The sequence below is a fragment of the Lytechinus variegatus genome, chromosome 18, assembly GCF_018143015.1.
Source record: "Lytechinus variegatus isolate NC3 chromosome 18, Lvar_3.0, whole genome shotgun sequence".
NCBI classification, from domain to species: domain Eukaryota; kingdom Metazoa; phylum Echinodermata; class Echinoidea; order Temnopleuroida; family Toxopneustidae; genus Lytechinus; species Lytechinus variegatus.
The window spans coordinates 14639580-14711668 of record NC_054757.1 but is presented as its reverse complement, the minus strand read 5'-3'; the positions used below and the strand labels follow the sequence as shown (position 1 = coordinate 14711668).

General features: G+C 37.1%; 3 protein-coding genes and 1 pseudogene across 3 annotated transcripts; 1 reads left to right on the top strand and 3 right to left on the bottom strand.

The window, feature by feature from the left end:
- Positions 1 to 8824: 8824 nt before the first annotated feature.
- On the bottom strand, positions 8825 to 12891 carry LOC121432021. The gene is made up of 3 exons (XM_041629834.1): positions 12758 to 12891; positions 12002 to 12281; positions 8825 to 10390 (listed from the first exon to the last, which is right to left on the bottom strand). Exons 1-3 carry the CDS (start codon positions 12776 to 12778, stop codon positions 10098 to 10100), a joined length of 594 nt encoding a protein of 197 aa, XP_041485768.1. The 5' UTR covers positions 12779 to 12891; the 3' UTR covers positions 8825 to 10097.
- Positions 12892 to 29326: 16435 nt separating this feature from the next.
- On the top strand, positions 29327 to 49675 carry LOC121432199 (annotated as a pseudogene).
- A 1742-nt stretch (positions 49676 to 51417) lies between these two features.
- Positions 51418 to 57714, bottom strand: LOC121405610. Its single transcript, XM_041596541.1, has 3 exons — positions 56777 to 57714; positions 54738 to 55050; positions 51418 to 52223 (listed from the first exon to the last, which is right to left on the bottom strand). The coding sequence occupies exons 1-3, from the start codon at positions 56795 to 56797 to the stop codon at positions 51871 to 51873; spliced, it is 687 nt and encodes a 228-aa protein (XP_041452475.1). The 5' UTR covers positions 56798 to 57714; the 3' UTR covers positions 51418 to 51870.
- Positions 57715 to 60831: 3117 nt separating this feature from the next.
- On the bottom strand, positions 60832 to 65209 carry LOC121432198. Its single transcript, XM_041630053.1, has 3 exons — positions 64437 to 65209; positions 63388 to 63709; positions 60832 to 61130 (listed from the first exon to the last, which is right to left on the bottom strand). The coding sequence occupies exons 1-3, from the start codon at positions 64455 to 64457 to the stop codon at positions 60832 to 60834; spliced, it is 642 nt and encodes a 213-aa protein (XP_041485987.1). The 5' UTR covers positions 64458 to 65209.
- Between the last annotated feature and the right edge of the window lie 6880 nt (positions 65210 to 72089).

Below are 72089 nucleotides of genomic sequence, written 5' to 3'. Positions count from 1 at the left end.
CAATGGCGTTTAATCTGTCGATTTGGAGTAAATTTCGCAAGTGTGACATTGATGATTGAAGATGGTGGGGAGTGGTGTCATTGCTTTGGCACCCCTATGTTCTCCGTATCACCCTCGATATTCCTTTTGAGATGGGAACTGCTATGAATAAGCAGAAACCTAATGAGTTGCACAGATCTATTTGTTTCTGAAATGGGAAAACAGTTGGAAAAACAATTTCTTGTAGTAATCACTGTAATAGTCATAGTGATAATAGTCTTTGCATGAAGCAGGGAAGGAAGACACCACATTATAAACACAGATGTGTGTAAAAAAAGGAAAGAAATGTTTTTGACGATCAAGTGCGATTGATTCTAGCAAGCAACGTTATTGAGCATGCTGTGTTTCAATGAGCTATTCAAAATAACACGCAGGGACATGTTTATGTTCTAATATTAATTTTGTGTGTATTTTCACCGATACATTTCTTTTTTTCATTCGAAAAAACCCCAGACAAATACTATAAGACTGATAATATTTCAATTTTCTTGGAAAAAATCTTTGAAACCATATTGAATTATACTGATGTAAGAGGATTCTTTAATAATATTGGTTTACATACAAGGTGAAATACGGCCTGTTCTTATGCCAACTTAGTTTTACAATATGATAAATTATGAGCGTAATGACAATAATGCGTCGATTTTGTATACATTTTGGATTTTTTCGCGTCATCGAATAATGAAACAGCATATAACAATTTAGGAATGCCGAAACTTTCTATAATCAGGTTTTGATGATGTAATAAAGCAAAATAAAAGTATTTATTTCCTACTAAACATGCTAAAGATGAAGTACTTCCATGCTTTGCTTTAAGATCACGTTTATTATTTCATGGTTTCTTTTAAGCATTTATGTTTAAGGTCTACGGGTAAATGAATGTCACGTGTTTTGGAAAAAATTAATGCGGTGTATGTGTCATTCTTGTCATTTATATATCTGTTTTTGCAGATGCATAAAGGGGAAAGGAATGACGTATACAGCTTGATAAACAAATCTATCAATATTCATTGTTACCTTTCACTCATTTCTTGTAAAACCAATGAAATGAAATGATACTTTAAATTTGGATGAGAAAATGTGATCAGTGATCGGCGAATTCGCAACTAGGTGACGAGTGACGTGTCTTGCGAAATCCTTTCCAATTCGCTCTGATCATAAAATGTTAATCAACTTTTCATCTTCTCCGATTTTGATGAGGGGATTAATACAATTCGGTGTTGATTTACCCCCTCTAGTGGTGAGGGATGTGCTTGATTAAGAATATGTGGATCACAAGAGCAAATGGAGAACACAATATTAAACTTCCGCGTTTGGCCGCGTCTACCATCACTGTCAATATAATCATCGTTTTGGTGAGTGACTCAGTATTTCTAGCAGTTGTTGATATTAAAATATTATCAGCCGTTATTGAAGAACCCGATGTCATTATTTTGCATTTCTCATCCGAATACTGTATCGAACATAACGTGCGTCCAAGGCGTTGACCCGGGGACCTTCCCCACTGGCCGATCGTCTAGGCCTATAGTCCGCTAGCTTTCTTCCTGTTATCAAAGTTGGCGCCACCCACTGACCACGTGATCATCAATCGTAAGCCAATGGGTTCCCACGGCATAATGTATCTCTGCTTTTGGCTACTCATTGTTCACTTTGCCCATTCAGAAGCTTTAACCCGCTTCATCATTCCGCAGTGCGTGAGAAATTAATGGCAGGAAAAGAACAATGAATTGAAAGAACGGATAACGCCCTTCATGAGGACTTAAACCATCGTATAATAATCCCAAATGAGGCCGCCGGTACCGTCTTAGGTTTCTTCGCTTCGCAATCTGTCTTCGTTTAAGAAAACAACTCCCAAGAATATGTCGAACATGAACCAAAAACCATCGCCGATGCGCGGAAAAGAAAAAAAAAACTTTCTTCGCAGCATTCAGCAAAGAAGGCACGGAAGACGACAGGAAAAACTTCCGTTAAAGCAGTATCTTTTCTGAAAAGCGATCTAACAAGAGGAAAGCCGAAAAGACCACAGCTTACCAAGAAAAAACATACAGAAATTACTTTTGAGAACTTTTCGAACGAAACAAGTATGTCAGGGGCCGCGAAAGCGGGGGGGGGGGGGGCTTCAGCCCCCACTTTTTTCCCCAAACCGTGTACAAAATCGTAAAAATGACCATATGATTGTGATTTTTTAGATGGTCAGCCCCCCCCCCCCTTTGAAAACCGTTCCGCGGCCCCTGTATGCAACGGTGACTTTAACAAAGCCACGCCCACCAGTCCCTTCTCGAAAGAAATTGCGAATAAGTACTACCCAAGAAAAAATTCTCAAACAGAGCATATTGACAGATGTATTTGTTTTCCCTACATAGATGTTAATGAATCAAACTATGATTTCGAATTGACCCGGGTTACTCCAAGCCTTGAGGACTCCATGATTATGTTTTTTTTATATTTTGACATATACTTCTTCATCATGGCGCCTTGAACCGCCTGCCATATAATAAGAGACTCGCCAAAACAGATGGATTTCCCCAAAAAAAATTATCTTTTAAGATAAAAATCACGTAAATTGTGGTGATTTTATTAATTTTCGCACCTTCATACGCCTAATGCATATGAAGGTTTCCAAAACTGGTTAATGAAAAGGCGAAAAATCGAAGGTTTCTTACCAGACCGATCCGTCGTGTAAATCACTCGATCCGTTTGTCAACAAAGCAAATACAATAGGTCTGACCCTCGAACCGCTTCGTTATGACGTAGCTACGATTTGCGATGTTACAAAATGGCGTTTTGAAACATAATTTATAGATAAAAATTACTTATTTAACAAAAACTTAAATTTTATAAGTGATTATGAATAATTATTGTTATCATAATAATTATTTACGAATCATTTCTTAAACGAACTTGCATACCTGGGGTAAACGCCTAAATGATTCTGCCCTGGTACCACATGCACCCTTCATCATATACTCTCAAACTGCCCAGTCTTCCTCGGGAGATATGAGTGGCGTCATAATAACATTTTGAGGTTCATGCACAAAACATTTCTTGAAAATTTTGACTAACGGGAATATTTATACTGGCTTAGATGGGCATTCAATCGCCAAGGGCACCAAACCTCCCCGCATTCTCACCCACATTCTCACAACGTCTAAAGTTGCGCCCAGATTTAGTAACTTTACGGGAAGAATAGAAAGAGATAACCATCACCGAATTAACAATTCCATTTGAAACCAATATTGATGATGCATAAGCGCGCTCAATTACCAGGTATAGGCCTATTGACCTTAAATAGAGACATTTTAAGGACTGTGCCATTAAACGGATATGTAATGTATCTCACTGATCAAATGATGCGAGCGCGAAGCGCGAGTTGAAAATTTTTGAATTTCATACCTAAAAAAGGGTCAAAATAAGCTATTAAATGAAAATGAAAGAAACGTATCTGTCAGTCTCGCTAAACAAACAATGCAAACGGGAAGCGCGAGCTGAAATTTTTGTATTCATTGACCCCAAACAGAGACAGTTTAAGGACTATTTTTAGAAATCAAATAAGAGAATACATATCTCACCTTACTCATCTAATTTGAGTGCCAAGCGCTTGCTGATTATGTTAGAAAACATGAAACATCTTTTGTAGTCATTGTAATCATGATTAAAATACGCATCTCACTAATCAAATATTGTGAGCGCGAAGCGCGCGCTAAAAATTTAGGAGATTCAGAGCTGAAGAGAAGCATTTTAAGGCTTGTTTGTAGGAATTTACGTACACCATACGCATTTCACGTACAAAATGATGCGAGCGCGAAGCGCGAGCTGAAAATTTTGTATATAATTGACCCCAAACAGGGACATTTTAAGGACTATTTCTTTTTTTAATCTATTAAGAGTATATATATATATCTCACCATAGTCATCCAATGCGAGTGCCAAGCGATTGCTGATTTTGTTAGAATGACATTCAAACACATGAAGAGTTATTTGTAGTCATAGTAATCATGATTATCATACGCATCTCAGTAGCGCAAAGTGCGTGCTGAAAATATAGGAAATTCAGATTTGAAGAGGAGCATTCTCAGGCTTGTTTGGAGGAATCTACTATGACCATACGTATTTCACTAAACAAATGATGCGAGCGCGAAGCGCGAGCTGAAATTTTTTGATATTTACATTAGAAAAGAGACATTTTAAGGACCGATTTCAGGAATTCATGAAGAGCAGACATATGTCATCAATCCACTAATTCGAACGTAAGCACGAACAAGATTTTTTTTATATGCAGACCTTAAATGGGGCTATCACTTTAAGTAGTCATGAAAAGAAGCATATGTTACTACATAATACAATAACTCGAAGTGCGATGATATATATTTGGTGCATATTGACTTGAAAACAGGACGTTTTGGTACAACTACAACATGATTGTACATGTATATCTCGTTAAAAAGACAATGCTAGTACCAGGAATAATGAACAAATAGGCCCTGAGCACATCATGTTTCATAAAGTTATGAAAAAAATAATTATCATGTAATATAACACAACGTATAATATAATATAACATTACAATGTACAATAAATTCTTCTTTCCCACTACTTTTCTTTCTTCTGCCTTTTCTCCCGGCTTTTTTTTTGGCCCGCCGATGGGGGGGGGGGCACGTGCCCCCCATGCCCCCCGTAGTTACGCCACTGAATACAACCTCAGAAAAAACTCCTCAGAACAACAAGCTCAAAAATCTGACCCACTGAATTTGTCCATACCCTTTATAAACTCGCCATACTCTCCTCTTTTTCGATATTTTACGCAAGAAAAGAGCGAACATGAGGGGAGGTACGACACTTGGACCCGAAACCATCCCCAAGGGACCAAGATAATTTGCTTAGTTATGTTTTTTAGCGTATGTTAAATGTACTTTACTAATAATACTTTCATAACTTTGTGGTGTCAATAGCTAATTCAGTTGAACTGAATGCACAAAAACATATAACGATCACGTCCGTATATAATAAGGATAATAATAATTTAGACGATACCGTAGTGGAAATTGGATACGTAACACTTAATTCGTATAATATTAGCTGTACATTTCAAATTATGTGCAGTAATTAATTCAATTTACATATCCAACTCTGATTTAGAAAATTGATTAAGTGGGGTTTTTTCAACGTGATATCAACGACAGCTTTAACTGATTATTTTCCTGCATTTATGTTACTCTAAATAATTTTCTATATTTGTATACGTGTTACTTGTTTTGTAATCCATGCAATGACCTGCCATTTGATTGGAATTGAAATGGTGGACCTGGAGGCCGTTTAATAAAGCTGTTCGTACGTTAAGAAAAACTTTAAGAACGACTGATTACCCTTTCTTACACTCTTAACCATCGCCAATGAATATACCATTTACAAACTTACGAATAGCTTTATGAAACACCCACCTTTATGTATATATATATATATATATATATATATATATATACCAGTGTCTTTGTACTTGAATGAAGTCATGATGAAACAATACAAACAAGAAAAACACCTTTTTGTATGCTTTATTTGAATTCCGGTCGCTCTCTCACATTCTGCAAAAACCTATTGGGCAAAGTTGGTGCATGACATAACTGAAATGTGTTTAATATTCGTCTCTTTGACTCACACGATTCCAATACGAGTGTGCATTGAATGATATGAATTGAGAGCGAGCGAAGTGAGCCGGATATACTATATTATTAGTACAATGGGTAATAAAATGTGTTTTTCACATAACGGTTTTTTTCTACCTTTGACAGGAAGTAAGATACATTCCAATAATAGTTGACGATTCCATTACGTTGAACGGTGACTTGCATGCGTTCGACACTACATCAAATGCAGCATAAAGTGAAAGTTGATTGATGAAACATGAAGCTCTCTTGGAATGTGATGTAACACAATGCCAACGAGAATGAAACACACGAATCCGACCCCAAACAGACTGACTGATGATCGGCCAGTCGATCGGGGTCCCGTGGCACAGAGGTTAGCAATCAATCTTACACTTGATTTTCGCGATTAATTGTTAACTGTACTCTATCGTAAATAATTGTACAATGACTTTCCTTGTGTTACGGGCCCCACTGGAGTCAATTTTGACCGGTGTGACTTTATCATAAACTCTATTGATACATGACGTAAAATACATCAGGTATCAAATTAATTATGCCGACCTACAAGGGTATGACAATCGAATTAACTTTATAGGGCGTGGACGTTAACGGATGGGGGCTATATAGGGTCAAGGGGCACATGCACATAACTCCAGAAAGTTTCAGAAGGCGGGTAAAGTTGTTTTTTCGAAGGAGAAAATGCCCTGAAAATGTTGGTGGATGCATGAAAGATCCATTGGAGTCAGAATATGGTAGGCATTGAATTTTCAGTCGGAATTCCGGGCGTACTATGATCTGAGCTGCTGGACGAAAGAAGGAATTTCAGCCACTTTCCCCCATTAAAGGCATAAATCATTTTTAGCGTCATGATCTAGAAATATTCTACTCCGAGGCACATTTTCATTATTATTACCCGAAGTGTTGTTTTCAGTGCTATGCATAATGCTACATCCTTTCACCTCACCTGGGTTGAGGACAGCACATTGTGATTGTGGAAAGGGAATAACGCCATGGCAGGGCTTTGAACCCACAATCCTCTAATTCGAAGTCCGGATACTAATCCAATTGGCCACAACACGACACCCCTGATCTTATATACATCTAGGCTGCAAAATCGACTCAAGAGCAACAAAAGCTACTGCATTATTTTTATTGACATAAGAAACGGTTGGTAATGTTGGTTTGGAGTGGTTTTGTTGGTGTGAATGCGGAAGCTTTACAGTGCCCGACTTGAAAAGATGATGATATATATTTTGTCTTGCAAATTCATGAAAAATATATAATTTCGCACGATCATTGTTCTCGTTGGATGCTTATGAAATATTATATTACACAAGAATAAATTCCCGCGTGAGCGGAATTTCCTGTCATGAGGTCATATAAACTACGATGTTTTTTGAAAAAGTTCTGGCAGTGATACCTGATCATTGCTCAATTAAGATACCATAAACATGACTTATATTGTTAATAATTAGTGCCATAACGAGGAGAGTTTTGAGGGGCCACAACATGGTGTAATGGGCAAAAGAAATAACAAATTTTCATGCGTTAAAAAAATGCAATTTTGTGATAGATGTCTGAGAATATTCAGAAAATAATATCATATATTACCATCCCCTTTTCTCCTTCTATTTTTAATTTTTTTTTGTAGTAAAACTTTTGGGGTCCAGTGCCCCAAGGCCCCCCATCTATTCGCCAGTGAATATGACAAAGGTCCATGTCATGTGCTTGTTCTGTCTGTAGGCCAACCTATTTTCAATTCACTACAGGCCAATAAAAAACTATCATTTATCCCAATGTTTTTCCTATTACCCCCATGTTAAAGAATTCTCTTGTCAAACTTCCAGGTTTTTATACACACATTTGTTTCTAAAACCTTTTCCCGTGTTTGCTTACGTTTTCACTGTGCACCACGACTATTATCTTGTTATACATCAACTAATTAATTTGTCTAGAGAAGAAACTAGATTCTTGTTCTGTTGGTTCTAATAACAATATTGATACTAATACTACCACTACTACTACTACTACTACTACTACTACTACTACTACTACTACTACTACTACTACTACTACTACTACTACTACTACTACTACTACTACTACTACTACTGCTACTGCTACTGCTACTGCTACTACTACTACTACTACTACTACTACTACTACTACTAATGATAATAATAATAATAACAATAATTATAATAGTGTAACACTCTTAAGATGTAGCGTGGTAATATGGATGAGTGTTAGCTAGTGAAGACTTCAATAAGGGAATCCAACTCAAAGTATATAGAGTTCAGATGATATTTATTCACACAGACATATATATATATATAAATGAACAGTCGCTTGTGGAGAACTCGGGCACTCCCCTATCAAGGCCTCAAAGGGCAGGAGCGCAAGCTGGTGGAGTGTAGTCCGAAGACTAGGGAAAGAACCCTGAGAATATCAAGCCCCCCTATTTTATACTCTGAGGGGATGTGTTTACCCCTTAATGAAATATAACAAAGGACAGGTCTGGAAGATGCAGGTAACAAAGAGTAATAAATAAAGGATTGAGACGAACTAATGAAGGAAGGAAGATTAATCTAAGGGAATCTATTGTTTGTCACTGAAGATGGTGTTTACATTTGGGTAAGGTATTGTTAACAAAGGGTAATGTGATTGTATCACTGCCTGAATATATTGCATGGTCTAGTGATGTATACTGTGGTCAACTTCTACAAATTTGGGATGAATATTTTACTCTTACACTAGTAATAATAACAATGATTATAATGAAATAATGATAATAATAATAAAATAGTAATAATGATGATACTATTCAATATGATAACAAAGATATTAATCGTAATAATAATGATAAAAACAATAATAACAATAATACTAATGACAATAATAATAAACATGGGCACATATAGCTTATAACACGGAGATAATATTATATATCATCGCTGTATTTGTTTTGTGTTATAGGTTGATCTCGTTGTGAACATGGCTTTTGCACACTCTAAAAAATGAAGTGCTAATTCAGCTCTTAAAGAGCGTGAATAATGACTGCACTTCGGAGTGCTGATTTTTCTCGTTCAAATTTGAACTAGACAAATCAGCACTCCGAAGTGCAGTCACTATACACGCTCTTTAAGAGCTGAATTAGCACTCCATTTTTTAGAGTGCATGTAATTATATACATGATTGCAGTGCCTTTCGTACATTGTAATGTTTGAAGGGGAAATCATCTAGGTATAGCGAGCGCTTCATAACGCGCCGTTGTCGGTGACTTTCATAGACAGAGTTGCCCTCAGCCAATCAGATACGAGAGTTTCAGTAACTTATAACAATTGTCAATGGCAAATCGCTTCATGAAACGTACGCTCATAATAGGAAACCGCGAAGTCAAAATGGCGCCCAGCATCCGGATACCAGACATATCAGTTATTTGTTATTACCAACTAGCATTAACCTTTATACGAGAATTTTTTTTTTGGGGGGGGGCTGAGTTGCCACTTAAAAATAGATCGATCAATTTTTAAAAATCCTCATTATTATTTTTGGGGGCGTTGCTTTAAAGTATAGACCAAGAAAAAATCAACAGCAACAAGAATGATCATTATGTAACAATTTTGCCGGATTTTCTTAAAGGGGCGATTGAGTCTCCTCCCATGCCTCTGACGATTCAATATTGTCAATGCAGGCAAGACCTGCCATTACAATAGTGAAGGGGGTATTAGTTACAGGGTTAAGTTCAACTACTTCGGTTGCTTGAGAGAATTTCAAAAGAAGGCCTATTAATCGTATTTCACTAAGTATTTCGCAGAACAGTTTTTGAACCATTGTCTTGTTTTAAATTTCATCCAGATGATTCCCCGACGTTCTCCTAATTCTTTTTTTTTTCATTATTTGGGCTCTGATGCTTTTTTTTTCGTGTCATCCCTGACTGGTGACTTCCAAACCAGTCGTAAAGATTTATTAGGAGGCCTAAAAAGAGTACCAGGCAAAAAAAACCCTCTCAGGAAGACGGATCGCAAATTTACAAGACTACTAATCTTAGAGGAAGGTACAGATGAGAGATGGCTTTTCCTTCTGTCTCTATATTTCTTTCTCCCTTGTAGGTTGTAGCGTTTTCACATTTTCTTGGCTTCTAGAATTCCAAAATAAGGCAGTCCCCGTTACGCGAGAGAATAGATTTATTTTACAGCAAAAAATGTGTAGGCCTACATACAGGACAACGCTATGCATTTTACTCCGTTGTTAAATTTATAGTGTTTGTTCAACACCCATGAGTGTTACTTTAGCACTCTTGGTGTTGCGTTCAATCTCTAGGGTGTAAAGTTAACAACTTTGCCAGAATGGTCCTCGAGAAACACCAAATGGTGTCCGTTTAAGCACCGAAGTTTTTTTTTTTTTTACAGTATATCAGGTTAATAATTCACATGTAATGGCAGCGACCAATTTCCACAGGGCGACTAGAATAATCTCTCCCAAACCCGGGGTCGATGCTGCCTTCAAGAACTGCCGAAGCGTATCAAGCTGTGCCTTGCTCAGTTGTACCGGCTCCTTTGCCATCTGACCTCCTATCAGAACAAGCGATGCACACTGAAATGTTGAAGGCTGGGTGTACAGGAAGGACGCCATCTTGGTAGAAAGTTTGTCCGAAGTGAGGTCATCTTCTGAAAAGTCGTGGGCGATGACGCCGACTTTGCTCTTACCTGTATATGAAAACAAAATAGAGAGATATTCTTTTCAATCACTAGTAAATCGTCAATTTTCCCTTTTGTTTTCTTCCTCTACACCCCTACCTCAAGGCTAAACACCCTGGGCCAAATAAACAGAATGAAAGGCCAAGTCCAATTTCTACCAAGAAATCATTCAAACTGGCCCTTGATGACAAGGTTCAGCAGGCAGGCAGGTAGGGACCATTGTGACTTGATGTCATGACCCGACACCAAGTTGTATTTTCAATCGAACATGATGCATGGTGAGTTTGAAAGAAATATTTACAGGTATGTAGAGATCTTCTTTTCAGAATATTATGGAAAAATAGCTGAACACCTAAGGGCGACCTAGAACAATTTGAGATCAATTTAGACCCAAAATCGACTTAAAGGTGACATAATTGATTCTGAATTAAATTAAATAAATATATAGACTCACGTCTCTCTTTCCGATATTTCATTAAAAAGGGGGGTCGCCCACTGCCCCCTGTAACGCCGCTAATGACGTAATTTGGTAATCACATGCAGTGGTTATACCTCATAAACCGGATATTGGAATATGCAGATTAAACAAGAATTTTAGTTTCATCGGCTATAAATAACATTCTGGCAAAGGAAACGTACACTCTACCAAATAAATGACTGAACTCAAATTTGTTACTCATAATAATTGCCCTTTCTCTTTCTTTTTTTTAATACACAATTATTTTGGGAGATTTCTCATATTAAGTCCGACTAACATAATAAGAATATACTTAATGACTGACTTGACAACTAGTGTAGCCTTATACTCCGTAATACTCTTTTGATTGCTAAAATATCTGCTGCTCACTTTAGTTTCTGTTTAATTTATCTTCAATATTTGTTATGAAATATTATTGAATTGTCTTTGTTATTTTTAATGTGTAATGTTTTGTTGAACGGAAATGAATAAAATCTAAATCTAAATTTATGAATATGCAAGTACGTCGAGGTATACACATTTACATCCGATCATGTCCACTATAAGAAGCAGGTCGGGGTCGAGCTCAGAGGGGCATGCATGGGGTGACCCAATATTGTTGTTTTAGTCAATTTAAAGTAATGGGAAGTGAGGAGGGAAGAGGATTATATATTACTTTATCTTTTTTTTATGGCTGAATGTCGTTCAATAGAAGTAAAAGTAAAAAAGCAAAAGTAAAAAAAAAGTAAAAAAAAACCCCGATGAATTCATATGGTTGATGAATGGCGTAGTGCCAATGTGGGTTACCATAAAGGCAGTGATATCGGACAAGGGGTAACCGCCCTCTATCATTTCCTTTTAATTGGGAAAAACAAGAAAAAAGGGAGTAAAAGAGAATATAATCAAGAAGATTACAAGCATGGTGGACCGAGTTGTGACAATCTGTATTACCACGGTTATTAGATTTATAAATCGATTTTTTTTTATTCGAGTGAGCGAAGCGAGCGTGAAAAAAATCCTTTAAAAGAATTTGTCGAAGATTTTGAAGTAATATTCAGAAAATATAACATTTTACTCTTCTGTCTTTCCTTTTGTTTGTTTTCTTTTTCTTGGTTGTGATTTTTTTTGGGGGAGGGGTGGGGCAAGCGGATGAAAATACTAACCCAAGTAATTCTTAGCCCTTTTCAAGAAGCCGTCGTAGAGGGAATCCGTGACATTGGTGATCGAAAATCGCCTGTTGTCGATGGAATGACACAGGATCATAACATCAATCTCATCGAAATCAAAGTTGTCCAGGTCACTGACGTTGTAGGGAAGAGACTCGTATCTCACATTCTCAACCAGGTCGCTCATTTCTCTTTTTATCTGTTGCTTCAGACCTTCAACGTTTTGAGGCAGGCTACCACTGCATAGGGCAACGCCAACTTTCTTTGTTGCTGGCGCCTTGTAAATCGAAGTCATATCGTGAAATGAAAAACAGATTTTTAAAAATAATATGAAAATTATTAATTTTGATATTATTTTATGAATTCAAATAGAGAGGAGGTAGCAATAACAAAAAAATAAATATGTATATATGAGCACCACCTCAGGATGTGAAGGTCTATGGTTTTGCAAGTTAATTATAAGATGTAGACAGGGAGAAAAGCGAAGAAAAAAGACTTCTGAATAATGCAATTCTAAAAACCCGATGACTCACATGAGAGGGGGGAAAAGTCGCAATGATAAGGTTGTCTTATTCCCCCCGTCCCGCCCCATCCATGTATAATAGAAAAATGCTTATATCAAACGCATAATAACTGGTATATTGACATTAAATGAGGGGAAAATGATGGTAATAGACATGATACAACAATAAGGGAACAGAAAAAAAATCATGAATATAATAGAGAAATGAGGGTATAAGAATATAGGTCTACCTTTACACGAGAAGAATCCATTTAACTTTTAATATTTCCCCGGATAACTAATCTGCTCTAAATGAAAAGGCTGTTATTGTAAGTTTTCAGTGTAGATCCGGAATCGCAGCTACACGTACTGCACTCAAATGAAAAGCCAAAATGATTGTTGAGGTTTTAGGTATGTTGGAGATCAAAGGCCTTTTGGCATGATCGGATGTCAGCGGGGACCCGGGAAGCGGGAGTGCAGGGGTGCTAAAACACCCTATACAAGATTTTTCAGGGGGAATGCGTATGTTATCAACGATGGGCAGCACCTCTGGAAACTAGGTTGAGTAAAAAAAAAAAGTCATTGCTCCTAAATGAGAAAGATTTAGGAGCACAAGCTTTCTCTTTTTTTGCTTGTCAATTTGTTTCCTTACCGAAATCCTCGATCACCTTGGAGTGACATTTTTTTTGAGGGGGGGCGAGGGAGGGGAGGGGACCTGTAATTTTTTTGTTTAAGTCAAACCCTTATCACCCCCCTATTAAAAAAAAGGTTCTCAGTCAAGTCCGTAGCTGAGGGAGGGGGTCGATCGAACCCCCTCGCCAAATTTCTAAAAGAATAAACAAGGGGATCGAGGTAAAAAGTTTATTGGGAACGAAAATCATACAATGTTTGACCGATGACTTTTTTTTCCTTCGCATTTTTTTCAACAAAAAAAAAACGACCCCCCCCTAAAAAAACCATGGCTACGGGGTTGCCAGGACTCTGACGGATATCAACATGTGGACGCGTTCACGTTCATATATAGTCTGATAGCAGATGGTCTATTCTCAGATCGCTCTAAGACCATCATAGCTTAACATACCCACTGGACATGTTGGATAGTTTGGTGTAGTTACCGTTTGGCACAACCACGATCACTTGTGTGTCTGTGTGTGTGTTTGAGTTTTGTCAGACGTGTGTCAATCAGAACTGATTGACACACGTCTGGGACCGACCTTTAACGTCACCATCCGAAAGACGTGACCAGGGCCCAAACCTCGACCCTCTGCATCAATTTGGAACTTGCCCACAGCTTGGATTACAGGCGCAAGCCACAACGCCCAGTTGGTCTAACTTTCGTTTAGTCTAATGCCCAGAATGATGGCATAATTTCAACTTTTTTTTACTTATCATTCTTTCGTTTTATAACATTTTGTTCACAAACAGCTCATCTTAATATTCAGACCGCGCACGGCAATTTTGTAATACTTTTGGTGTCTTTACTAGCGGTCGTTTCAGACTCATAAAGGCTGCTATGAAGGAGAAAAAATTGAGGGGACACTCCCTCCATCCCACGGGATCGCTATCGATGATATAACTTTTGTTTTGAGTCAAACAAAGTTGACATTAGACGCAATTAATAGGCCGACAGAGCCTCACTGGAGTTTAAACAAAGTGGTAAAATGGCCAATGGCAATTAAGCCAAATTAAACACAAACTGCTGTAAACAATAAGAGGGATGAGACCGAGTGGTCTCATCCCTCTCTCACACACACAAACCTGCACTCTCGCACACTTGCACTTTTATCAACATGATCATAACTTTCTCATTTGAATTTTCCTTTCCCTATGGTTATATATTCCTATTATAAAAGACAAGTCTCTTTTATTGCACTGTTTGTCTAATTTTCATTCGCCTTTTATATATTTCTATGAGATGATGTTTGAAAATACAATAACAATAGAATACATTTGGCGCAAATATGTTTTTTTTCTTCTATAAGGAAATTTCACCTGAAACGTACTTTTTTCCCAAAGGCATCCCAATCGTGTGAAAGAGCTTAATTAATACGCTCTTTCATTTGATACCAAATTAGTCATGGTAGTATTTATATTTTTAAAGATGTACATGTAGTAAATTTTACAATGCTGAGCAAGTGAACTGATTTCACTGAATTCCATGGGTGTATGTGAACTTTTGGCCTCAACTGTATTACTGCGACATTCTTAAGGTTAAGGTCGGGAAGAATTTGTTTCCATTTAATATAATATGAAAAATATGTACCTACGAATTGGGAAACTAACATCCTGAGATAACTCCTACAGGCACAGTATGGTTCTCTTGATTATTATAATAGTTCATGGGATTTACTAAAAAAAACCTTATCGGCTCGAAAGGTAGTAATTAATAAATTCTCTTTGTCGTAAATGCAAATTGAATGAAATTTATTCTAAACATACATGTATTCTCCTCAAAGTGATTTAGTAATGATTTACATAAGCAATTGAAAACAGATCAAATTTGCCATTCAGTTAACCTAGGTAAATATTATAGGCGATCACATTTAAGTAAAGTTCTCTGGGGGAAAACAATGTGAAATTGTTTCTCTCTTTGCCGGTTTTTTTTTTGAACTGGAGTATCATACAGGGGACTGCCAACTGTGACTAAGGACACATTTCTATTTCTTCATTTTTTTTTATTTTCCCTCTGATAGGGCATAATTATATTTGCATAAACATTTTAACAATGATATAATTGACGTAATACAATTATCATATACATATAGATAATTTTGAACAAGGAAGGCTTATACAGGTGTGTCAAACAATGGCAACTAAGGACACATTTCATTAACAATACACACAATTATAGTGATGTGTTTATCACATTGTGAACACAGAGCTTTTATGTACAATATTGGGCCCAATTGTTACATAAATCACTAACGGTAGAGATATACTTCAGCTCATTTGGCTCTCAAATTATTCATAATTGTCTAGGAAGTATAAATAGATGATTGTCTTCACCATCGATGAATCAGGAAAGAGCACAGTATACATAAGAAACATACAACTTACAATAACAATTTTGATACTTTTAGCTTCCAATACTTAAACCACAAACAACTTCAAACCTGGGTTTAAGTTAAACCCGACTTCGGAATACGGGCCATGGAGTTTGGGATAGAATAAACCAACTAAATCAAAATATGTAATAGGTTGATAGTCCTTGCAAAGCCCCTCACAAAGTTGCACCCTAAAATTAATGTGGCACAGGAGAGTTTATGTTCGTGGCAAATCGCCCTTTCACACGAGGAAAAAAAAGTTATTCAAATGATTCCAGTGAAAAATAAGGCTATATGATCAATTCTTAACTAGAATCATAACGCTAATCACAATCACGAATTCTACTCCGGAGGTGAATTCCAGTACTCAAACTACGGTACGAATTTTCCGTGTGAGAGGTCCTAAATTCTTTTTTGGTGATTAAGTTTTGGAGAGGTTGGACGTATTTTATGGTCGGGGGTCCTAAAGCTACGCGGGTCCTAAAGCTACGCCAACGAACGTAGAGGGCAGCAACACACACAAGCGTGTTGCTCTAAGGAAGGTCAACTCGATACGCGCATGCAACTGAGCTGCGCATATTTTATTGTTCATGACAACGAAATCAAATGCCGATCAAATACAACAACAAATTAGTAGTGATCAAGAAACGAATATGAAAGAATATGACTACAACGATATCAAAAATAACATTAAAAAATATGTTGAGGGATATACATAAATATGAAAACATACTTTGATATTTAAAACTTTACAAATGCAAGTTTCAGGAAACTAAAATAATTACCAAATCGGTGATTGTTGTTATCAGCGATTTCACCAGACGGCTGAATTAGGTGATTTGCGCCGAGACGATTTTGTGACCACTCGCAAAGCATTTCGGAATTGAATATGTCCCCCTTATTTTCTCTGGGCTCTTCGCTGAACCCATCATCATTCTATGCTTAAGCTACATTATGCTCCGTCGTCTGCTTAGATTTCAACCCCCTAGTCTAGCACTGGTACTTGTTCTGCTAGGCGTCGATCAGCATTTATCTGCAGTCCATATAGGCCGTGACTCATTTATTTATTTATTAGAGCAGGCAGCAATGCCAATGGGTATTAAAAAAAATAATTCACGTATCTATCAGTAGTATGTTATCATTTCTTTTCACCATTTTCCCCAAAACTTATAAATTTAGAAATACATTCCAATCAGTAATAAGTGAAGTCTACATCTAACCTAGATCTTGATCATGTTGATCGATAGACCAAAAGCTTCAGTCTCTGTATTTTGGTTGCTCTGCTGAACTGCGCTGGCTCACTCACCGATGGAGATTATAGTAAAATGTCAGAAATTGTTGAATAAATCCCCAGAAACGACGGTTATTCCTGTCTAGTTGATCGATAGACCCAAGTCTAAAGATCTAGAAAACTTTATTTGTCTAACTAGACTGTAGACAAATGCTTTGACCAGTCTCGATCTGTTTGTTGAAGATGTTGTTCCACACTGGATATCTAAGTAGATCTAGAATATATATAGATCTAGCACGTCTTGTTGGTATGAGTCTATGCAACAATAAAAAAATACTAACTCAAAACAGACGAATTCCACATTGTCTTTATAGTATAGGACGCCTAAATCTAGTCCATTTGAGGGTTGGTCCATGCAAGCTAAGTTTGGTTCAATTAAGGCCAGCCTGCATGGGCTAGCCGCAGCGCGCAGCCAATGCAATGCATCCGATGCATGGGGTTTTTTTCGCCGTCCATAGTCTCGGACTCGAAGTTGAAATTAGACCCGGATTTCGGGGATGCAGCTTCTTCTATTAAGATTTATAGACTTAAAAGTCAAATGCAATTTAAAATTTGAAATCTGACCTTGAACAATCATCGTTGATAAACATCAGCCCTGAAGCAATTGCACTTCAAATCAGACCAGGCAAATTAGATGTCATTGTCTATGTTGCTAGAAGATCTATGACGAGTCGACTGAAGCCCCAGCGCATCATCAACGTCACTAGTTAGCTACGCGACCGGCCCAGACTCGGCGCATATGCACCCAGGCGCTAGGCCAGAAAAATGACCTCGATTATTACGGTGGTTGTCTATGCATTTATTAGTGGTGCAGCGAAATTCAGCAGAGAAAAATAAGAGATAAGAGGGATCCTCGTCATAGACTTAATATTCCAAAATGAGAAAAAATGTCAAAATCATGATTATTTAAGCTAAATAATTTCTTTAAAATTAGAATTAATATTTTTAATATTTCTACCCAGAATAACCGATCTAATAATTGTTCATTAAAAAATATTTGAAATTAACAAATGAAAAAAATCAACTCGACAAATTTCCGAAAAGTCCCCCTTATTTTTTAGAGTGGTCACAAAATTCGAGCGGAGTTGACCTTCCTTAGAGCAACACGCTTGTGTGTTGCTGCCCTCTACGTTCGTGGGCTACGCCTACGCACCACTCATCGCGCATGCAGTTTTTAATGGCAAATGCGCACTCTGTGTGTGGAACTGTGACTGCAGTGTGACGAACGATTCCTTTTCAATTTTTTTCTACATGGGCTGCAGTAAATCTCTAAATGCAGAGAAAACCCACAATTGTTTATAATTTTTGAGTTACATTCGATTTAATTTCATATTATACTATCATAATTTGAGCAAATTTTAAAAATTGAGGCACAGAAAATATTATTTTTTTGCATGATAAATCGAGTGCGTAGCTTTAGGACCCCTTCTACATCGGGCGGCGAGTTCAAGAGGTGTTCGGAAAACATGACGGGATTTTCGTATTAGTGAGTTTTGTGATATTTTCTTTTTGGTTAAGGATCTTTAGAATATTTGCCACAAATTAGTAAAAGATGATTTGTTCAAATATAAAAGTTGGCATATTTTACATCGCTTGTAAACAAAGTGCGTAGCTTTAGGTCCCCCCATCATAAAAGTGCTCTGACATTTTGTGCAATTTTACCGTGTTTCCTGACATTTTGTGTATGATGGGGTGTCCAAACTTCGCGCACTTTTCAAAAATACTCATCAGGCTTAATTTTTTTCACAACATATTCATAATTTATACAAAAACAATTCAAGAAATAGTTACCACATTGACGGCAAGATCGTAAACTATAAAATCATGGAAGAAAATGTAAAGTAGGTCAAGGGGTTTCGCCGGTATCGCGATCTCAAAATTCTATTCCGATCGGCGAATGCGAGCTATGCTGGAAAACCGTTCAGAAAAAGTGTGACCTAATTTTGCGCACCAAAGCTTTTGTGGAGATTTAAATAAAACTCAAGCTCAAAAAGTGAAATATTTATATCAGATTGATGGCAAAATGCTATAGAATCGGTTAGTATACCACATTTAACTCACATTTTTGATGATTTCTGCTTGCAAAATGGTGATATCGTGATGCTTGTTTATTTCTTCAAAACGGGCGCTAAAGGTGACAAAATATAATTTGCCGATCTTTTGCCAATATTTTCATGAATACTGAACTCCGATCCTGAAGAAACTTTCACGAAAGGGTAATTCTAGGTCCCTTTTTACGTTGATGTTGTCAGATTTTAAGGATATTGGCTAGATGACCGTCCGCGAAGTATATTGGCACGCGGACAGTCACACTGCCATAAACGTTTTATATGGTTGCATCAGAAACTGGATAGTGAATATCAAGGATATACTCATTTTTCAATTGGACAACTTATTTGGATATCATCGAACGTTTTTAACTTGAAATTTTGATCATTTTGGAGAGGAAAGTGTCAATAGACTTCTAACACTAGCATCATTTACGCGTCATTGCCTAGCAACGCATCATTAAACGCATACTGGCCTGGATGACAATGACATTAATTCCCATGTCACCCATAGAGTGGGTATTGGAGAAAAAATCATATGTACAAAATGTTAAATAGTATTTCATCAAGAAATTTACATCTCATCTAGAAAAAAAGAATTAAAAATAATACAAATTTTAGCATTAAAAATAATTTTATGATTACATTTAAAATAATACCTTGAATCTTGAAAAATATAATCAAAGGCCCGAATTCACAAAGGTGGTTTTGAAAACCCACGGTTGAGTCTATGGTTTATGCAGATTTCGTGTATAAATTACGCTTAATTTAGCGCGTATCGGTTGCGTGTAAAACATGTCCAATGCTGATGCGCGCTTTTGTCACAGTGCGCCAAATTGATGCCTGTTACCATGGTTATATACGCTATTTTATTCATGAGTCCACTGTTTGAAGAGTAGACTCATATCAAATCCAAATCCAAATATATCAAATCCAAATGCAAATATATCAAATCCAAATGATATTTCAAGGAACAGATACACGTCTTATAAAAAATACCTTAACAACTACTCTCCGAATAGCAAAAAAGAGGTTTTATTCAGAAAAATTACAATCATATAAAAAACGACCATAAAAATACATGGAAAACAATAAATGGGGCTCTAAACAAAATTAACAAATCTAGTGCTGTTAATAAATTATGTGTAGATGGAAATATGGTTAAAGATACTCATTCTATAGCAAATGAATTTAATTCATATTTCTCTCAAATTGGACCAAAGTTAGCTGGAAATATTATGCCTGTAGAAAATTCGTTTAAGGACTTTTTGGATAAACAAAATGATAGTTCAATATTTCTTACTCCAGTTCATAGAGAATAATTACCTGAGATTGTATTTAATTTGAAAGCAGAAAAGACACCCGGTTATGAAAGCATTACAAATGGAGTTGTGAAAACATTATACATTCTCTTGCTGATATTTATCATTGCAGCTTGGCCAGGTCCCAAAGAAGATGAAAATAGCTAAAGTTATACCCATTTTCTAGAAGGGAGACCAATTAATTACTAGTAATTATCGCCCAATATCTTTGTTAACTTCGTCCTCAAAAATTCTTGAAAGGATAATTTATAAAAGGACAGTTGCTTTCCTAGAGAAATATAGTATTATATGTGATAATCAATTCGGTTTTAGAGAAAAACATAATACAACTCATGCTATATTGACATTAATGAATAAAATATCTACTTCTTTTGACAATTCTGATCATACCATAGGATTATTCCTCGACTTCTCAAAAGCGTTTGACACAATAGATCATGAAATACTGTTATGTAAGCTTTCAAATTACGGTATCAGAGGGACAGCTTTACAATGGTTTAGGAGTTATCTTACTGATAGAATTCAGTTTGTTACAGTAAATGAATCAGAATCTCCAACAAGGCCAGTTTCCTGTGGAATTCCACAAGGTAGTATTCTTTGCCCTTTGTTATTTATACTTTATGTTAATGATATGACAAATTCATCTCATGTTCTCTCATTTATTCTCTTTGCTGATGATTCCAACATTTTCTATACACATCATGAACCACATGTACTTGTGAGAACTATGAATACAGAATTAAAAAAAGTAAACTGGATTAAAGCCAACAAATTGTCATTGAATCTGCAAAAAACTAATTATATGCTTTTTCGTCATTCATTGAAACATCTACCGCATCAAATACTTTCAGATAATACTGAAATCAAAGAAGTGCAAACAACAAAATTGTTAGGTCTTACTATTGATAACAAGCTTACGTGGAATGCTCATATCAACAATACTTGCAAAACTGTGACAAGAAATATTGGAGTCATCAATAAGCTTAAAAACGTTCTTCCAGCACAGGCTCTATCCATGTTGTATTGTGCATTAATTCTACCATATCTTAAATATGGAATTCTGCCATGGGGTAATGCCTCTCAAACGAGACTAAATAAAGTCTTGCTACTTCAGAAAAAGTACTGAGAATAATATGCAATATGTCCTTTAGAGCTCATACGGATGAATTGTTTCGTCAGAAACGTATCCTTAAAGTCAGTGACCTGTCATTGCCTGTACCGCTTGCAACTATTCCAATTCATGTATCAGCTAGATAGAAATAGTGTACCTAATGTCCTACAAAAGAAATTTATGAGAAACAATACTTTACATTCATATAATACGAGACAATCAAATGACTATCACTTACCTAAAAGAAGAACACTATTTTCTTGCAAAACTTTATTTTTCACAGGACCAAAACTCTGGAATTCTCTGGACAGAGAAATGAAAAAGACAGCTAATCTTAACCGATTTAAATTACTCATCAAAAAATATCTTCTGAATTCTTATTGATTCAATCAAATATTTGTGATCTTCATACTTATCCGCGGTAGTATTGATTATTTTAAAGTCAATATTTAATTTTGTATATAGTGTATATACATTTGTGTTATCGTGTTTATATCTATATAATTTTATAAAATTTTGCTAATTATTTTACTCTATTTGTATCATATTACCCTTGTATAAAGTTTTGATAGGGGGTCTATATTTTACAAGCTCTGCTTTTTAGTAGGCCCCTCCATTTTTTTCATTTCATTGCTACGTTTCAATCCTGCATAAGTTATGCATTTTTTTCATTGTAAACATGATATATTACGAAATGTACTTTGATGATCGTGAAATATGAATATATCAATAAATAAATCAATCAATCAATAAATAAATAAATAGACGAAGCATCATTAAAATGATGGTTTAAGATTCACTTGTGAAAAGGCACTATGAGGAGTGTTCTTCTATTTTTCAGAGCAGATTCTTAACTCTTAATGATATTCACTCAGCCCTGTTTTTATGTGCGTTTGCTGTGGTTTGTTTGGGGGTGGGTGTGTGTGGAGGGGTGTATATGAACACTGCTGAATTTCTTTCCCTGCCTGTTACAGTCCACTTCTTCCCTTCTATGTTCTGTTTTTGTCTCGCCTGCAAAGCAGAGTGAGACTATAGGCGCCGTTTTTCCAACGGCGGCGGCGTCAACATGAAATCTTAACCGAACATATAAAGGTTTTTGAAATGATAGCATAACTTAGAACGTATCTGGACCTAGTTCATGAAACTTAGACATAAGGGTAATCAAGTATTATCTAATATCCTGCCTGAGTTTCAGGTCACATTATCAAGGTCAAATGTCATTTAGGGTCAGTGATCTTAGACCATGTTTGGGGAATCAATATCAAAATCTTAACCTAGTTTAAGTTTTTGAAATGTTGTCATAACTTCGAAATTGTATGGACCTAGCTCATAAAACTTACACATAAGGGTAATAGTGTCTCACTAAAGATCCTGCCTGAGTTTCAGGTTACATGACCAAGGTCAAAGGTCACTTATGGTAAACGAACTTTGGCCATGTTGGGGTGAAATTTTATGGATCTAGTTCATCAAACCTGGACAGAAGAGCAATCAAGTACCCCTGAACATCCTGTGCGAGTTTCAGGTCACATGACTAAGGTCAAATGTCATTTAGGGTTAACAAACTTTGGTAATGTTGGGGGTATTTGTGGAACTGTCATAACTTTAGAAGTTTATGGATCTAGTTCATGAAACTTGGACATAAGAGCAGCACTGTATCTTTGAATACCCTGTGCACATTTCAGGAAAATGGCCAAGATCAAAGGTCATTTTAAGGTCAATGAACTCTGGCCGTGTTGGGAGTATGTTTTGGATTGGCATCATAACTTAGAAAGTAAATGGATTTAGCCCATGAAACATCGACATAAGGGTAATCAAGTATGAATGATTGTTTTGCCCATGTCTTAGGTCACATGGTCAAAGGTCATTTGGGGTCAATGTACATAATATTTTATTATCATATTACTGTTTTCTTCTGTGAATAATTATTCATTAGCTTTTTTCAGGCAGCACTGCTGCTATATTGAATTGTGTAATGCAGGCAAGACTGCCAGAGGCGTTCCACTTGTTTATTGCCATTTCGTCCACTGCCATTTTGTCCACTACCCACATGGTCTAATATCATTTCGTCTACCATCAGTTGGTCCACTATCCACATGGTCCAATTACCATTTCGTCCAATCACCATTTCGTCTAATAGCCATTTCGTCTATTATCATTTGCTCTAATAGCCATTCGGTCTAATGGTATTTTTTTGCCAATTGGTCCAATAGCCACTTTGTCCACTATCATTACGTCTATTCCCATTTGGTCTAATAGCCAAATGGTCTAAAGGCAAATGGTCTAATAACCACTTGGTCTACTTTCATTTCGTCCATGTTCCATTTGGTCTAACTGCATTTGGTCTACTATCACTTGGTCTAAACTCATTTCGGCTAACAATCATTTGGTCTAATTGCCATTTGGTCTAATAACCAATATGTCCAATTGCCATTTTGGCTAATCACCATTTCGTCTAATATTCATTTCGTCTAATACGCATACTGGTCTACTATGCTGCACTAGCGCCCTCTACGACCCGAGTCGACTCTATTCGCGATTGTGGGCCTAATTAATTACCAATTCTCTTCAACTTCTTGATTTATTTTATCACTGTTGACTAGTGTTGTTCGTCATTGATTACTTTGCATTATGGAATATATAAATGAATGAACATTTTTCGAGCAACACCCCCCCCCCCATTAGCAAAAGCTAGATCCGCAAAAGGGATGTGTTATAATTATACCCGGCAGGCCTATATACTCGCGACCAAAAATCTACTCTAGTGATTTCAATACCCCCGCCCCTTCCTGTAAACTCCTGGATCCGCGCCTACGTAGTAGTAATTATTTTAATTATGTATATTATTTCTATTATGATTATCCTTATTATCATTTTTGTTAATATTAGTAATATGATCATAATAATTATTATTATTAGTATTGTGAATTTTATTATTATTATTATTTATTAGTATCATTATAATGATTATCATTCTTATTATTATATCCATTAATTGCTACAGCATGAGTATATCACAAACATTATACTCATCGTTATTGTCAATACTACTAGGCCTACATTTATTATAGGCGCAGGCGGGCTTCTAGCGACGGGAAACGAACAAAAAGGGAGAGGATAGTACAGGGAAAGAAGATAGGACAGATCGGGAAGAGCTCTTTTTTGGGGGGTGGGGGTATATTGATCAATAATATTTCTTTAAAAGGCTATATTGTCTTTCATCTGTTTATCGTATTTTGATATCGGAATAAAATATTCTTTCTTTAAAAAAAAAAAAAATGAGCGACAAATTAAAATAAAAGGACCCTTTTCCATTTTCCCCATCTTAGTTCCCCCTTTTATATGTGTGCGTGTGTGTGTGCGTTTTAGGGGGGGGGGGGGTGGGGGTGCCTGAATTGCTGTACCCACTGAATCGACCCTTGCGATAGTAGTTATCATCATAGTTTTTAGGGTTTTTTTAAAAACTAATATCATCAATAATTTCAAGGTATTAAAGTCATTTCGCTCCCCTCCTCGGATAACGCAAATTATTTGTATTAGACGAAATGGCTATTGGACCGAATGGCTATTAGACTAAATGGCTATTGGACGAAATGGTTAGTAGACGATTTGGTTGGTAGACGAACTGATTATTGGACCTAATGGTTGATGGACGAAATGACTATTAGACGAAATGGCAATTGGACGAGTTGATAAGTAGACGATGTGGATATTGGACCAACTGAAATTAGCCGACATGGCTATTGGACCAAATGAACGGTGGACGAACTGGTTAATGGACGATTTGGCATTAGACCAAATGGATTTAGACGAAATGGTTGGTAGACGAAATGGTTGTAGACGAATTGGCTATAGACTAACTGGCTATTAGACTAAATGGCTATTAGACGAAATGGTGATTGGACGAAATGGATGGTAGACGAAATGAATGTAGACCATGTGGTGAGTGGACGGGATGGCAGTAGACGAATTGGCAATTTACCGTTCCACTTGTTTAATCAAGAGAGAGAGAAAAGATTTTTTTGTATTAAATTGTATATTTGCCTATGCACAAGGTAAATTCCGTCTCCTTTCTAGTAGGTCCTAGCTTAATATGATATAAAAGTTAAACGACTTACTTAGTATCAATCCATGTAGATGTTGGGCATATGGCCTTTGTTATCATATTTCATATCTGATATACCAGAAACCCAACCACAAGTATATATATATGGGAATAGAACCTAATTTACAATGCAAAACTCTGCCTTTGTTTTCAATCGGTGTAACATCAGGCACCTCCAACATGTCTCTCGTGGCAGGTTCAGTGTTCACACTGTTAATAATCTCATTATATGAACATATTAAAGACATATTCATCTCATTCCCTAACTCGTCCTCATCCCATGTAACCCGCACATGAAGGTTGATGTCTATCATATTTCCGACGGATTCAGTTGCAGAGCACTTTACGACAAAGGTTTCCATTGCATCCAATGTAGGGGAAAATTCAAGGTGTCTTCCGATTAATTTCAACGAATTTATTGACCTGGGTGATCTGTACTCGTAGAAATCTTTCTCCTGAGAGTCAGTGACCCAATGGATGAGTGGATCAGGGTACGATGTTACAGGACATGTGATCACTATTTTAGAACCGTTACTCACACTGCAGAATCCACTACGGAGAAGGGTCAATGGACATGGGTAACCATGTGCTATCAAGGATTCCAAACTATTCCCCTTCCCCACGGTAGCCGAACTAGCACAAGTACTCTCTATTGTGAATGAGTCCTCAATGTCTATCAACCATCGGTGCGAGCAATCACATGAAATTGGATTTTTTTCGAGGCGCAGTGAAAGTTCATAAGGTGGTCTGTCGGAAGTGCTAGCTGGCAGAAGGCTCTGAGGGATCTCATTCAAAGAATTGTCCTCTAAATATAATATCTGCAATGAATAGAATACAGGGTATCCTGGCCCTCCGTCCCAATTGGAAAACCGAGAGAGGTCATTACCGGAGAGATCCAAGTGCTGAAGCGGATGAAATATGACTTCTGTTGCTCCACATCCAGACAACGCTTTGATGTGATTATGAGACAGTGTCAGCTTCTCGACTTGAGGAAACAAGGATGCAAATTCCTTGACTTCAAGTATCTGGATGAAGTTACTGCTTAAGTTTAGTTGAATGGCACTTGGAGCGTAGATTCTTGGGATGGCTTGGAGGCCACTCTTACACCATGTCAAATATCGGAGTTTAGAAGCATATATAACAGAAGTTTCATTGAAAGTATTTAGCTTAACATCAATTAGAACTAAACGTAGCACATTTGTCCACTCCTTTAACACAATCCCAGAAGTTTGGTTCATTGGTGGAAACCTGAATTCCGTTTCCGGCGTTGAACAGCCGTCATCAAAAGTATTCATGATCTGGAGACTTATCAGTTCAATTAAAGTGCTGTGTGCATTGCAGAGAATGCTATTTGGAACTTCTAGATTATTAGAACCTTGAAGGGTAAGTGCAAGAAAGATCCTCGGGAAGGCGTCTACGAAACAATTCAATATGGGCTGAGATACCTCCGATCCCAATATACCTAAGCTAAGTGATGACAACTGAATTGGACACGCTGTATGGAAGTGGACGAATGGATTTCCTCTTAAAATCAAAGTGTGAAGTATTTCCAGAGTTGAAAATATGTCAAAATCAAGTTGTTCAATACGATTGTAACTTAAGTCAATACTAACTAGAAGCGGGAAATCACGTCTTAGAGTTTCAGGAATTTTTGATATTCTGTTTCCCTTGAGCCTTAAAACGTTTACTTTCATAAGTGTTTCTTGCAGTACAGGGAATTTGACAATATTGCAATATGCCATCGATAGTATTTGCAAGTTTGGCGTGTTAGCTAAAGCTGTGTAGTCGATAAATGTTATCGGGTTATTGTCGAGATATAGATATGCAAGTTTTGGTAAAAACGGTAGGTCTACGATTTGCGATATTAAATTGTTTGAAAGGTCCAAGTGACTTAAGCTGTAAGACCCTATCAGCGATGATCCATCAAGTTTCGGTATCATGTTGTAAGCACAGTTAAGGTAAAGGATGCGCCTATTGTGTTCCATGACCAGAGCAGTTGTTATTCTATTGTCATCAAGGTATATTGTTGCCGTATTTGTGGAAGAAAATGCTCCTTGGTTAATTCGCTCAATTTGATTATTTGAGACATCAATAAATAGAAGTTTATCGTTACGAAACTGACCATCTATTTGTATTATTTGGTTAGATCGCAATGCAAGAACAGAAAGCTCATTTAAGTTACTGAAGTCTTTTGCAGACACATATGCTATCAGATTGTACGACAGGTCGAGATTCTCAAGAAAATACAATCGTGAAATATCTGGAACGGCCTGTAGTAAATTATTAGTCATGGTTAATACAACGAGCTTGGATAGGCATGAAATATTTCCAACTGTCTTTATCGAGTTTGAACTGAGATCGAGTTTTATCATTTTTGATGAATTGGTTAGTTGTAGATGTGAGATCTTGCCGTCAGTGGCTGTGAATGAAATGAGGTTCGGAACCTTCTCTAGGAGTGATGATAGGCTTTTGTTTCCTTTGATGTGAGAGACGTATAATCTCTCTAGACTTGGTATAAATGGAATACCTTGCGTTGGGTTTTCCTCGGTTTGATAACGTAGAACTGCACTCGTCAAATTCACGTTTCCAAGAGCAGAAAAGTTTGAGAGTTTGTTTTGTGAAATGTCGATGTTAGTGAGAGTATTTGAAAATGAATTCTGCTCAATTATCAAGATGGCATTTAGATAAAGCCGGATCGTGTTTAATTGAGGCAGAGAGAACGTGCCCATCGGAATAAGAGATATTCGATTTTTACTCAAATCTACTTCACGGAGTTGGTTCAAACCGACGAAGGATTCACAAGTCAGAGAACGAATTAGATTGCCCTGAAAGGAAATGTAAGTAAGGTTTCGTGGAAGGCTGTTCCTCTGAATGGTACGTAGCTTGTTGTGTCCTAAAGTGAGGAATTCAAGATTTGGGACATCGACGTGAAAATCAGGAGGGATGGATTGAATAGCGTTGAAATCTAAATGCAAAGCATGCAAAGAATTAGATTTATAGAAAGTAGGGATTCGTTGAAGAACGTTTACACTCAGCAAAATGCTCTGGATATGTCTCAACCCTTGAAAAAGGAAACTGTCAAGCTTGATGAAAGCATTTCTAGACAAATCTAGCAGAGTGACGTTGCTGTACTTGCGTAAGTGGTTGGATCGTATTTCCAGTGGTATATCTGTTGAATGATTACCAGACCGCTGCTCCTTTAGATAGTCTGCTCTGAAGCGATGCCATTGCTTCTCCCGGAGAAACACACCACGGCAAATAAGTGCCGGACCATTACCTTGGCAAGAGCAGACCTGACATACGTCTACTTCTTGTTCTTCTGTAATTGTCGCGACATTGGTGGAAAGGAAAATGTAAAGGAACAGCACAATTTCCTTGTCAAAGAGCGCCATCTGTCAACATACAAACAAACAAGAGAACATAGATTTGAATTACAAGAGTCAAGCAAGGCGTTTTCAGATTTAACATGCATCCAGACCAACTTAATATTTCTTAATTGACTACAGAGTTTGGTCAATAGTTTTACAAGTAATACCTCAGTCACATTTGCTGCGGCCGCCGTATATTAAGATCGAATAGCAATTCTCTGGTCGCGGCAGAATTTCCACGGCCACTTCATGTAGCAGTCGCCGTACGACGTACTTTTAAATTTATGGAGACAGAAAATCTGCGGTTGACATATGTCATGGAAATTATGACGTATGGTCGCCTTAGGGCGACCCTGCGGCGGCCATAGTTTTTTGACAAGTACTAGGGTAGAAGCAAAGTTGCCACAAGGCACCCTTACGGCTGCCGCAGGGGGACTATACAGGGAGCATGATTATAATGCGTGGCCTGTCACACTCATGATATTTTACAATAGACATTTCATTTCAAAAAGTTTCGAATGCATGTGTCGCACCATGCCTACCAAGCGACCATGCGACCCCCTAGGTCAGTCGTAATAACTCCTTACGCTCGACCTAAGACCGCCATATCCGTCCTGCGCCATGGCTACGGCTAGTTTAATTTCTACGGCGAGCGTAGAAATGAATAAAGAAATCTTTTAACTCCGCGATAAAATTCTACGGCCATCCTTGCGGTCTGTAAAAAAAAAACCACGCCGTACGTCGACCCAGCGGCCGCCGTAGAAATCTCTCGAATTCAGGTAAGCCGCCTCACGCCTGCCGTAGAGCAAATGTGACTAATACCTTGGTCACATTTGCTCTACGGCAGCCGTACGGCGAGTCGAAAACAGCCGTTTTGATATTTTTTGTCCAACTGCAAATAGAAGGCTGTTTTCGACTCGCCGTATGGGCGCCGTAGAGCAAAATGTGACCAAGGTATAAATGGGTTTCTCAGAGTAAAGGGTGAACTCCAATAACCGTTACAACTACACTCGAAAAAAGGGTGCTGTTTAGAATCTTTTTCCCGTATTTGGAACCCTTTAATGTTCCTCAAAGAAGCAAAAATTGGTTCTAAGCAGTCCCTCTGATCTAATTTTGATTGTATAAGAGCTCTTGTACAACCAAAAATGGGCCAGAAGGATAGAACCATTTAATAATAACTATGGTGATGATAACAATATTGTAAACTAATGGTAATAATTGGTCCATACTTTTCTGCGCTTGTTATTTGGTATCGTAATACCCCAATTCTACGTAAGCCACTGTATAAGCGTTAAAACGTTCAAGGAATAAATCCTACCGGGTACACCTTCGCCAATATGGACGAATTCATACCTGAAAATAATGTTAAAGGGGACTCCACGCTGAAAATAAATAAAGTAAAAATTCTTCAAGCAAATGCTGAAAATTTCATCGACATTCGAAGATATCCAGTGCGTATCAAAAAAAGAGTTTACACTTAGAAAAACTCCTGAAAAATTATACATTTGTAATATCCTGAAGATTTTTCCACATTTTAACATTGGTACAGATCCATTTAAGCATATTACGATATAACTGTCGAAAAATATTTCCGCTTGAGTGAGCACCACTTACTTGTGTAAAGTTAGTGAAAAGTGATTTGCGCATAACTTTGAAATAGTTATGCGAATAAAAGTAGACCTTCATCATGAAGAACACGTGGAATTTAGCAAGTAAAATTGATTTGAAGATATCTTTTACCCTTTTTAACTTGTTTCCTTGCCCAAAACACTTCGAAGAGTGCGCATTGCGCCCCACCCCACTCCCCCAGACACCGAGGCCGTCGTGACGATATTTGCTTTACACTGAGCTGTACTTTACATGAAATGGCTATAAAGCTTTGTTTTCATTTTGTTAATCATTCTCAAGCTTGGGAAAAGTGTGGAGAAACAAGTATTAAATGAAAAATGAAATGTGAAACCACTTTAAATTATAAGAACTTATTAAAAGAAAAAAGATGGAGATGTCTGATATAAACTTTTCAGTTATGTCCTCAGATCCAGCTGCATGGCACAAAAAGGGTAAGGTTGTGCTTACTAAGTGTTGAAATTTCAATTTGGGTGGCAAAATTGTTACAAAATGCTTGAATTCATTCGTTTTATTTCAATTGACTTAAAGTGCAAGGGAAATGTATGAGAGATGTTTCGAAGGCTAAGTTTGATTTCGCCCTTTCCCCTTGCCACAGCGTGAAAACGAGCATTTCTGCGCAAACAGATTTCTGTGAGCTTTACAAAAATGGACAATACTCACTTAATTGTAACATTCTGTCAAAACTTTTACTTTCATTGGATAAATGAGACCCAAACCCAAGATTATATGTGAAAAAATTACCCACATGTCATATATTTTTGTCTCGCCCACCAGAGGTGAAGGCGAGACTTACGGATCCAAATGTCGTCCGTCCGTCACAAACCTGTAATGACACATAACTCCACAACCATAAGTCGCTTTTCAACCAAACTTGGATGGTAGATGGACTTGGGGGACCTGCATGTTATGCTGCAGTCTGAGGTCATACGGTAAGGTCAAAGGCCATTTTCAGGTCAACGTTAAAGTTTACATGCAAGACTCTCTTGTGACACCTAGCTCCGCAACCGTATGTCGCTTTCCAATCAAACTTGGATAGTAGATGGATTTAAGGGACCCGCATGTTATGCTACAGTCGGAGGTCACATGATAAGGTCAAAGGTCATTTTCATGTCAACATTAAAGGTTACATGCAAGACTCTCTTAGGACACCTAACTCCGCAACTGTAAGTCACTTTTTAACCAAACTTGGATGGTAGATTTACTTGGGGGACGTGCATGTTATGCTGCAGACGGAGGTCACATGGTAAGGTCAAAGGTCATTTTGAGGTCAACGTTAAAGTTTACATGCAAGACTCTCTTATGACACCTAACTCCGCAACCGTAAGTTACTTTTCAACAAAATTTAGATGGTAAATGTACTTAGGCGACCTGCATGTTATGCTGCAGTCGGAGGTCACATGGTAAGGTCAAAGGTCATTTTCAGGTCAACATTACAGTTTAACGTGCAAGGCTCTTATGGCAAGTGTTATTCCATCCCAGTCATTTCACAATGAAGTTTCAATATAATTCTCTTGCGTGTCCTCGCATATCACGATATTTCTGGTTATTTTTCACAAGTGGGCGAGACACAAAATTGCTTTTGCCTTGTTTAATTCTCAGGTCTTTTTCAAAGTGTAAAGTTTTTTTGATACGCACTGTAGAGCGAAGTTATAATTCGAAGTTAAGCATTTGTGAAAACAGTTATATGCATCCGTCATGAATGAATAATAATTAAGTGGGCTGATGCCATGTCCCCACTTTCCCCTTTCTTAAGTTATTATATGAAATCATAACGTTCATACAGGTGTGTATATGTCTCCCTTGTATCAACGTAAGTTGCAGCAATAAATATTTCATGCATTATTTCATTCATGAACCATGATGGACAAAATTAGAATAAATATGATTTTATATGATAAAATAGAAAGGAATAATTGGGAATATGATATCAGCTTGCTCTTTGCATGATATTCGTGAAGGCATGCTGTCACCTGTAGGAACTTTTTTTGGACCCACATGTGATTACAGACTCGAATAAACATCAAAAACTTAATAACATATTTGGAAATTTAAATACTTTAAACTTTTCAAGTCATTACTATTTCTTCACAATCTTTTTAACAAATAGATTTTGAATATTCAAGTGAAAGCGACCACAGACACCCAATACGTGTATCTTTGAAATGATATGGTGACTGGAGAGTATAAACTTTGGGTTGCTGATGACATCGCCATGCACTCCCAGGTGGTTGTTTTGTAAAGCTGTTCGTATTTTAAGAGCGACTTTAAGAACGACTGGTGGTCCTTTCTTGTGGAAAATGTTATATTCATTGGCGATGGTTAAGCGCGGAAGAAAGGTTTACTAGTCATTCTTAAAGTCGCTCTTAACTTACGAGCAGCTTTATGAAACGCCCCCTGGTTGATTGGAAACAGTTCCTTTATACCAACTTCTGATCTGAGGTCGTCGGTGGAACTGAAGCCGGCAGCTCTCTGGGTATTTGAATCATCTAGCTCCTCGAATTCTGCCTGGATATGTAAGTGCAGCCCTAACGGATGTCTGCTGATATCTAAAAATGCTCTCCTCTATTGCCTATATTTACCTTATATTTATCCCATATCCCAATGAAGTGTTTCTACTGAGGAGAGACGAAACTAAACTTGTAAAAAGCAGATAAATAGTAATAACATAATGTAAATACTTGATATTGCCAACCATTTCTCCTCCCATACGTTTGTGAAGAAGAGATGGCTGCTTCTAATGATGCAAAAAAAGTGATTCTTATATTTCCTATAGTAAATGAGAATACGATTTAGATTTGTTTTGAGAAAAAAATAAATATGCCAAATGGGCTTTCTTTTAAATGAATGGAATATATTCCATGTGCTGAAATGGACAGCCCTCAATTAATTCGTTAAATTTGAAAATCTCCTAAGGTTTAAAGCAGCAGTGAGTTGGCTTATTTTTATGTTATTCGGAATATAAAATAATAATAAGAATAGAAAATGCAAACATTTCTGACAGGCATTTAATCATCTCCTTTATGCATTTTTGCACTTGATTACAATATTTTTGTATTAAATAATATGTCTAGAATATAAATTTACTTGGATCCCCTCTCGGGGTTGGATGTCTCTGCGCTCCTACTTAACTAGGAATTTATTCAAGAGAATCAAGGTTTACTTACGATTCGCGGTGAAAAAATATCAATGGATGTCTTCCCAGCTTGGATTTAAGAATGCGATTTTTTCAGAAGAATAGAAGAACTTTTTGTTTAGTTCATTGAATACATGCAGTGAAACTTTCCGATTAAAAACCTGGCGAGAAGTGAAACGAAATGAACAAGAGATTGAAGAGATAGAAAATGCAGCCTTTCTTGCTGAATGTGATATTGAAAAAAGAGGGCGCAACTTCCTTATGATTTTGACGGTGCGAATAGTGTGTTTGATATGTCTATACGTTCTGCGTTGTAGTTTTTACGAGCTAAAAATATTTCTGATGTCACTGGAATATATCACAGGACAGGGGTGTAAAGGCAGCAATGATCAAGACTGTTTTAATCACATCGTGGCAAGTTTTTAGATAATTGACCTGAAAATGGGACTTTTCCAGCACATTTTTAATGGTGAATATGAAACATATCCTAAACATATCTCATTAAACAAACAATGCGAACGCGACCTTAAATTGTATAGATATATTGACCTGAAAAGTTTTAAGTACTTGAAAAAAAAATTTTTTTGCAAACAATTATGGACTAGTGTCGTATTCCAAAAAAAAAGAAAGTAAAACAAAACTTTCTGATCAAAATTACATCCCCCCAAATTTTAACCTTTCAATGTTTTTTTTTTTTGGGGGGGGGGTCTAGAGGTTGTTGTTTTCACGGAGCAATTTTTATACAAGGGAAACACGATGATAAATTATTCTAGCAAAAAATGGAAGAGGTATGATCTGCTCTGTGTAGCACCCCCCCCCCCCTTGAACGAGACCAACTTCAGTTTGAATAGAGAGGTTAAGATTTTGGCGCTTTCTGACAGTGAGGTGCCACTATGATCAGAGAGTAAAGGCAAGGGGGTAAAACCCTGAACTAAACAAGTTTACATGATGTTTGACAACCCTTTTCTGTCCGTAGTCTTAATTTGCTTCCCGAATGAGCATTGTGCCCAAGGCCGGCTTGTCCGAGGCCAAGACCGAATATTATGATACTATATTGGTGGCAAAGGCCGTTGACTTTCGAGGGACCCTAAATACCTGTTATTTCTTTGCCCAGTGATGCTTTTGCTCTGATTGGTTATGTTAGTAGGCCTATTATTTTTCCACACCTCCATAAAAAATACATGCTGATATATATGTACACTCATAGATATAATCCATACATACCAACACCCACCCAAACCACTAACCATATTCATGTTAATACTTTGAGGACGATTATATTTTGTTTAGTTGACCTCAGGTTTTCCGATTGTTTTGAATTCAAGGTGTCTGGGAGTCTATGTTAGGCAACATACTGTCCACACAACAATTATTGTTTTTTTTAAAAAAATGTCAAATTTTCGGTAGTTTTCATCCAAAGCGCACGCATTATTGGTTCCCAGAATTGGATAGAGTTTTAACCATATGTTGTGTGGACAGTACTATGTTGCCCAACTATTTTAAGAGTGTGCAGACTATTTTTTATTTCAAACCAATCCGAATGGCTGGGCAAAATTCAAAGTTTTCATTATAGTTTGATGAAAAATGAAAGTGTTATCATGCAGCTATAAATATGACATATCCTTTTTCGATTACTGGAACCTACTTTTGAATCATACAGCCAGAGTAATTTTACATTAAATATTTCTTTTGCGCTCTTTTGTCTTGAGATGACGAGTATATTGATTAATGAGTCTAGAATCTTGTGGACGGTACATCCATAGTACATCCACACTGTAAAAACTGTGGTGTTAAAACTGACACCAATTGGTGTTAATAGAGGACCACACCCTGAGGTGTTAAAATAACACCCTAGAGATTGGACTTAACACCAAAGAGTGTAAATGTAACAGCCATAGGTGTTGTAATAACACCTATAGGTGTAAAATTAACACCACCAATTTCATGTTCTTGTCACAACGACGTTTTTAGGGTTTCGTTCACCCGAACCTGGGGCCTGTTGCAGAAAGAGTTTGCGTTTAAACGCAAGCCAAAAAATCAATCGCAAGTCCCAAATGCGCGCTGTTGATTGGTTGAAAATCAAGTTGCGCATGATTATTAGAGTTGCGATTGATTGCAACTGTTTCTGCAACGGGCCCAGACCAAAATAACATAATACTCTCCTTTTGAAGGAAAGCAACACCTACTAAAGATCATTCTCAGACCAACGTTAAGATATTCAGGTGAATAAACAAAAATTATATTTGTTGTATAAGAGCCGATTATTCATTGATAAAGCAAATGACAGGATAATTAATTTATTTTCATCGATTTTACCAATTATTTTCGTTTCTCTTTGTTAATTATATATATATTTCATTGTTAACACCCACAGTTACAGCAATGGGCCGTTCTTCTAACGCCCAAGGGGATGAGGACAACGAGTATGTGAAAGCAGTAGCCAGGTAATAAAACAAGCAGTGTTCCCATCTTCTTCTCTTTGTTTGATTATCATCATAGCTTTCATTGGATATTCAACGAGGACTTCCACAATATTTACAGACTGCACGCGCCCTGATTCAAATCGCTGTTACGTTCTTCAGTTTGATTGGTCAAAAGTGCAAATCATCGTGATGACGCATGCGCATATGTAGCTGCATGGTCATTGTTTTTTTATAATTTTGTTTTCTTTGATGTGAAGCCAACCAGTATACATTGCAGATATCATTTTGTACGAGGATTTCTATCATAGATCCACATCATCCTCACCAAAACAGCTAGAGGTTACAACAGGGGACGCGGATGAGGGGGCTGGGGTGCTTCAGCCCCCACACCTTTTATCCAAAACCGTGCACAAAAACGTAAAAAAAATGACCATCTTATTGTGATTTTTCCATGGTCAGCCCCCCCCCCCAACTTTCGGCTCAGCACCATGCACTTTCAAAACCGGCTAGCGGCCTTCGTAAAATCACTGCAAAGGAATTCGAGAAGACACTCCGATCGGGCGCGGATATTTCTTGATACTTTTTTTATGCGATCGGGGATGGAGGAATCTGACGCCCCCCCCCCCCTGACTATGAGCGTGATGAGGTTACAAGACTTCGCCATTTTCTGTGTTATTCCGTGAAATATCAACGATGTTGAGAAAGAAATAAGAAAAAAAAAGAAACTTTAGTTTGAAGAAAAAACAAGAAGACATTATAGGCAAATTGAAAAGAAATAGGAACAATAGCGCAAAATGGAATGTAAGAAATAAAACTGGAGGAAAATTTAAATAAAATTCTGAAGAATTAAGAAAGGAAGGAAAGAAAGAAGGAAGGAAAGAAGAAGGAAAGAAAGACAGAAAAAAAGAAAGAACGAAACAGTCAGTGAATAAAATAGATGTACAAATGAAACATCAAATAAACAAACAAAATGAATTAATTCAGAATATCAAATTAACTTAAATCATTTAGATTGGGTGTCCCTAATAAAGAAAGGTTTTCTGTTAACGAATGCTCCGTCGACACCGATCTACATGGGTTTTAAAAGGTAATTTATTGATATGATGATAATGCACAAAAAGGATTTATATACCGTGACAGTTCAGGACTCATTTTCTATGAAAATAGAGGAAATTGACGAGACAAGGGAAACAGAAGGGGAGAAATGCGAAATACATTTTGTAGGGTGGACAGAGTGTTTTTTTAATCTGATAATGCTCTTCGTAAAGTTATGCATGGGTTTTGCCCAAGGCGTGAATTTACACTTCAAACTGGAATTTCATCGCAGCAACAAAAAAGTATGATGTAAAATGTTGAAATAAGGAGGTTTACGCAGTAAGCAATGCCTCTATTTACAGTTGGCACTATTCAATGGATACTGATTCTGACACAAAACTGCCATTATATCATGAAGGTAGCATGTATTGGAATGTACATAAGACCAAAGTGTGATGGAAGACTCACCGTCATGGGCGGAAATCTGTCCCCTACGGTACCCAATGGTAAGGGGACCAGGGGCTGGAAACTTTGACAAGCAAAAAAATATAAGGTCATTTTAACCCCCCCCCCCCAAAAAAAAAAAATGACAAGCAAAAAAAAAAAGGTTTTCATTGAGTCCAAAATACATGTATTATTGTATTTTTCTCCATCATAAAAGACCAAAAATAGTAGGGGGCACTTGGTATTGTGTCCCCCTACTATTTTTGGTAAGGGGACGCCCCCTTGGTTTTCCGCCCATCCCCATCGTCGCAATTGTTTGTCGTTGTTGTTTTAATTGACAAGCATGGAAATCGGACCGGTCGTAGTTTCTTGGACTGATAATTCTCTGTGTTACGTCACCCTTACAGACTTAAAATGTTGGGCAGCATACTGTCCTCTGTGTTGGGTAATGTATGTTGGTAAATGAATATACTATTCTAGGCAATTATTGTCCAATTGAGCAATTTTATTACCCAATCTGGACAGATTTTAACCAATAGTTGTGTGGATAGTATGTTGCCAAGTGATGGTTAGACGTTGGGCCTTTTTCGCCCAGACTTTTTGAGGGTAGAAACATTTGAAGGTACGAATTGCAACCCTTTTGTTCTTTATTTGGAACCTTAAAAAACGGTTCTCGAAGTTTCTTAAAGTGCTCAGGAACCTTAACTGCTATTAGAGTTAACAGTATTGCGATAAATGAAACGGGGAGTAGTATAATGAAGATAATATTTTTTTGCCTTTGAAAATCTACGAGAGAGCTAAGCAAGCGAGTCGAAAAAGTGATGAATTTCTTTTAATCGATAATCAAGTTAGAAAACATTACATGGAAATTATTATTATTATTATTTTATTTGGCATTCAAAAGACAAAGAATACAACAGATCAAAGACAAGATCAATCAAACTTGTACATGAAATTAATCTTCCTTGGATGTTTCACTGATATTTATGACCATGTTGTTTTCGAAGTTTTTGCCATTTAATAATGATTATAATTTTCTCGATATAATTTCACAGAATGGGTGAACTGCTGACAGTAAGAGGAAAGAATTCATTTCTTTGGCCAGACTTCATCTTCAAGAAATTGGAGATAGGTAAAGAGCATGATCGCACGTAGAAAATTCTCCATGACGCCACAAACAAGGTAAGCTGGAAATGAAATATTCATTTGCTAAATGAGGGAATTACCTGTTCTGAACCAAGTTAATTCTCCTGATGAAGGACGATGTTGAAGATTTTGGATCCATCTTGCCATTGACAAAATAAGCCTCTACAGTGCGTATCAAAAAACAAACGGGACAGATTTGAAAAGTCTATGAAATTTGTGTTTCAAATTATGATCTCTATTATTTTGGTGTCAATAGGTGCTCTAAGATCTTATCTTTTAAATGTCATTAAAATAATATAATTTCGTTCATGCTTGAGCGAACACGGAATGTTTTTGGCTGGGGTTAAAAAAGAGACTTGTGCCAAAATGGCACAAAATGATAAATATGATGGTCGGACTTCTTATATTTTAAAATAGCGTTTCAAAGATAAGATCTCAAAGCATCTATTAACATCAAAATATAGATATAATAATTTGAAACAATTTTTGATATACTTTCAAAATTGTCCCGTTTTTTATACGCACTGTATAATGTAGTAAATAAGTGTAAGAACCTATATCCATGAAGCAATAGTAGGCTTATACAATCCTTTTAAGGCGTCGAAGTAGACATGATGTAAGTCCGCAAGCCTGGGAGGTAATATTTGCATTGCTTTGATTCATCATCGGTTCTTTTAATGTATAATGGGTAAAATGCATATTTCGGACTCAAAAAAGATTTCTAAATGGCTTCACTCCATTAGTAGAGCTTTGCGTGCTTTCTAACTTGCTAATCTAATGCAATAGATTATATTAAATATGGCTAGGACCATAAAAAAATAAATTGCTTGTATAAAATAGCCCAAACAGACAATAGTAACAAAAATTTGCAATAAAAACATAAAACTATAGTTTTCAAATAAAGGCAAACCTCACCTGCAGATATATGCGCAAACACAATCACACAAAGCGGCACACACACCCTGACAATGTTATAAATTTTTCATTAAGTAGGCTCTGCATATTTTTTAACGGGATACAATTGAGCAGTCTGCTAGAGAAGTTGGGAGTTGATTCCATTTTTTATACCGGTAAAAGTTACTGGAAGTTTCTTTAGGGAAGATGGAAATGATAATTTTTGTCGAGTAGCATGAATGAAAATTTGAGTGAAAACATCATTTGCAATATTTCAGTGGAATATTTTAGGAAATTACAAGAATTATGTGATAAGTCATGGGGCACTCTCTTGTTCCTACATGTAAGTCTATGATTTGTTTTGGCTACATCCGGGGGCTTCATTCAAGGATAATGTTATCGGCTTTAAACCAGGTAGAGAATTTTGCTCTTTCCGTGTACCGACAAGACAAGTGTTTTTTATGTTACTGTTACTCATAAGTGCACAAGTATCATTGGTTTATTTGGGTTCCCACATCACCCCTTACTTTCCAGAAATAAGTAGGCCTATCAAGTCCACCCGAGGACATCACCGTACGCAGCATAGAGGACAGAGCTTCTAAATTTTTTTGAAATATTACATTTTTTACTGAAAATTTTCACAAAATCCACCAAATTTGTGTACGAAATCCCTCGAATTCACTTCCGACAATGCACAATTGCCCCCAAGACAATTTCAGTTGTTTCGCTCACTCGCGTCTGAGTTTCTTGATTGTTGTATGCGTCTTGCCCCTCGATCCCCGCCCCTTGGGGGAAAAAATCTGCGAACGGCCATGCCCAAGGCTGATCTCTATGATTGCAAGATGAATTCGGCAACCCTCGTAGTCGGGCATTAAAGCGGATTTAAAACATGGATAACTGATTGCAGATTACCATAAATTAAACATTTTATCTGAAGGTGGGAAAATCAAGGTCTCGTCAATATTCATTGCATTTCGGGGACAGCGCCACTTATAGATGAGAGAAAGGTCGGCCGCCCTCACATTTCGAGTTATAATACATGGATCGGGGATAAAGAGGGGTGGAGAGAGAAAAAAATTAAGACGAAAGAATAAAGTAAGAACGAAGTATAAGTCGTATTAAAGCGTTGCAACATGACACAAATGTATTGCCCCCCCCCCCCCGCCTTCCCCCGTCAAAATTATTTGCCAAAGTCCCTGTTGCGTTCTGTTATGCGTTCTATTAAAAAAAAAGCTGTATAGAGCTGGAATTATCACTATTTATTTATCATAATATTCATCACATTCGCATCACATATAGATGATACAGGAAAGACTTCAGGATTCGACGAAAGACTCTCGGTCTTATGGTAGTGGTGGTGACGAATTGGTTACAAGGAGACGCAAGAGAATCGCATTTCTTGATCTACTCCTTCAGATGCACCGAGAAGACGCGAGCTTCACGCTGGACGATATTCGTGAAGAAGTCGATACTTTCATGTTCGAGGTAATTCATCGTTCCACTGTCACGATTCGCTCCTGACCACGAGTAGTGATCGTATCAGATCATAAGATGGGATCGTATCACGGCACTTGAGCAAGACATTTTATCTAAGCACATTGCTGTTTCATCGTTATTCAAATGAATGAAAATGTTATATGAATTATGAATACCAATGTGAAACTTCTTTTATTAGGAAAAAAAAGCAGTCGTGGCAATCGTATTGATCTTATAAAAAATATTGAATGGTCTGCGATGACGAGTTACGAACGAGGCGTAAGGATCAGTGATATCGATATTCACTTTTTTGTGTATACCATGCACTTATCTGTATATTGACGCAGGATGGGAGAGAGAAAGGAGAGTCAGGCGAGTCAGGATGGACTTTTTACCACCCTCATAAACAAAAGAAATAAAGTGGTCTTTCAAAAATTTCAGTGCACAATTATTATTTCGGTCGGTTTCGTGGTGGCCCTTTATTTGGATAGAGACAAATGAAACGAGCATAACGCTGAAAATTTCATCAAAATCGGATGTAAAATAAGAAAGTTATGACATTTTAAAGTTTTGCTTATATTTCACAAAACAGTGATAGGCACTGCTCAGTGACATGCAAATGAGACAGTCGATGATGTCCCTCACTCATTATTTCTTTTGTTTTTATTGTTTGAACTATACAATATTTCATATTTTTACAGATTTGACAATAAGGACGAACTTGACTGAACCACATAGCAGTATAGTATTAAAAATGCTAATTCCACATGTTTAGGGAGAAATTAATCGTTGTTTCACTTGACAATGAGGATAAAACTAGAATACTTCATATTTCATATAATAAAATACAAAAGAAATAGTGAGTGGATGACGCCATCAGTCTCCTCATTTGCACACCGACCAGGATGTGCATATAACTGTTTTGTGAAATTAAGCAAAACTTTAAAATGTCATAACTTTCGTATTTTACATCCGATTTTGATGAAATTTTTAGTGTAATGGATTTTTTCTCTTTTTATTCAAATCAACTTCTGGTTGGTGTGGACTTGTCCTTTAAATATAAATTTAACTATTACCAAGAGAGGGAGCTAGAATACCCACAACATAGAGATGATACATCTCTATGACAAACAATCTCAACGCATCGTCGGTTATTGTATATAACCTGTGTATGTTTCGAATGTTAGATTACGCCCAAACTTTATTCAAATTAGCCATTATTCCAAATATTTAGACTAGATCTAACATCCTTTCTTTGATCTTACTCTTCATATCCCAGGGCCATGACACCACTGCTGCTGCAGCAGGATGGGCTATCTTTCTGATTGGACATCACCCGGATGTACAGCCGAGACTACACATGGAAATGGACCAGGTCTTTGGTAGGTCATGATAAACATTATCATAGGTCAATTCCACCACCGAAAGATGTTGATTTGAATCAAGAGAGGAAAAATCAGACAAGCATAATGCTGAAAATCTCATCAAAATCGGATGTAAAATAAGAAAGTTATGACATTCGAAAATTTCGCTTATTTTTCACAAAATAGTTATATGCACAATTTAGTCACATGCAAATGAGAGAATCGACAGGTCAATGAGGAGAAAATTAGACTATTTCATATTTCAAATAATAAAATACAAAAGAAATAGTGAGTGAGTGATGTCATCAGTTCCTCCATTTGCATACTGACCAGGATGTGAATAGTTATTTTGTGAAATTAAGGGAAACTTTGAAATGTCATATCTTTCTTATTCGATTTTGATGAAATTTTCTGTGTTGTGCTGGTTTTATTTTTCTCTTTTTATTCAAATCCGATTTTTTTTGGGGGGGTGGACTTCTCTTTTAAACAGTTAAGAGCTTATTTTGGGTGGCTCTTTACATAGGATTTCAGAATTGGGGGGGGGGTTGACTGACCGTGAAGCAAGCGGGTGCCTATAATCAGTTAGCATCCATTAAACGGTTATCTTTTACATTGGCAAAAGGTGTGCTTGTGGCAGCTCCAGGAACGGGCACATACGGCCCAATGCCCGCCCCCCCCCTCCTTTAGAGCAATAACAAATACTAATTTATCTTAGGGATATTTGTCGTGCATTCGCAAGTGAGGATTTTTCTTTGGGGCGTGGGCGGGGTTTGTCATTTTTTTCCTGACATAAATCACCATTAACTGTGAGGGAGTGAAGACTTGCAATTATTCCGTATAATGTCCAAATTTTATGAGTCATTGACATTTGGAACATGAATTTTCATAGTTGTTTCCGAGTTTGTTCTGTATCATTGGTTGTAATTTGGTATGTCAGGGAGGTATACCCTCTTTCTCAATCGTCATCCATAAAAACAATAAAAACGACTGTACTTGTCATAAATTATGTAAATAGGACATGGCAAGTCAGGGTAGCTATGGCTATACCTCTCAAAAAATGACTCAACGTGGCTCCTTTGTGTGTTATGATAATGCCACTCATTCCACAGAATGTGGTATCCTCGGAACAAAAATGGCACAGTCGTTGTAACCCAAGTTAAAGGGGAATCCAACCCAAATAAAAACTTGTTTTTATAAGGAAAAGAAAAATCAGACAAGTTGATAGGTGAAAGTTTGAACAAAATTGGACAAACAACAAGAAAGTTATGAATTTTTAGAAGTTGTAAATATTGGTAATCACTATACCCATGGAGACTTCAAATTGGCCGCATATGGGATGTCATAGTGATGTAAGGCAAGGACTACTCTTCCATGTACTCCAATACATATTATGGCTAAAATGTCATTTTCCCCCAAAGTTTTATTTCAAATTATATTTTTCTTTCATGAGGACATACTACAATATACTACCTGGGTTATATTTAGATTACTGCCCCAGGGGAAAGGGTACTTAGGAGAAAACCACAAATCCCTGATAATAAAGTACATGGCCTATGGGAAAGTTGTCCTTGCCCCTTGTCATAATTTACTTACACAGTTGCCAATTTGAAATCTACATAGTATTAGTGATCTCAATTTTAAAGCAGCTATAACTTTCTCATTGCTTGTCTGATTTCTTTCAAACTTTCACCATTCTGTTTAATTTATTTTTCTCCTTCCCAACATAACATTTTATGGCCAAGGCTGGATTCCCCTTTAAGGCTCTCGAGTGATACATTTCACAGTGTCCGTATTTATACTATTAAATTATGGTAATTGGTTGCCTTGAATAAATATGATAAACGGCCGGGAGGCGAATATTCTTTCCGTACATGGAAACGCTATGGTACATGAATTATTCATAAGTTGAGCTAAAAAACTGAAGTGCGCAGGCGCATGCGATATGTAATTCTATAGCTTCATCAATTTGTATACACATGAACGAATGGACGAGCACACTCTTGTACATAAATGAATGTATACAGTCCATGCGCCTGCGCACTTCAGTTTTTAGCTCAACTTATGAATAATTCATATACGGAAAAAATATTTGCGGCCGGGAGCATAGTAATTGATTACTCTGAAGATTCATGTACTTGACAGGAGATTCTCTGCGACCCGCGACGTCAGAATGACCTATCTAGGCTTCTATATCTCACATGCGTCATCAAGGAAACCCTTCGTATCCTCCCTTCTGTACCAAGTATCTTAGGGAAGCTTGATGGAGACATCATCTTATACCCCCTTTACACCAGACGAAGTTTCCGCTACGTTCTTGAAGTTCAGAAGAAACCCTGGGACGTGGTGCCAACTTTGTTTGAATTTCTCGAAAGATGTGAAATTGTCACGTGCGTGCTACGTCCTCATCACGTTAATGTGACGTTTATGCTGCGTGTGTAGTGTGCCCACAAAGTTCATTCTGCGCCCACATCCGGCCATGCTGCGTCGAAACGGTTCCCGCTACGTTCCGACTACATCCAGCAGATTGCGCGACTTTCTGTACCTTCGTCTATTTGGACGTAGAGCCAACCGAGTTTACGTGGTGGCCGCGTAGTGGCAGTACAGTAGACATGGACAGAGTTGTTGCCACGTTCTCTTTCGGTGTCCGCTACGTCTATGAAGCTGTTGGTAGGTCTTTACTGCGTGATTACTACGCTCGGTTTAGATGGCGCTTCCGCTACGCTGACTTTGGACATGTTCAAAGTCCACGTAGCGGAAAATTTCTTTTCGGAGATCATGCAGACTTTGCCACGTCAATAACAGTTCTCTCTACGCTCTCAGTACGCTGCAACAGTTCCCACTGCGTCATGGCCATTTTTCTTTGACGTAGCGAGAACTGCATGGACGGCGTTGATGTAATGGGGGTATAAGGTAACGTCCGTAAATCAGTGGCGGACCATGACCCAGAAAAGACAAAGCATTGGAGGGGCACTGTATTGTTTGTGAACAATGCTGTGCCCCTTTATTGCTTTGTCTCCTCCGGGTCACGGTCCGCCACTCGCCCGTTCCACGATTTATTGAGCACTTACTTTCATGAAGCTACAGCCCAAACGAACGGTCTCTAGTTAGACCGATTGTATAATAATGTATTTACCATTCAAATTACGTTAGCTATTATCAGTCGTTTTCACTAACTGCGACAATAGAGGGTGTTTCAAGCTCTATATACCCTACATTAACTTTTACCATGTTTACAGCAGCAGTGGGTGTGTCAGGAATTAACAAGCAGGAGCAAGTGGAGGATGGGAAAATGTAGGGGCAGGGGTGGACAAGTAGAAAAAAAAATGGATGTACTTCAAAATCGAGAGCGAAAAGCGAGCTTGAGTTTATGGAGTGCAGGGAAGATGATGTCGCGTAAATAACAGCGGCCGAGTGATAGAATGTTCAAGCTGTTGGATTTGAGTATACCGGCCAATATATATCCCATTTGCAGATTTACCTGAGCAATGGAACGATTTGGGATGACAATAATATAGAAAGAGGTCATATTACAAAGGTTCACCTTTTTCTAGTCCAAAAGCGTTGAGAATTGTCACCAGTTAAAAGTTTGGAAGAATTTCAGCTCGGGTTCATAATATATGAACCTTTTCAATATCTAAACTAAAATACTTGTGAAACCCGTCGCTTGTTGAAGAAAATTTTCCCCCTTATTTGTGCGAATGTTGGCTTTTCTGCCACTCTTTCTTTTCTTGCATACTAGTAAAATAGTATATGCCCGTCTAGATTTACATGAAACCATATTTGAATATTTACCTGACTACAATTCACTTTTTCACTACCTTGTGTCACTAATGATTATAGATGGGAAGGTTGTCCCGAAGGAGACTCTGGTGGCCTTGAGTATCTATGGTCTTCATCAGGACCCGGAAGAATTCCCCAACCCTGACAGGTTTGACCCGGATAGGTTTCTTCCTGAGAATGCAGAAAAGAGACATCCGTACGCTTATGTTCCCTTTTCAGCTGGACCAAGAAACTGCATTGGTAAGAGTCATCGGGAAATCGGGTTTGTGTGTGTGTGTATCATTGTTGTAGTCAAGGCTCAAACCTCCAAGGCCAAGGCTTTAATACCCAAGGCCAAGGCTTCAATAACCAAGGCTGAGGCCAAGGCATGGGAACCGAAGGCCAAGGCCTGAAAACCTCAAGGCCAAGGCCAAAGCATTTTCAGACTTTCAATATATGGAACAATGAAACAACATTTCCTAGGCAGCAGACATGACGCACAAGACAAAGTGCATAAAAGGTGTGAGCGAGCGAAAATTTTGACCCTTGTACATGAATTAAAATAATTTCATGATAGATTTAGACATATATTATTAAAATAATGATAGTTACCTTTGTTCATTTAGTACATTTTTTTTCTAGGCAGTTTACATTGCAATGATTATTATTACCAAGGTGATCTGATCCTGGCATGACCAATCTCAACATATGTCTTTCTCTACTCCCTGAGACGGGGGAGACAGAACATATTTTTATTTGGGGGGATCAAAGCAAACAGATATTTTCAAATGAGATTAACAACTGCCTGAAGAAGTTTTGTGTTTTGTAGAATTTCAGTTCAGCAAAGCCTTTTAGGTGATTTCTAATTGATAGGACAGATATTTTCACTTAGGCTTTACTTTTCTGCAAGAGAGCATAGCGAGCAAGCGGTTTTGAAAAAAACAAATCAATTCTGAAGTTGTAAGACTCGATTTTTGGTCAATTATTGGCGCTAATCACTGTTATAAGGGCAGCCTTGCGAGATGTTGCCAGCACAAATCACAAGCTCAAACTTCTGGACATTTCGTGTAATAAGAAATGAAAATGAAATATTCCGAGCTGTTATTGTAATCATGAAAAAGATGTGCATCTTACTAAAGAATTAAGCGCAAGCTGAAATTTTTACTGACCAGAAAGGAGGCTGTTCTTGACTGAACAATCTTTTCGAAAATAATGATTGCCATGCCCTTCAGTATAGATTTTTTTTCCCCATTATGATAGCCTTTTTCATATCGCGTTGCATAAATCTAAAAAAAAAGTTTTGTTATCCTCCTGATTTTTATAGATCAACGCATTAAAGTAAATACAAGTTGCATACTAATACAGATAAATATATCTTTGTTAATATGCCAATGTATGAGACGATTTCTGATGTACCTCGAGAAATAAAATTCATGTATTTTTTAACATTTATAATCCTCTTATGCGCTCAAAATGGGCCTTTTTTTAAGTGACACTGCTATGCAAATAATTTAGCATTAGACCATCGAGGGAGTGACTGTATGAAATAATTTGAGTCTAATTTAGTGTTCCACACTTCAAGGTTTTTTCGCCTACAGGCTGTTATGACTGAACATTTAGGTCACTAAACAATTTAAATGGGCGATAAAATAAACAATGATCATTGGGACTGTATATGGTAATTAATTGTGAGAATCCTTATTCCGGAGACCACTTACAGAATTTTATGTTTACAGTTCACCTCTTGCCTAATTGTTTTAATTCTTATCTTTTGGGGATCTTTCAAATCATTTCCGCTGACTTTAGACCTTAATTACAATGTGTTCATACATTACTAACAAAGTTGATGTGTTCGTAAAGCCCAATAATGTTTTTATACTTTTCAATTATGTACATAGTTACTTTTTTTCTTTAGAAATTAATAAATGTTTGTTGAAGCAAATCGTCAGTGTTTCTTCTCACATGTCTTTTTCTTTTGTGTGTGAGGGTGTGTATGTGTGTGTATGTTTTTGTTTAGCCTGGTAGATATGAGACAGCGGTGGTGTGGAAAATGATTAACAACTGATAAAAAAGGCATATTCTCCTTTAGGTTAGGTATTGTTGAAATTAGGAGAACACAAGTCTGTAACCCGGCTCCGGCCCAACACACACACACACAATCCAACCCCCACAATGTAATACAATTGTACATATGTTTAATAGTGTGTTATTGATTACTTGAGTAATATGCGTACCCCTAGCCCACTCTTATTCTTCCATTCCTGTACCAAGAACAAAAAAAAAAACGATTAGGGAAAATATTTTCAATCTACTGTCACGAAACTTTAGAACACTCTTACAAAAGTATTACCCAATAATTTGACATTTAGAGTTTAAAACGAGCAGATAAAATGAATATTTTTTTAAAAAATACATCACTCCCTATATTCTTAGTATGAGGGCACTCTCGTTCTCCCTTTTGTTAATATGGGGTAGAAGTGTACAGATGCATTTCGTGGATTATATATCAGTGAAATTGAGGGGGTGATCGTCTTTACTTAACCAAAAATAGACCGATTTTTACTTTAAGAGTAATATTTGAAAAAAAACCCATAAAATCCATAGAGGCAAGTTGAGTTACGGGCATTCTTTTTCATTTAATTTATTTTGATTCATTTGTATTCTGCATAACAATATAATATGGTTACAAAAATACAACAAAGACATTTTGACAATAAGTCAGATATATTTTGATATGTCATTGAACACAAAACCAATTGTGGAATTTGGATCGTCATTGCAAGCAAAAATTATTGAAATTATGGCAATTTTTATTTTGTTATTTTGTTTTAGTTATTTTGTACTGCTTTGTTGGCCTGTTCACTTTTGAAAAAAAAACCGCTTTACAAAAGCGCCCTGCAGTTTAAACAAACATCATTCAACATGAAAATATAAAGTAAAAGTTTTTCTTTTACATTCTGTCCTTACATGCACACTTATAATGTCGAGAAACATACTTTCCACTATGTTGGTAACAAAAATATATATATATATATATTCTGGGCATTTGTTATCCAACCGAGCAAAGTTATTTCCCATTTATTATTTTTTATTACCCAATTTGGGTAGATTTTAACCAGTGGTTGTGTGGACAGTATGTTGCCCATGGTTAGTTAAAAATTTGGCATTATTGCCAATCTATTATAAGAGTGCGGTTAAGTTGAAGGGAACGTTTTAACACTGTAAAAAATGAACCGAATAGCGTGTCCTATAATTTTGGGTTCCTTTACATTTCAATGACTCTAGATAAGTCAGAAGTAAATTATTTAGTATTTTAACAACAAGAACACATAATTAATATTTCGTCCGCTGCTTAACCGACTGTCAATTCAGTGTGTTAATAAGAAGCGTTCATCCCATTCCAATCTTAACTTGGCATGTAGTCATAAGTGACTAATTTTACCACACACTGTAAGTAATTAAAAGACAAGTCCTCCCCAATGATTAATTTCCCTTTTTAAGTAGAATGACTGATTGTGGTTGTTATTGAATTAGTGAAATTATTGTTCCTACATTGTTTATTTAATATGTAGCGCCTTGAGTAATAATCCATTTCATTGCTGATCCACTAACACACATATTTAACCAGTCTTTACAATCCGGTATTTTCCCAGACTTGTTGAAAATAGCCAATGTAACCCCAATTTTAAAAAAAGATGACCAACATGAAATCACTAATTACCGTCCTATTTCCATTCTCCCTAGTATATCCAAAATTTTAGAAAAAATTGTTTATAATAGATTATATAATTTTCTAAACTTCCATAAGATATTAAATCCAAACCAGTATGGTTTTAGAAAAAATCATTCTACGAATCTAGCCCTGGTTCAGATATAAGATAAAATAACAGAAGCCATGGCCAAAAAAGAACACATTATTGGTATTTTCTTAGACCTTATAGTAAAGCGTTCGACACTTTTAATCATGATATATTGTTTTCGAAATTGATATTCCTTTGGTGTTCGGGGCTCAGCGCTCGTATGGTTTAAAAGTTATTTAAGCAACCGAAAACAGTATGTGACTTTTAATGGTATTAATACACGGTCTTTTCTAATCAAATGTGTTGTCCCCCAGGAATCTATCCTGGTTCCACTTCTGTTTTTATTATACGTCAATGACATAATCAATACATCATCACTGTTATCTTTTGTCCTATTTGCAGATGACACTAACATATTTTATTGTCATAAGAGCCTTAATTCTCTAGAAAATATCTTGAATGCCAAATTAATAAAAAATTCGAAATGGTTCAAATGCAATAAACTTTCTCTCAATATTCAGAAAACCCATTTTATACATTTCAAGCATAACCATGTGAATAATAATCCAATTAATATTAACATTGACAACAATACAATTGAAGAAAAGAAGAGTTCGAAATTCCTGGGTGTCATTATTGACGAGAATTTCACTTCGAATAATCACATAAATAATGTTACACTATGTATTTCTCGAGGCGTGGGAATTATTAATAAGTTAAAGTTTATGTTATCACGAGTAACTCTGTTTTTACTATACAATACACTAATACTTCCTTACATAACATATTGTATTGTTTGGGCCAATTGTGGAACTACCAAACTCAACCCTATTCTCACCTTACAAAAGCGGGCTCTTCGTATCTGTACAGGATCGTCTTATTTTTTCTCATTCTGATCCACTATTCTGTAAGCTCAAAACATTGAAGGTTTCTGATTTGAATGTCATGCAAGTTGCAGTTTTTATGTTCAAATACAAACACAACCAACTTCCCTCCTCATTTCAATCTAAACAGTACAATTCACACATACCCTACCCGTATTTCCGGAAATTTTCACCTAACAAACCCAAAGTTATTAATAACTCATAAATCAATTAGACACCATGGCCCTGACTTATGGAACAATTTACCCGCAACTACAAAAATGTGTTCCTCACTTTTTTCCTTTAAAGCCACTATGAAGCGCAACCTATTATCATTGTATTCAAATCCGCCACATTGACTATATTTGTGCTTTTTTTAATGATGAATTTTGACCCCTCCTTCTCTAATGTACTTGCACTGCACTTGCACTACACTTGCACTTACACTACACCCTCATGACCTCTTGTTAAAAATGTGTAAGTTTTTACATGTCGCTTTTTTTTACCTTGAGGCCGTCGTCAACATTAAGCAGGTCGCTCATGACGACGGTCTCTTGCGTTCTGAAATTCAGTTAAATAATATTTTTCATATACTTTTTTATATTCAGAAAGAGATTGTAAAGGATACGTGTGTCTTAAATGTATATAAATTTAAAATCTATGTAATAATTGATTATGTTGTATTATGTTGAACATGTGGGACGCAAAAATAAATTTCAAGCAAACAAAGCAAACAAACATGCATCATTCAAATCGACATTCTTTATATTATGAAAAACCATGTAGTTACATTTCTTGACATTTAAAGATAATTTGTTCGCTTTAAAACCATTCACATACATATTTATTCAATATTTGCATTTACAATATCACAAAGGGAGTTCAAGTTTGAATTGCTATGAAATATATTTGTATCATCGGCATATAGTATAAAGGATAGCTTTATAGTTTATTCCATAGGAATAGCCGAGCATACACAAAATACCGACCCCATGAGTTATGAGATTGTGTTCGAGCGAGTAAAGATGGTCTGGCAGACTAAAGGTTCAAATTGGGATCGTATGGATTTATCAAGCTACACTTAATTGTCATGATTATTTACACAATGTGCTTTAATCGAACAAATTCTCATATCTACGTTTTTTACAACAGAAAATGGAATATACACACCGTTCACAACAATCACATAGAATACAGTAGTAACAATCAGAAAGTCTGTTAGACATAACGCGTACGCTTTCTGTCAAACTCATTTCTGCGCAGAGAAATCTCCGAAGTTCTTCAAGCTGCTCATGGGTCAGTTGTACTGGATCATGTGACAGCTGACCTCCAATCAGAACAAGCGATGCACACTGGAATGTTGTAGGCTGGGTTTGGCGAAAGCGAGACATTCTAGAATGAACTTTGTCCGGTGAAAGGTCCTTTTCGAAATAGTCATGGACGATGACTCCCACTTTACTCTTTCCTGAATAAGATGAATATTTTTTATGATTATCTAAGATATTTTAGGTGCTCAAAAACCGAAGATAAATACAGTCGTTGAATGAGACCCTAAAAAAATGAATATAATTGTCAAGCATTGAGAGAACGAAGCACTTGAACAATTGATTGTCAGCGTTTTGGTGAACATCTCTTTCTAAGTTTCGTTTCTTTTCTTGTTTTATTAAACCAATCATTACACGTCGAAGCATTGACAATATTGATCGTCCATCAAAGAGTCAATATTTTCTTCCGCATGGTATCTTAATTTGATATAAAAAAAATTGTAACAGTTTTTCTCAGCCAATTGTCAGATCCGACAATTCTGTCGGACGATAAAATTAATGTTGACGAACCGCGCTCCAGATCATGGAAGCGAGTGGGCTTGAGGTCCCTCCATGTTCCGCGTTTTGGAACCAGAATCCCTTAAAAATCAAATAAAAATAAAGATCAAATGAATCCTCTTTGTCCACCCATATTTTCCCGATCGGCCACTCAAAGTTGATTTTTGTTTGTTTCTTTGAAGGGGCTGTCTCAGTGGCATAATAGAAATTCCGAGGGGGCTTGATACGGCATATCGCGTAAAATTAATAAGAAGTAGCGAGCGAGCGAAGTGAGCGAGGAAAAATGTTTATATTTTAATTACAAAAATCAAAGTTTGTGATAGATTTTTACATAACATCTGAAAAATTATAGGCTAATATTTCACACTTATCCATTTCCATTTCTCTCCTTTTCTTGGTTGTGAAAAATTGGTGGGGGGGGGGGGGCAAAACGCTGATGTCCTAACAGTCATTTCTTAGCTTTATTCTTATAAAACAAAATGAAAATGTAATGATATCATAGGCCCTATTCGAATAGTGCGAGTGTGAGCAGAAATTTTTAATATAGGTTCTGACGTGATCGAAAAGGGACCTGTTAAGGACGATTTGAAGTTAGCCATTAAGACGATACATATTTCAACTTTTAGATAATGCGAGCGTGGATCACTAAAAAGCTAAAATTATTTTGACATTCCGAATTAAAAAATTGACATTCATAGCACTTTCTGAAATAAACGATGTAGGTAAAAAAAAAAAATAATTGATGCTAGCGCGAAGCACGAGCGGAAAAAACGAGATTTCAAACCTAAAAATGGGACACTCTATTCATGCTTTGTAAATCATGAAAAAAGGAAGTTCCTACATTATTAATGCGAGCGCAAACTGGATCATTTTAGCACGTTTTGAATAAAGATCAAGCTGCGTATCTCAACAGAAATGTGTGTGCGTGTTTTAGAGTTACACAGAATCTGGGCATTTTTAATTTATTTCATTTTTATCATGAAAATCAATAATGCGAGCCCGAAGCGCGAGCTGAAAATATTTGATATTCCGGTACGAAAAGGGTGAATTTATTTAAGCACTTTCTAAAGCGCTGTGTAGGGAAAATGTAAAGTGTATGTGGATAGCACTTAAATGATGCGAGTGTGAAGCGCGAGCTGATATTTTTATTATTTTGACATAGGACATTCTAGGCCAAAGGACATTTTGTCATCATATGAAAATGATGACTTTCTTCCTATTCCTCTTCCTATATGAATCGATATGAAACGATATGAAACTTGTCGATATTCCTTTCTGAAAAAGGGACAATTTAGTTAGTTAGGAATTCATGAAAATTCTATTATTATATTTTTAATGTAATAAGCCTAATGGGTGAGTGAGATTTGTTGACATTTGAAACCTGAAAACTGGATATTTTAAGCACTTTGTAATCATGAATAGGATTTATGAGTTGATATATTTGTAACTATTAATGCGAGCGCAAATCGCGAAACGAAATTTTTGATAAATTGTCATAAAAGGGGGATTTTAAGTAGTTTGTTATAGAATTGATATCTCAGAATCTTATGGAATAAAGAAAGACAATATAATTATGTAGGCCTACATGGCAAATCAAATAAACCAAGCGCACGGCGCAAGAAGATGCATTTAATGTTCACACCATAAATTGGACATTTTACTGAGCACTTAAAAAGATCAATTTGTAAATCAAACAAAATAAAAGCTCGATAACCGAGCTGAAATATGTTTTGTATATCCACTTCAAAACTTGATATTTTGAGCTACATATCAGCCTATTGAGCAAGATATGTATCTCATCGAACAGGCTATGCGAGTGCGAAGCGCGAGCCAAAATTTAATAAAAAGACATGAAATATAGATTTTCAAATCGTTTTCCAAGTCTTCCCCTGACCTTATTTTATTCACTTTTCTCTTATTTTTCCTCTTCTATTTTTCTCCTTTATTTCCCCTTCTTTTTCTTTTTTTTCTTCCTTTCCCCCTTTTTTCTTTTTTTTTGCTCCGCCAATAGGTGGGGGGAGGGCGGCCCCCCTGGATCCGCCTATGCACTGGGTCGTAATAAGACAAATATCTTTGGAATCTGCTGCGTAATAAAAGTTTACTTCGATTTTATCGGAACCCACGTCTGAACATGAATTCTAAACAAAATTACGTACCCAAATGTTTCATGGCTCTGTAAAGGAAACTGTCATAAAGTGCACCTGTGACATCGGTTATCGGGTATCTTCTGTTTTTTATGGAGTGGCAGAGTAGAAGGACATCGACCCTTCTCAAGTCAAACTCGTCCATTTCATTGATATTGTACGGCAGTGATTCGAAGTTCACACTTTCCACGACATCCGTCATATTTTGTTCGATATAATGAATAAGACCAGATACTGCTTGCGAATAGCCTTGACAACATACGGTGACGTTCACATTATTTCTTACAGAGTCACTGAGAGTTGAATCAGACTCCACTAGGGGTGACTGAAATGAAATAAAAGAGAAAATCACAGCGAGGGAGATCCATCAAATTCGGCGCCAAGAATTTTTAGGCTTTAATTATTCGAACCTCCTCTCTTTACCATTATTACATCGGATTCCTATATGCTGTTAAAGTCAATCCACTCTACATGATTCACATGTATGTGCGTATAAATGTGAAATATATCTATTTAAAAATGGGGTGGGGGTAAATTAAAAATATGGAGACAGAAGTGAATGACAGTTATGCATACGTTGTCCGCTTAATGTCGGATACTAATCCTGACTGTTCTGGCCAATGATTTGACAATTCATAGTGTCAGCTTGGTACTGCTCTGATTATCAGGTTCAGCAAGAACTGCCGCCTCCAGCTACAAACTAGGGTAAAGGGCGAAATTATACCTACCCTGCGAAACATTCTCGTACATTTCCCTTGCACTTTTAGTCAATTGAAATAAAACAGATACATTCAAGCATTTTGTAACAATTTTACCACCCAAGTTGAAATTTGAATAATTAGTCATCGCAAACTTTACCCTTTTTGTGCCGGCTGGATCTCGGGACATCACTGAATCTGAACAAAAGTTTATATCAGACATCTCCAGCATTTTTCACTATGGTTTTATCATATAAAGTGGATTTTCATTTCATTTTCCATTTAATACTTGTTTCTCCACACTTTTCCCAAGCTTGACAATGATTAACAAAACGAAAATAAAGCCTAAGCCATTTCATGTAAATCACAGCTCAGTGGAAAGCAAATATCGTCACGATGGCCTTGGTGTGTGGGGAGTGGGGTGGGGTGCAATGCACCCTTCGAAGTGTTCTGGCAAGGAAACAAGTTAAAAAGGGTAAAAGATTATCTTCAAATCAATTTTACTAGCTAAATTCCACGTGTTATCCATGATTAAGGTCTACTTTTATTCGCATAACTATTTCAAAGTTCTGCGCAAACCATTTTTCACTAACCCTTCAAAAGTAAGTGGTGCTCACTCAAGCGGAAATATTTTTCGACAGTAATATCGTCATTTTCTTAAATGGATCTGTACCAATGTTAAAATGTGGAAATATCTTCAGGATATTACAAATGGGCGATTCCATACGTGTCGTACGGGACATTTCGACAACAACATCTAATCTTTTGGCTGATTGCTTGAGCAATAACAATTTATGGTTTGTCAAAAATAAAGTTATAGCGGGTAGTCATGCGAAAAACTGGTTACCTACACAAATTGTTTGATTATGGGTGAATTACAGGTGAAAATGTGTGTCATACGGGACTCAGAAATGTCCCGTACGACACGCAACATTTTAGCCTCTAATTCACCCATGGACAGCATATTTTTGTTGGTTGTCATTTTTTACACACGACCCAGTAGAACTTTATTATTACCACAAAATACAATGAGGTTCCTCGCTTGTTTGGATAGTAGGTTGAAAAATGTTGTGAAAATGGCTGATTTTTCTAGCATGGAATCGCCCAAATGTATATTTTACAGGATTGTTTTTAAGTGTAAACTTTTTTTTGATACGCACTGTCATGACTGTAGTCTCGCTCTGCTAATGCAGGCGAAACAAAGCAGTTTTAGTTCATGTATAAACAGAATGTGGAAATGAAAGCTTTACCATTAGCGTATACTATGTGTAATTTACAATTTAATTCTGATAATAAAAACAGAGCGAGGGAACATAGTAAAACAGAGTAATGAGGATAAAGAATTAGACCTACTTGTACGGAAGAAGAAGCCATGTCCCCAGCGTCCTTTTGGCAACAAAGTGATCTCTTCAGATGAAATCTTCAAACTAGATCCTGATCACATGATCGCAGATAACATTGATACATAACCGAATCGAAATGACGAGCCAAGTGTACACTGGATTTGTCATACGAATGCGTACGTCGAACGTTTAGGACTCGAATCAAAGGTCAATGATGGAGGAAATGTGTATTATTATTTGACATATCAGCTTGCGCTGCGGAGGGGTTGATGACTTTTCAAATTCGAGAAAATATAAAGGCCCTATGGAAGCAACTACAGAATTTGCATATCAAAACTGAAAGTGAATAAACCTCATTCGCATTATAAAAACGAAAGGTTTATTTTTTTCACTATATACATATATCATCCAGAAGTTATAAGCGAAAACAAAAAATATTGAATGAACAATCAAATGAAACACATGATAAAAGATATCAATGAATTAAAGTTTTACTATAAACATGATATATGAAATTCTTTATCAAGTTATTTTAATGCCTGTTCATAAAATACACATAGCATTATACGAAATCATTATAATCTGGGAATAGATCGGAGTCTACAACGAATCGACACCACCATAACGACTTTTAGATGCGGGTATTATACTTAAATGAATGTCCGTATAAAACTGGGAGAATGTCTAATTTACATATCATACAATAAAAAGGTTAAAGTATCATCTTCCTTTAAAGTTTGCATTATCGAGGGTATGGAAAGGCTTACTAGAAATAAACAATAATACATAATAAAATGACAGGAATGTATGAAAAGTATAATGGAAATATTTACAAATGTCAAAATGAGTAACTTGTTTCAACAAAAGACGTAACTTTTTTAGTAGATTGCGACTCATGACTCTGCTATTAAGTTGTTATACAAAATGCTTCCACAATTCCGATGTATATCTCGTCTCGTACAGATCCGCAACGGGTTAACCAATATACGTACAATATAAGTTTCAGATCAGTGTGCGTGATTAATATTTATTTATTTTGCTTTAGTTATTTTGTACTGCATGGTTAGCCTGTTCACTTTTGAAAAAAAAACTGTTTTACAAAAGCGCCCTGTAGTTTAAACAAACATCATTCAACATGAACATACAAAGTAAAGGTTTTTCTTTTACATTCTGTCCTTGCGTGCACACTTATCATACTGGGCAACATACTGTCCAGTGTGTTGGGTAATAAATGTTGGTAAAAATAGGTTCATGGTTAAAGGAAAAGTAGTAGTTATAGTATAGAGCTCATACCTACTTGACCTTTGACCCGGTCATGACCTCTGACCAAATGACCTCTGACCCGGTCATGACCTTTGATGACGCAACGGTGGTGAAATACCGATGATGCAATAAGGGTAATTCCCTGGGATGACATCATGGTGGTTGCATAACTGTGGCGTAACACCATTTCATGGTGACGTCATGGCTGACCGGAAGTCTGGGTCAGGCCGTCGGGCCATGTGGTCAAAGGCTGACCGTGCTAAAAGGTCACGGCTGACCGGGCTAAAGGTCATGTGGTCAAAGGGCATGGCTGGTCAAAGGTCATGACCGGCTCAAAGGTCATGACCGGGTCAGAAGTCATTTGGTCAAAGGTCATGACCGGGTCAAAGGTCAAGTAGGTATGAGCTCTATACTATAACTACTAAAAGTCCTCCCCAATCATTAATTTCCCTCTTTATAACATAAATAAGGATGAAATTCGGGCATGTCGGGGGTCAAATGTTTACTACCAGTGGATACGATATTATCTGACAATCCATATCTGACCAGAAAAAAGTCCCTCGACCGGATTTTTAAAAAAAAAACGGAATTCATAAAGGAATCTCCTGAGGGATCAAATTCATCACCTGAAATAGTATAATAGCCTTTACCCTTCCGCCAGTCAAAATATAGTTCCAAAGTTGGTGATATTTCATCCCGATCCGGGGAAAAGAACTTCAGTAATAACCAAAAATAGAACCAGTATTACATCGACAATCATATTCACACACTTTGTCAATCAGCCGTATTAAAAAAAGATGAGAATGGGTTGGCTGAAATTAATATCTGTTGCCTTCCCGATGTTAATAGGCCCGTGCGACCTCCAAAGTGTCATCTGTCAGCCTTCGCTACAGCCACATATTATATTTATTTAGTATCCACCATGCGAATATGCTCATGGTGCAAAAAAAAAGAATTGGAAACACATCAAAGGAGGGGAAGAGTTGTAACTTTTAGTTGAAAGTTGGCATGGATACCAGATTTCGAGTGAATTTTAGGAGGCGGTAGAACAAGAAATATTGCGGTATTGTAGAAGTTTATTCCATAGGAAGAGCCCAGCATACTGAAAAGACCGACCCATAAGTTATGAGATTGTGTTCGAGCGAGTAAAGTTGATCTAGCAAACTTTGGTTTCCAAGAGTGATCTATGGATTAATCAAATTAAAGTTAATTGTATTGAGGGTCAGTTCTGTGTAATGAGTGAACTCTTGTGAAATGATTGTTTCCACAATTTGCTTTAATTGAACACATTTTCATATCTACGACGTTTACAACAGAAAACGGAATATACACATTGTCACAACAGTGGCGTAGCTACGGGGGGGTGGGCCTGGGGGCACTTGCCCTTCCCCATGAGATTTGGTGTGCCCCCCAGAAAAAATTGGCAGAGCAATAAAAAGAAAGAAAAAGGGAGAAAGAAGAAAAGAAAAAAGGAAAAGAAGAAGAAAGACAGAAGAAAAAAGAAGAGGAAAATAAGAGGAGGAAGACGAGTGAATAAAATAATGTGAGGGGAAGACTTGCGATTAAAAAAGAGAAATCTTTCATTTTACTACATGTATATAAAATTTTTGCTTGCGCTTCGCGCCAGAATTGCCTGTTCGATGAGATTCATATCTTGCTCAATAGGCTGATATGGAGCAAGTTTTGAAGTCAATATACAAAACATATTTTAGCTCGGACATCGAGCTCTCATTATTTTATTTTCATTTACAAAAGTGGCCTGTAAAATGTCCGTTTATGGTCTACATATCAGTATTTTAAGCTCATGCTGCGTGGTCACATTGTTTGATTTGCCAGGTTCATATTGTCTACGTGTATTCCATAATGTTTCATTAAACAAATGTATTCAGAATGCACAGATTCTAGGTCTAAATCTAAAACATGCGCGATAGCCTGCATGTTCTTTATTTAAAATGTACTTAAAATATCTAGTTTCACATCAGAATATCAATAATTGTCTGCTCACGCTTTACGATCGCATTATCAATGATACCCAATTGATTATATCCTATTTATGATTTACAAAAAATGAATAGAATCGCTTTTAGGTCTAAAATCTAATTTTTTTCCTCTCGCGCTTCGAGCTCGCATCAATTGTTTAGTTTTGTACCTATCCCATTTATTAATACAAGACTTAGAATGACCAATTTTTAGGTGGGAATGTCAAAAAAATTTGCTCGTGCTTCGCGCTCGCATTATTGAAATATATTGGCGTTTGCATCATTGGCGGCGGAAGCCCAAAATTTTAGGAGGGGACAACCAAAAATTTTTTAACAAGCAAACAAAAAAAAAAGGTTTTCAACCAAAAAATTTTAGGGACGTAGGAAAATAAATTGACAAGCAAAAAAAAAAAAAAAAAAAGGTCATCAACAACAAATTTAGGGGGGACCCCCCCCCCCCTTCCGCCGTCTATGGTTCGCATTAACCATCCAGTTACATACGAATCTTTTTCAGGATCACACATAACATTGCCCAGAAAATTATATTTTTTTGAAAAAATACATTAAAATCGCTCGCGCTTCGCGCTCGCACTTTTCATAAGGCTTATGAGATTATTTCATGTTTATGTTGTTTTATAAGAATAAAATTAAGAAGTGACTGATCGGGGGAAATATAGGTAAAGATAATTTCGGGCCCCGTCCCCTATTGGCGAAAATCGGATCCGCCCTTGTGACACATGCACACACACCGGAAAATGGCCGTGCCCCCCCCCCCTAAAAAGCAAGGACCCCCAGTGCCCCCCCCCCCGGAAAAAAATCCTTGCTACGCCACTGGTTCACAACAATATAGAATACAGCCGCAACAACCAGTACGTCTGTTAAACGCAACGCCGACTCTTTCTGTCCAACTTATTTCCGCGCAGAGAAATCTCCGAAGTTCTTCAAGCTGCTCATGGGTCAGTTGTACGGGATCATGTGACAACTGACCTCCAATAAGAACAAGCGATGCACTCTGGAATGTTGTAGGCTGGGTATGGCGAAATGTAGACATTGAATGAAGCTTGTCCGGTGAAAGGTCCTTTTCGAGAAAGTCATAGACGATGACTCCCACTTTACTTTTTCCTGAAGAAGATGAATATTTATAATGATTATCTGTAATATTTTAGGTGCTCAAAAACGGAAAATAAATACACTCGTTGAATGAGTTCCTAAAATTAAAATACTTGTCAAGCATTGAGAGAACGAAGCACTTGAACAATTTATTGATTGTCGGCGTTTTGATGAAGTTTTGTTTCTATTCTTTGTTTTATTAAACCAATCATTACATGTCGATATATTGGCCGCCAATCAAAGGGTCAATTTTCTCCCACATGGTATATTTGCTTCCAAAAATCCAACAAGTGGAATATCTCTGGTAGTTTCGCTTACATGGCGCAATTCAATTTAGCACCAGAGGAGGGTATCATTGAAGATCTCGACGGACAGTTCATCTGACAAGTCCCGTTTCATCCCATTTTTTTATCATGGTAAAAGTTTTTTCAACCGATTTAAAATCAAGAAAAGTTGTCAGACCTGACAATATTTGTCGGACGATAAAACGCTCTGCAAATAGAAGCGAGTGTGCCCCGAGAGTCCACATTAATCCTGGACCCTACTACAAAGGGTCCATGCATTAACCCTCCACCTTTCGCTTTTTGGAATCAGAATCCCATAGATCAAATTCAAAGATCAAATGAGTCACACCCCAAAATTAAGATACCTCCTATTTGCCCCCCCCCCCCCCGGCGATAATAAGCCCAGTACAATCTACTTCAACAAGTATGCAAGTTCCCCTTGAATTAAAAACCGGATAGATGCCTCTAGCCTAGTTCAGACGAGGGCTGTTTTTTGTCGGAGTTAGGTCGAAAGAAGGGTTAGAGATGTTGGCGTTTTGTCCGTCTGGAAAGAGGTCGTAGTAAGTTCCTCCGACCAAGACACTCCTGATTTATCCAGGAGTATCTCGCTACCACGACTAGCTGACACGCGTAGTAGCTGAACTATATGTGACCTCACGGCCTCGCGTTAAACTTCCGGGTCAAATTGCCAACAGTTGGCAACATCGACACTGTAAAAAATGAAGTGCTAATTTAGCACTTACAGTGCTCGTATAGTGACTGCACTACGAGTGCTGATTCTCTAGTTTATACTTGAACTATAAAATCAGCACTCGTAGTGCAGTCACTATGCAAGCACTGGAAGTGCTACATGTAAATTAGCACTTCATTTTTTACAGTGTATATAGATTTCCCGCGGAACAATCGTGTAAGGTCGTAGTACACACTGCTACTACTTCCTGAAGTTACTTCGACCCTCCTTAATGCCCCTGTGAAGGTCGTTGTAAATAAGTCAGCGTTTCACTCGTGACCGGTCTTGTGGACAATGGGTCGTAATTAGATAAAAAATCTTTGGAATTTTTATTGCTATGTAATAAAATTTTACAACCACTTCATCGGATCCCACGTCTGAACCCCGGGGGGGGGGGCACTCGACCAATATAGTGGTAGGGATGTGCCGCGGGTGAGACAAAAAACGGGGGCCTTGGAGCGGGCTTATTGATAAAAGGAGAGTCCTCGGAACGGGCTTCTGAACTACAATTTTGTGAAAACGGGGGTCCTTGGAACGGATCGCCAGCGTGTGAGTACATGCGTATGCACCCCTATGGAACGGGCTTGCGTGCATGATGCAGCTAGCGCGGCCTCTGCCGGGTGCGCTCGGGCAGAGACGATGGTCGGACAGCGCTCGGCGGCCGCTTTTCCCCAAAATTGCAGCAGATCAATGCAACTGGAACGGCGTAACGAAAAATATGCGAAGCTTTGGAGCGGATTTCTTTCTTCTTTTTTTCTCGATAAGAACAAAATGCTATGCCTTGGAGCGGCTTTCTTTGTTTTTTTTCTCAATAAGAAAAAATGCTATGCCTTGGAACGGAAATTTGGGTGTGAAAATGGGGGTCCCCTCCGCGGCACATACCCACTATGCATTATATACTGAGTGCCCCCCCCCCGGGTCTGAACATGATTTCTAAACACTAGCGTACCTACGGGGGCAGAGGGGGCAGTCTGCCCCCAGCCTGTCGAGTCACAAGCCATACAAAAGACATATCCCTGCCCCTTCTGACAAGCTTGAATACCCATTCCCCCCCCCCCCCCCCGACGAGTTTGAAGACCTAATTTTTTTTGCCTGTCAAATTATTTTCGGGTAGGATTGAATAGCTTTAAGATTGAATACCTTTTTTTTCTTCTTTTTTTTGCTTGTCAAATTTTCGCAAATTTTACGACCGGTTTTGCCCCCCCCCCCGTGGAACATCCCAGGTATGCCACTGCTTCTAGACAAAATTACGTACCCAAATGTTTCATGGCCCTGTGAAGGAACCTATCATAAAGTGCACCTGTGACATCAGTTATTGAGAATCTTCTGTTTTCTATGGAGTGACAGAGTAGAAGGACATCGACCCTCCTCAAGTCAAACTCGTCCATTTCATTGATATTGTACGGCAGTGATTCGAAGTTCACACTTTCCACGACATCCGTCATATTTTGTTCGATGTAATGAATAAGACCTGATACTTTTGAGTTTGCTTGCGAAAAGCCATGACAACATATGGTGACCTTCACCTTCCTTTTTACAGAGACAATGCGAATTGAATCAGGTTTCTCTTGGGAGAACTGAAATAGAATAAAAGAGGTAATTCCATCAAATTCAGAGCCAAATAATTTTCTAGGGTAGCTCTATTTGAACCTCCTCTCTTTATTTATCATGACTACATCAGATTCCTATTTGCTGCCAAAAAGAGAAAAAATACTGATTTTTATCATTACTACATAGGCATATATAATTTCATTACGAAGAATGAATTCGATTGGATTGGAATTTGGAAATTGGATGGCAAACACTGCCTATTGGCCGATGCTAATCTCCTTAAAGCATGAGGAAGGTAGTTCCAAAACGTAATATCTGGTAAAAGAGCAAAAAAATTCAACACATAAAATTATTGTATGTGTTAATGAAAACAATTTAGCATGAGGGTTTCCCGTCGTACCTCATAGTACTGTTTTTAAAATGAAATTCAACCTGAAAGAAATCATTTCTTTTAATTAAAGCGCATTAAAAACACATTTTTTCGCCATTTGGGCGGCTTTTTTTTCAAATTCGCCAAGTTTAGTCATTAATGCATGCTATCTTAGTTGATTGTAACTTATGAGCCAAATGAAAATGGAAATAAAATATATTTTCTGAAAAAGCAATCAAAACTCATGTCAGGTTTTGCTATTCATTGAATATCACTAAAATATAGCTTAATAAAAGGAAATGTAAGCTTTACACATTAGCGTACTGTGTGCAGAGCAAGGGAAAAAATCAAACAGAGTAAGGAGGATATAAAATTATACCTACTTGTACGGAGGAAGAAGCCATGTCTCCTGCATCCTTTTGACAAAGTCATCTCCTCAGAATGGAAAGGCTGAGCTTATCAAGTCTTCAACCTCGATCAGGATCACATGATCGCAGATGATAAGACACAAACAAATGAAAAGCCAGCATGCACACATTACTCATGTTACTTGTCTTTTCGACTGCGTCCGTCGAACGTCCATTGCAGGTCTCAGGCCAAAGGCCGAGAGTGGAGGAAGGAATCAGTTTACGGTGCGGAAGAGTTGATGACTACATTAAATTCGAGAAAATAAATATGGAAGCAGCAACAGAATGTGCATGGAAAAACTGAAAATGTGTAAAACTTACTCACGTGATAAGTTAAAGAAAAAAAAAGAAAATTTTCTAAGCAACCCAAGGGATGCGGTTATTTCTCTTTGACCCTGGTCAATGCTGCTACGTACAGTTTTCCCCTCTCAGGGGGTGTTGCAAGGAAATACATTGCAATCAATCGCAAATATTATGTTGCAATTCCGAGCAACAAGCTACACTTCTGTAATGAATCTAGGCACTAAGACCCCAGCTAATAATGATTTCCCCTGTTTTTTTTTTGTGCTGACTTTTTATCCCATAAATCTAATACCATGTGGCCTCTTTTGTCATTTGGCGATATAGATCACGTAGATGGGATAAATGGGATCTTAAGAGAATATGATGAACTTGTGAAGCTACAATTACATAAATCAACAGAAAAATAACTTTACCATATTGGATCAATGACCGACTTTAAGATTGGAATTTTAGAAGCATAATTCATCAGAAGTAAAAAAAAAAGTATATGAAACTTCAAACCGAGTTTACTTACACTCTAAAAAATGAAGTGCTAATTTAGCTCTTAAAGAGCGTGTATAGTGACTGCACTTCGGAGTGCTGATTTGTCTAGTTCAAATTTGAACTAGACAAATCAGCACTTCAAAGTGCAGTCATAGTCCGGCAGCCCAGGAGGTTTATTCAACCGAAAGCCGGACAAGCAAATGACCCCACAGCTGGATGGCATGGACCTTGAAGTTTACAAAAATGCATTGCTGCCGGGTTCTATGCGTGGTCTTCCCTCCGAAATGACGTAATATATGACGTCACTACAAAATGGCCCTATTTTACCATTTTGCAGACATTGTACACATAGCATGAAGTCAAGGGAGAATATCTCAGCCAAATCATGTTTGTTTTGTATGAAACTTTCACAATATATTGTTCAAGTAGTGCACAAGAGATATGCAAAATTTCACGAACAGAAATTATTGTTTACATATGCAAATTACGTAATGAAATATGCATATCATTAGTTTTGGAGATTTCTTGCATTAAAAATTGTCGAAAATCGATTCAGAAATTTATTTTCTTTTATAGTGTACTTTATTTGATATTTTTCCTCTCAAGCATAATATCATTGTCTTTATCTATATCTCTACTTTAAGAAAATATATGTCAGTAATTGGAAATAACATTATAGACTGTGATTTCAGCCCCCTTTTCAATATGGTGCGCACATAGAAATCGTGCATTTTTGGCCTATTTTCACCATATAGCTGAGGTGTGCGAACGATATGCCTACTTTATTGATGTTTCCTGCATTTTGCATGATATTAAATCTTCCAAACAACATATTTTCCTCTTCATTATGTCTCTGGTGATAAATCAATGATTTCAGCAAAAAATTAATTGCCCACTGGGCAGTCTATAGGCTACGTTTTCAACCTAGTTTTCAACAACGAACCTATACCATGTATGACTGCATCGTTGTAGTCGTGTCGGATAAGAGGTTCCTGTGTACCATCAAAATATTTTTCACTCAACGTTTTGGTATTTGTCTAAAGTGTCTCGTTAATGAATCTTGATGTTCCCTTCCCAAAATCGTGTCCAACGGGGTTCAAAATTGATATCTTTGGCGGCCCTCTTGGACTTTTCTATAATGAAAATCAATTATTTTCATATTTTATTGCACAGAGTCTGACGATGGGAAATTTTAAATCAATACGCATTTCACTAGGATTTGGATAGTAGAAATCGGTTGAAATTGTTTTCTGAATAGTCCGGTTAATATATTAATTAATTAATTAATGCTGGTACAGCAAAGCCAACCCCTCTGAAGACTGCTGAAGTTACCCGATAATTATACGTATTTTGCCCATTAATGGGAAAATATGCTATTTTCGAGCCCCCAATGGGGCAAAAAGTGCTTCTGCTATGTAGTAAAACCACGTTTATTATTTTCAAACTATATGGGGACGAAAGAGTAGAGCTTCTTTTATCTGCTACATATAAATAGGTGTTGGCATATTGGAACATACCCCCTTAGGGGGTTTCCGAAATCACTTACCCTTTTTCCATATTTTACCTATTTATGGGAAAATATGCTATTTTCGAGCCCCCATGAGGCAAAAGTGTTTCTGCTATGTAGTAAGGCCACCTTTATTACTTTTAAACTATATGGAGACGAAAGAGTAGACTTTCCTCTATCTGCTACATATAAAGAAGTGCTGGTACAGTAAAGCCTACCACCTTCGGGAACTGCCAAAGTTACCCGCCCCTTTTACGTAATTTGCAAATTCATGGGAAAATGTGTTATTTTGGAGCCCCCATTGAGGCAAAAGGTGTTTCTGTTATGAAGTAAAATCACTCTTATTGCTTTTATTTATATGGAGACAAAAGAGTAGACTTTCTTCTATCTGCTACATATAAAGAGGTGTTGGCATATTGGAACATAACCCCCTTAGGGGGTCACCAAAATCACCTACCCTATTTCATATTTTAATTATTTATGGGAAAATATGCTATTTTCGAGCCCCCATTGAGGCAAAAGGTGTTTCTGCTATGTAGTAAAACAACTCTTATTGCTTTTAAACTATATGGAGACAAAAGAGTAGAGTTTCCTCTATCTGCTACATATAAAGAGGTGTTGGCATATTGGAACGTACCCCCCTTGGGGGTCACCAAAATCACCTACCCTATTTCATATTTTAATTATTTATGGGAAAATATGCTATTTTCGAGCCCCCATTGAGGCAAAAGGTGTTTCTGCTATGTAGTAAAACCACTCTTATTGCTTTTAAACTATATGGAGACAAAAGAGTAGACTTTCCTCTATCTGCTACATATAAAGAAGTGCTGGTACAGTAAAGCCTACCACCTTTGGGAACTGCCAAAGTTACCCGCCCCTTTTACGTAATTTGCAAATTCATGGGAAAATGTGCTATTTTCGAGCCCCCATTGGGGCAAAAGGTGCTTCTGCTATGTAGTAAAACCACTTTTATTATTTTCAAACTATATGGGGACGAAAGAGTAGAGCTTTTTTTTTCTGCTACATATAAATAGGTGTTGGCATATTGGAACATACCCCCTTAGGGGGTCTCCGAAATCACTTACCCTTTTTCCATATTTTACCTATTTATGGGAAAATATGCTATTTTCGAGCCCCCATTGAGGCAAAAGTGTTTCTGCTATGTAGTAAGGCCACCTTTATTATTTTTAAACTATATGGAGACGAAAGAGTAGACTTTCCTCTATCTGCTACATATAAAGAAGTGCTGGTACAGTAAAGCCTACCCCCTTTGGGAACTGCCAAAGTTACCCGCCCCTTTTACGTCATTTGCAAAATCATGGGAAAATGTGCTATTTTCGAGCCCCCATTGAGGCAAAAGGTGTTTCTGCTATGTAGTAAAACCACTCTTATTGCTTTTAAACTATATGGAGACAAAAGAGTAGAGTTTCCTCTATCTGCTACATATAAAGAGGTGTTGGCATATTGGAACGTACCCCCCTTGGGGGTCACCAAAATCACCTACCCTATTTCATATTTTAATTATTTATGGGAAAATATGCTATTTTCGAGCCCCCATTGAGGCAAAAGGTGTTTCTGCTATGTAGTAAAACCACTCTTACTGCTTTTAAACTATATGGAGACAAAAGAGTAGACTTTCCTCTATCTGCTACATATAAAGAGGTGTTGGCATATTGGAACATACCCCCCTTAGGGGGTCACCAAAATCACCTACCCTATTTCATATTTTAACTATTTATGGGAAAATATGCTATTTTCGAGCCCCCATTGAGGCAAAAGGTGTTTCTGCTATGTAGTAAAACTACTCTTATTGCTTTTAAACTATATGGAGACAAAAGAGTAGAGTTTCCTCTATCTGCTACATATAAAGAGGTGTTGGCATATTGGAACGTACCCCCCTTAGGGGGTCACCAAAATCACCTACCCTATTTCATACTTTAATTATTTATGGGAAAATATGCTATTTTCGAGCCCCCATTGAGGCAAAAGGTGTTTCTGCTATGTAGTAAAACAACTCTTATTGCTTTTAAACTATATGGAGACAAAAGAGTAGACTTTCCTCTATCTGCTACATATAAAGAGGTGTTGGCATATTGGAACATACCCCCCTTGGGGGGTCACCAAAATCACCTACCCTATTTCATATTTTAATTATTTATGGGAAAATATGCTATTTTCGAGCCCCCATTGAGGCAAAAGGTGTTTCTGCTATGTAGTAAAACAACTCTTATTGCTTTTAAACTATATGGAGACAAAAGAGTAGACTTTCCTCTATCTGCTACATATAAAGAGGTGTTGGCATATTGGAACATACCCCCCTTGGGGGGTCACCAAAATCACCTACCCTATTTCATAATTTAACTATTTTGGGGGGAAATATGCTATTGTTGTGTTGGGATCGTTTATATCTTAGTTGGGAGCATCAATAACCACGCAGGAACGTTCGATGTACATTTCAATCAAGAAACTTTATTAATCGTCAATCTTCAGCAATATTACATGTAGAGTTGAAAAGCATATCACAACGTACGACGATGTAGATCTTAACTCTGTGATGATCTTAACTTATCTCCTCTCAACCCTTGGGTGTACACTCAAAAGCTTCTACACAAATTATAATCCAAGGGTTTGGATATAGGACTAAAGGGGGTTTAATTATTGGGAAGGGGAAGGCAGTTCTTTGTTCTCTGATTGGAGTTTGTTTGACTATGAACAATAAGGGTTTTAATGGCTTGGATTAAATTAATGATAAGGGTACTGAGAAGGGGGTTGAAAAGGATGGTTCTGAGAAGGGGGCATATACATTATGAAGTCTAGACTGTGTATATGTAGTGATTTATACAATCACTACATTACATCCCCTTTCTTTGGAAAATTGAGGCTCCCCTCCTTGTGGAAAAAAAAATTATCAAAGAAAGCAAATTCAGAGGAATAGATACCATGGGGTCAATGAACTATATACATTATAAAGTCAATACAAAGAAATAGAAATGTAAATATATACAACATAGAGTAAATACAGAAAAATAGAAAAGAAAACGATAAGTGAAACATTGACCATTGTTCCGTGTTCTCTTACGCTCATTCTCTCTCCCAAACGAATACTTCAAACCTATATACATATTTACAGTAAATTCATAGTAAATAATTAGCATAAATCTTTCCATTATTGTGGTAATGATAAACTGAGACATAATGCTAACCTTACTCAAAAATTCACAACATTAATTTCATTTTTCAGAAACCAGTGCAGATTTAAGCACTTAAACTAAACAAAATTAATAATCATAAATTGTGCAGACTTATGCACTTAAAAGACAAAGTATAATGCAGAGAAAAAGAAAAACTAGAATGACAATCAATAACAATAATGTAGTATGTTTCAAATATTCTTATTACTAGCCAAGGAAATTCAGCAATGGATAACAAATGCTTTTATAATGTAAGTGAAACAAATCTGGTACAGTTGTAGGTTTAAGTTATGTAGATAACAATGTCCTGTATATGTAATAATTTACAATCAATATATAAGCCAAGTTTGCTAGTGTGTCTCTCTTCACACCGCTATCGACCATGAATTAATAAATTCCCATCATACTCTGATGATAAACAAAACCAAAGATACAAATGTGATATTCCAACATGATTAACATGATTATATATAAGAAAAACAGGTGCGCTCTAGGTATTGAGAGTGTGTCTATGTCCAAATAGGCCATATTATACTTCATACGAAGCATCAACATAGAAACCTGAGTCACTAACAACCTAACCTGTCAAATATCTCTTTTTACAATCATATTTAATGAAAAAAAAATTTAACAAGTAATTCAAACTTGTTCAGTATCACTAACAAGAGTATGTTTAAACCTTGTTATGTCATTAAAATGATGATCTATGATATATAACTTTGTTCATGAACAAATTGCATTCTAACACGTGTTCAATTCAACACAACAACAAACATACCGTCATCAAGATTTTGACTACAAATTGCTTGCAGGTCTTATTCAAACCATTGTGACTTAAAACATTATCTAGGAAGTAAACTCTTCCAGGAATAACAAAGGTACAATATATCTATAAAATTACAATAGGGTATACACTATTATAAAGAGATTAAAGCTTACGCATACAAAGACTTGTAAAATCTTGCTGGGGACCCTGTTATTGGTATTTGTCTATTAGTCAATATGTCATTAATTAAATCATCCATGCCCTTATACAAATCGACATTCCACCAAAATCTTACTTGTTTGGTGGCGTTATTAAAGCTTTGGTCGAATGAGGTCAGTAATTGTAAATGTCCATTCTTAAAACGTCCTCTATGTAGAGTCATGTTCTTATCAATGGGGGCATTTACAAGCATTTCAAACTGTTTTTCCAGGTCGGTCTTTGTCAAAGGTCTGGGGGCGACAATACCATTGTTGCCGCTAATGCATGCAAGTAATCTGAATCATGGATTGGGTCTGATAATTGGGTACACATAATTTGCTCAGCATTGAACTCTGGAAGTTTCTCATCATTCTCATTGATGAAGTTCACTGATGGTTTTTCAGTGTTTTGTTTCCCTTGTTCTTGAGCAGTTGTGTTCTTCCCTAAAGCTTCCTTCAGCTTTTGTATGTGTGTAATATGTTTCCTCTCATCAGATGCTTTCATGAAGCAAGGTTTTAATCTATTGAAATTAAACACATCTCGCAAGACTTCTCTTTTTAATGTAGCCAAAATGTAATGTGTTCGATCTAACACATCATGAACAACTAATGGCCCAACCCATTCAGCTGCAATCTTTTTAGAGTTTGCAGTCAATGAAGATGAGGTAGGCTTATACAAATAGACTAATTGTCCTCTGGAGTAAATGGGTGATTTTCCCAGTTTGTTTCCAATTTCTGCATTTTGTTTATCTTGCTGCTTTCTCTGTAAAGAGAGCATTGTCTTCGAGATATGGTCAAATTTCTTTCTCAAATGGTCAACATATTCACTGTATGACCGTGATAGACCAGACATAGGATTGAAAGACAAAGCAGTTAGATTTGGGGGCTCCCTACCAAAAACAAGCTGATATGGGCTGTGGTCACCGAGGTGTGGGGAAGAAAGTGAATTGTAGGCATATGATGTAGTAGAAATGTATCGAACCCAATCGGTGCCAAACTGATTTAAGTTGACCTTGAGGAAATTCGAAAGGGTGCGAATGTGCCGTTCTACATGCAAACTCCCGTGATTCTCTACACTAATGACCTTCTGGTCAATATTCAAAGCTGAACACAAAGTCGTCAGTAGTTTGCTAGTCAGTGAGGATGCTGCGTCAGTCACTAGACATGATGGTGGTCCAAAAA

Coding starts and splice junctions, on each gene's coding strand:
- LOC121405610 (XM_041596541.1), bottom strand. CDS start 56,797: ATGGCTTCTTCTTCCGTACAA. Junction 55,051..56,776: donor TGGCTTCTTCTTCCGTACAA/GTAGGTCTAATT, acceptor ATTTCATTTCAG/TCACCCCTAGTGGAGTCTGA. Junction 52,224..54,737: donor CAGAGCCATGAAACATTTGG/GTACGTAATTTT, acceptor CATCTTATTCAG/GAAAGAGTAAAGTGGGAGTC.
- LOC121432021 (XM_041629834.1), bottom strand. CDS start 12,778: ATGGATTCTTCTCGTGTAAAG. Junction 12,282..12,757: donor TGGATTCTTCTCGTGTAAAG/GTAGACCTATAT, acceptor TCGATTTACAAG/GCGCCAGCAACAAAGAAAGT. Junction 10,391..12,001: donor AAGGGCTAAGAATTACTTGG/GTTAGTATTTTC, acceptor TTTCATATACAG/GTAAGAGCAAAGTCGGCGTC.
- LOC121432198 (XM_041630053.1), bottom strand. CDS start 64,457: ATGGCTTCTTCCTCCGTACAA. Junction 63,710..64,436: donor TGGCTTCTTCCTCCGTACAA/GTAGGTATAATT, acceptor ATTCTATTTCAG/TTCTCCCAAGAGAAACCTGA. Junction 61,131..63,387: donor CAGGGCCATGAAACATTTGG/GTACGTAATTTT, acceptor CATCTTCTTCAG/GAAAAAGTAAAGTGGGAGTC.